Here is a 72089-nt window from a genome sequence, read left to right as displayed (position 1 = left end):
GGGACGGCTGGTGATGCGGCAGTGACACAACAAGGTGAGGGACGCGACGGCAGCAGGTGATTGGGCGCCTGCTAACAGGCGCTGCCATGATGGATCTGAAATGACAGGTGCTCTTTACATGTAAGGACTTATTCTTGCTGGTAGTTGGAATCCTTATTATTTGCAAACAAAATGAAGGTTTCCTATTTAGAATAATAAGCTGTCAGGTTAGTAAAAAAGCGATATCAGAACCGATCCAATCATACAGTTTGTAGTGTACATAGATTTGTAAAACAATGGGATAAAGGAATATTCCTGAACTTGTGTGAATGTATCAATGCAGTGCATGTTATCTCAGCTCACAGAGCTTGGATCCATAGAATGAGTTTACCAAAAATGTAAATATTGCAGAATATACAACCTACATAACTAAGCTCCATTTCATGCTGAATAAAGTAAATGATTAATGTATCCTAAATAGATTTTTACTCCAAAAGCATTTTATTAAAATAAATTTGATAGAAATTTTAAAAAAATCTGATTGTGTACCTACCTCTAGCCCATTCCCCACCTGTACACCTCCCTCTGCCCCATTCCCCACCTGTACAACTACCTCTGCCCCATTCCCCACCTGTACAACTACCTCTGCCCCATTCTCCACCTGTACAACTACCTCTGCCCCATTCACCACCTGTACACCTGCCTCTGCCCCATTCCCCGCCTGTACACCTCCCTCTGCCCCATTCCCCGCCTGTACACCTCCCTCTGCCTCATTCCCCGCCTGTACACCTCCCTCTGCCCCATTTCCCACCTGTACACCTCCCTCTGCCCCATTCCCCACCTGTACACCTCCCTCTGCCCCATTCCCCACCTGTACACCTCCCTCTGCCCCATTCCCCACCTGTACACCTCCCTCTGCCCCATTCCGCACCTGTACACCTCCCTCTGCCCCATTCCCCACCTGTACACCTCCCTCTGCCCCATTCCCCACCTGTACACCTCCCTCTGCCCCATTCCCCACCTGTACACCTCCCTCTGCCCCATTCCCCACCTGTACACCTCCCTCTGCCCCATTCCCCACCTGTACACCTCCCTCTGCCCCATTCCTCACCTGTACACCTCCCTCTACCCCATTCCCCACCTGTACACCTCCCTCTACCCCATTCCCCACCTGTACACCTCCCTCTACCCCATTCCCCACCTGTACACCTCCCTCTACCCCATTCCCCACCTGTACACCTCCCTCTGCCCTATTCCCCACCTGTACACCTCCCTCTGCCCCATTCCCCACCTGTACACCTCCCTCTGCCCCATTCCCCACCTGTACACCTACCTCTGCCCCATTCCCCACCTGTACACCTGCCTCTGCCCCATTCCCCACCTGTACACCTACCTCTACACCTACCTCTGCCCCATTCCCCACCTGTACACCTGCCTCTGCCCCATTCCCCACCTGTACACCTCCCTCTGCCCCATTCCCCACCTGTACACCTCCCTCTGCCCCATTCACCACCTGTACACCTCCCTCTGCCCCATTCACCACCTGTACACCTCCCTCTGCCCCATTCCCCACCTGTACACCTCCCTCTGCCCCATTCCCCACCTGTACACCTCCCTCTGCCCCATTCCCCACCTGTACAACTACCTCTGCCCCATTCACCACCTGTACAACTACCTCTGCCCCATTCACCACCTGTACAACTACCTCTGCCCCATTCACCACCTGTACAACTACCTCTGCCCCATTCCCCGCATGTACACCTGCCTCTGCCCCATTCCCCACCTGTACACCTGCCTCTGCCCCATTCCCCACCTGTACACCTCCCTCTGCCCCATTCACCACCTGTACACCTCCCTCTGCCCCATTCACCACCTGTACACCTCCCTCTGCCCCATTCACCGCCTGTACACCTCCCTCTGCCCCATTCACCGCCTGTACACCTCCCTCTGCCCCATTCCCCACCTGTACACCTCCCTCTGCCCCATTCCCCACCTGTACACCTCCCTCTGCCCCATTCCCCACCTGTACAACTACCTCTGCCCCATTCACCACCTGTACAACTACCTCTGCCCCATTCACCACCTGTACAACTACCTCTGCCCCATTCACCACCTGTACAACTACCTCTGCCCCATTCCCCGCATGTACACCTGCCTCTGCCCCATTCCCCACCTGTACACCTGCCTCTGCCCCATTCCCCACCTGTACACCTCCCTCTGCCCCATTCACCACCTGTACACCTCCCTCTGCCCCATTCACCACCTGTACACCTCCCTCTGCCCCATTCACCACCTGTACACCTCCCTCTGCCCCATTCACCGCCTGTACACCTCCCTCTGCCCCATTCACCGCCTGTACACCTCCCTCTACCCCACCCCCCGCCTGTACACCTCCCTCTGCCCCATTCCCCGCCTGTACACCTACCTCTGCCCCATTCCCCGCCTGTACACCTACCTCTGCCCCATTCCCCACCTGTACACCTACCTCTGCCCCATTCCCCACCTGTACACCTACCTCTGCCCCATTCCCCACCTGTACACCTGCCTCTGCCCCATTCCCCACCTGTACACCTACCTCTGCCCCATTCCCCACCTGTACACCTGCCTCTGCCCCATTCCCCGCCTGTACACCTCCCTCTGCCCCATTCCCCGCCTGTACACCTCCCTCTGCCCCATTCCCCGCCTGTACACCTCCCTCTGCCCCATTCCCCCCCTGTACACCTACCTCTGCCCCATTCCCCACCTGTACACCTCCCTCTGCCCCATTCCCCACCTGTACACCTCCCTCTACCCCATTCCCCATCTGTACACCTCCCTCTGCCCCATTCCCCACCTGTACACCTACCTCTGCCCCATTCCCCACCTGTACACCTGCCTCTGCCCCATTCCCCACCTGTACACCTGCCTCTGCCCCATTCCCCACCTGTACACCTACCTCTGCTCCATTCCCCATCTGTACACCTGCCTCTGCCCCATTCCCCGCCTGTACACCTGCCTCTGCCCCATTCCCCGCCTGTACACCTGCCTCTGCCCCATTCCCCGCCTGTACACCTGCCTCTGCCCCATTCCCCGCCTGTACACCTACCTCTGCCCCATTCCCCGCCTGTACACCTCCCTCTGCCCCATTTCCCACCTGTACACCTCCCTCTGCCCCATTCCCCACCTGTACACCTGCCTCTGCCCCATTCCCCACCTGTACACCTACCTCTGCCCCATTCCCCACCTGTACACCTGCCTCTGCCCCATTCCCCGCCTGTACACCTGCCTCTGCCCCATTCCCCGCCTGTACACCTCCCTCTGCCCCATTCCCCGCCTGTACACCTCCCTCTGCCCCATTCCCCGCCTGTACACCTCCCTCTGCCCCATTCCCCACCTGTACACCTACCTCTGCCCCATTCCCCGCCTGTACACCTGCCTCTGCCCCATTCCCCACCTGTACACCTACCTCTGCCCCATTCCCCACCTGTACACCTACCTCTGCCCCATTCCCCGCCTGTACACCTGCCTCTGCCCCATTCCCCGCCTGTACACCTGCCTCTGCCCCATTCCCCACCTGTACACCTACCTCTGCCCCATTCCCCGCCTGTACACCTACCTCTGCCCCATTCCCCACCTGTACACCTACCTCTGCCCCATTCCCCACCTGTACACCTACCTCTGCCCCATTCCCCACCTGTACACCTGCCTCTGCCCCATTCCCCACCTGTACACCTACCTCTGCCCCATTCCCCACCTGTACACCTGCCTCTGCCCCATTCCCCGTCTGTACACCTCCCTCTGCCCCATTCCCCGCCTGTACACCTCCCTCTGCCCCATTCCCCGCCTGTACACCTCCCTCTGCCCCATTCCCCACCTGTACACCTACCTCTGCCCCATTCCCCACCTGTACACCTCCCTCTGCCCCATTCCCCACCTGTACACCTCCCTCTACCCCATTCCCCATCTGTACACCTCCCTCTGCCCCATTCCCCACCTGTACACCTACCTCTGCCCCATTCCCCACCTGTACACCTGCCTCTGCCCCATTCCCCACCTGTACACCTACCTCTGCTCCATTCCCCGTCTGTACACCTGCCTCTGCCCCATTCCCCGCCTGTACACCTGCCTCTGCCCCATTCCCCGCCTGTACACCTGCCTCTGCCCCATTCCCCGCCTGTACACCTGCCTCTTCCCCATTCCCCGCCTGTACACCTGCCTCTGCCCCATTCCCCGCCTGTACACCTGCCTCTGCCCCATTCCCCGCCTGTACACCTGCCTCTGCCCCATTCCCCGCCTGTACACCTGCCTCTTCCCCATTCCCCGCCTCTACACCTACCTCTGCCCCATTCCCCACCTGTACACCTCCCTCTGCCCCATTCCCCGCCTGTACACCTCCCTCTGCCCCATTCCCCACCTGTACACCTACCTCTGCCCCCTCCCCCACCTGTACACCTACCTCTGCCCCCTCCCCCACCTGTACACCTCCCTCTGCCCCATTCCCCATCTGTACACATCCCTCTGCCCCATTCCCCACCTGTACACCTCCCTCTGCCCCATTCCCCACCTGTACACCTACCTCTGCCCCATTCCCCACCTGTACACCTACCTCTGCCCCATTCCCCACCTGTACACCTACCTCTGCCCCATTCACCACCTGTACAGCTACCTCTGCCCCATTCACCACCTGTACAACTACCTCTGCCCCATTCCCCGCCTGTACACCTGCCTCTGCCCCATTCCCCGCCTGTACACCTCCCTCTGCCCCATTCACCACCTGTACACCTCCCTCTACCCCTCCCCCCACCTGTACACCTCCCTCTGCCCCATTCCCCGCCTGTACACCTACCTCTGCCCCATTCCCCGCCTGTACACCTACCTCTGCCCCATTCCCCGCCTGTACACCTACCTCTGCCCCATTCCCCGCCTGTACACCTACCTCTGCCCCATTCCCCGCCTGTACACCTACCTCTGCCCCATTCCCCGCCTGTACACCTACCTCTGCCCCATTCCCCGCCTGTACACCTGCCTCTGCCCCATTCCCCACCTGTACACCTCCCTCTGCCCCATTCCCCACCTGTACACCTACCTCTGCCCCATTCCCCACCTGTACACCTGCCTCTGCCCCATTCACCACCTGTACAACTACCTCTGCCCCATTCCCCGCCTGTACACCTGCCTCTGCCCCATTCCCCGCCTGTACACCTCCCTCTGCCCCATTCACCACCTGTACACCTCCCTCTACCCCACCCCCCACCTGTACACCTCCCTCTGCCCCATTCCCCGCCTGTACACCTACCTCTGCCCCATTCCCCGCCTGTACACCTACCTCTGCCCCATTCCCCGCCTGTACACCTACCTCTGCCCCATTCCCCGCCTGTACACCTACCTCTGCCCCATTCCCCGCCTGTACACCTGCCTCTGCCCCATTCCCCGCCTGTACACCTCCCTCTGCCCCATTCCCCACCTGTACACCTACCTCTGCCCCATTCCCCACCTGTACACCTCCCTCTGCCCCATTCCCCACCTGTACACCTCCCTCTACCCCATTCCCCACCTGTACACCTCCCTCTACCCCATTCCCCACCTGTACACCTCCCTCTACCCCATTCCCCACCTGTACACCTCCCTCTACCCCATTCCCCACCTGTACACCTACCTCTGCCCCATTCACCACCTGTACAACTACCTCTGCCCCATTCCCCGCCTGTACACCTGCCTCTGCCCCATTCCCCGCCTGTACACCTCCCTCTGCCCCATTCACCACCTGTACACCTCCCTCTACCCCACCCCCCACCTGTACACCTCCCTCTGCCCCCTCCCCCACCTGTACACCTACCTCTGCCCCCTCCCCCACCTGTACACCTCCCTCTGCCCCATTCCCCATCTGTACACATCCCTCTGCCCCATTCCCCGCCTGTACACCTACCTCTGCCCCATTCCCCGCCTGTACACCTACCTCTGCCCCATTCCCCGCCTGTACACCTACCTCTGCCCCATTCCCCGCCTGTACACCTACCTCTGCCCCATTCCCCGCCTGTACACCTGCCTCTGCCCCATTCCCCACCTGTACACCTACCTCTGCCCCATTCCCCACCTGTACACCTGCCTCTGCCCCATTCCCCACCTGTACACCTACCTCTGCCCCATTCCCCACCTGTACAACTACCTCTGCCCCATTCCCCGCCTGTACACCTGCCTCTGCCCCATTCACCACCTGTACAACTACCTCTACCCCACCCCCCACCTGTACACCTCCCTCTACCCCATTCCCCACCTGTACACCTCCCTCTACCCCATTCCCCACCTGTACACCTCCCTCTGCCCCATTCCCCGCCTGTACACCTGCCTCATCCCCATTCCCCGCCTGTACACCTGCCTCTGCCCCATTCCCCGCCTGTACACCTGCCTCTGCCCCATTCCCCGCCTGTACACCTCCCTCTGCCCCATTCACCACCTGTACACCTCCCTCTACCCCACCCCCCACCTGTACACCTCCCTCTGCCCCCTCCCCCACCTGTACACCTACCTCTGCCCCCTCCCCCACCTGTACACCTCCCTCTGCCCCATTCCCCATCTGTACACATCCCTCTGCCCCATTCCCCGCCTGTACACCTACCTCTGCCCCATTCCCCGCCTGTACACCTACCTCTGCCCCATTCCCCGCCTGTACACCTACCTCTGCCCCATTCCCCGCCTGTACACCTACCTCTGCCCCATTCCCCGCCTGTACACCTGCCTCTGCCCCATTCCCCACCTGTACACCTACCTCTGCCCCATTCCCCACCTGTACACCTGCCTCTGCCCCATTCCCCACCTGTACACCTACCTCTGCCCCATTCCCCACCTGTACAACTACCTCTGCCCCATTCCCCGCCTGTACACCTGCCTCATCCCCATTCCCCGCCTGTACACCTGCCTCTGCCCCATTCCCCACCTGTACACCTACCTCTGCCCCATCCCCCACCTGTACACCTCCCTCTGCCCCATTCACCACCTGTACACCTCCCTCTGCCCCATTCCCCACCTGTACACCTCCCTCTGCCCCATTCACCACCTGTACACCTATCTCTGGCCACTCCCCCACCTGTATTCCTACCCCTTCTCCATTCCCCAGCTGTGTACCTACCACTGCCCCCTCCCCCACCTTTATACCTACCTCTGCCCCATTCCCCACTTGTGTACCTACCTCTATCCTATGCCCTACCTGTATACCTACCTCTATCCTACCCTCTGTATACCTACCTCTGCCCCTCCCCCTGTGTGTAGAAGAAATCTACCTACCTCTGTCGGTATGTGTGGAGTCCCCGGTAGGTGTGTACATACCTCTAGCAGGCCGTGAGATGACACTCAGCGGGGTCTCCATAGACACACACAGATCCCGCAGTGTCGGACACTCTCCGCTCTCGGCTGTCACTGTATGTGAACGTCATTACCCAGCGCGGCGCCTGCCCGTGACGTAATGGACTCCGCGGCCATGTTTGATGTGGGCAGCGTTCGCCTACACTACTTTTTAGTGGGTTTTCTATAATTATTATTTGTCAACCACCGCCGCTGGGGGCAGCAAGGAGCTCCACACACCGGCATAGCCCGTCCTGCCGGATCGGCTCAATCTGTGCCCCACAGTTATTCTATTGGTCCAGTCTGCCCCCTATTACCCTATTGGCTATGTCTGTGCTCCTCTATTCTCCCATTGGCTCAGTCAGTGCCCCTAATTATCTTATTGGCTTACTCTGTGTATCACTATTATCCTATTTGCTCATCACATGCCACACTATTATCTGATTGGCACTCTTTGTCCCTCTGTTATGGTATTAGCTCATTGTGTGTCCCCCCTATAACCCTATTGGCTTAGTATTTTTCCCCTTCTTATCCTATTGGCTCACTCTGTGTCCCCCTATTTTTCTATTGGCTCACTCTTTGTCCCATTATTTTTCTATTGGATCACTCTTTGTTCCCCTATTATCTTATTGGCTCACATATTCTTCCTCTATTATCCTATTGGCTCACATATTCTCCCCCTATTATCCTATTGGCTCACATATTCTTCCCCTATTATCCTATTGGCTCACATATTCTTCCCCTATTATCTTATTTGCTCACATATTCTTCCTCTATTATCCTATTGGCTCACATATTCTTCCCCTATTATCCTATTGGCTCACATATTCTTCCCCTATTATCTTATTTGCTCACATATTCTTCCTCTATTATCCTATTGGCTCACATATTCTTCCCCTATTATCCTATTGGCTCACATATTCTTCCCCTATTATCCTATTGGCTCACATATTCTTCCTCTATTATCCCATTGGATCACTCTTTTTTCCCCTATTACCCTATTGGCTCACATATTATTCCCCTATTATCTTATTGGCTCACATATTCTTCCTCTATTATATTCTTCCTCTATTATCCTATTGGCTCACATATTCTTCCCCTATTATCTTATTGGCTCACATATTCTTCCTCTATTATGCTATTGGCTCACATATTCTTCCCCTATTATCCTATTGGCTCACATATTCTTCCCCTATTATCCTATTGGCTCACATATTCTTCCCCTATTATCTTATTGGCTCACATATTCTTCCTCTATTATCCCATTGGATCACTCTTTGTTTCTCTATTATCCTATTGGCTCACATATTCTTCCCCTATTATCTTATTGGCTCACATATTCTTCCTCTATTATCCTATTGGCTCACATATTCTTCCTCTATTATCCTATTGGCTCACATATTCTCCCCCTATTATCTTTTTGGCTCACATATTCTTCCTCTATTATCCTATTGGATCACATATTCTTCCCCTATTATCCTATTGGCTCACATATTCTTCCCCTATTATCCTATTGGCTCACATATTCTTCCCCTATTATCTTATTGGCTCACATATTCTTCCTCTATTATCCTATTGGATCACTCTTTGTTCCCCTATTATCTTGTTGGCTCACATATTCTTCCTTTATTATCAAATTAGATCACTCTTTCTCCCCCGATTATCCTATTTTTTTTTTTTTTTTTTAAGCCCGTGGCGTGTGAAACACACTCAGACTATCACCTGGTGCATAAAAAAGTGCACACACGCAAACATGGGAAACACAAAAAGTGCACAGGGTGTGCGAAATGGTCTTCCCTCCGAAGAGGTTGGACCCTGACCTTGATCCCCCGGGGCGCAAGACTCCTGACAGGGACTGAGGTACTTCCAATGGTTTGCCTGGCCGAAACCAGGCAAACCCCATTCTCCAGGGGGACTGCCGAAACAGCCCACCCCAAGTACTAGGTGCTAGTCCCCCGATTATCCTATTGGCTCATCATGTGTCTTCCTATTATTTTATTGGCTCATTCTTGGTCTTTACATTATTTGGGGTGGCAGATTTATTAAAGCCATGGTGAATGTTACTGAGACTTTTCCCTTCCATTGTAGAATAGGAAGCCGGTGTGCTGAGCCTGGGGCAGCTTTAAATAATGATGTCACAAAGAAGCAGATCCAGGCTGGCTCCTCCCCCCCACTGTCTTGTGAATGTGGAAAACTCCTTTAAATAAACAGTTTAGAGAGATCCTGGTGTTATGGATGGGTTGTCAGTGCTGTGTACATAGAATTGTCATATTCCTCTGTATGTAATCTGAGAGGTCAGCAAACATCTGTGACCCCGACTTGTCTGTGTCCCCGCTGACTACAGGATCAACGTAACCCCATCTGTCACCGGAGCGCGAGAAGTACCGAGTGCTGTGTGTGACTTATCACAGACACAGATATTCTTTTCATTTTATTTTCTCCTTTCTTTATTTTGTATCTATCTATCTATCTATCTATCTATCTATCTATCTATCTATCTATCTATCTATCTATCTATCTATCTATCTATCTATCTATCTATCTATCTATCTATCTATCTATCTATCTATCTATCTATCTATCTATCTATCTATCTATCTAACAGTCATCATCAATAATATTATAGTGAAATTCCCTGTCATCCCCCACATTTATACAATGTTTATTCTCCACTATAACTCTCTACATTCCCCAATGATAGGAAGGGGTTAAGCAGAGGGTGCCGTTTCCTGTCCCGGAAGACAAATTACAACAAGTGCTCCGCCCCTGAGGACCTTCCACGTGTCCACAATATTTTCTCCAATCACCTTTTCTTTCTTTCTTTCTTTCTTTCTTTCTTTCTTTCTTTCTTTCTTTCTTTCTTTCTTTCTTTCTTTCATTCTTTCTTTTTCTACCCTTCCTTCACTTCTTTCTTCCCCTTCCTTCCTTCCTTCCTTCCTTCCTTCCTTCCTTCCTTCCTTCCTTCCTTCCTTCTTCTCTTTCTTCCCTTCTTTCTTTCTTCCCTTCTTTTTTTCTATCTTCTCTTTCTTTCTTTCTTTCTTTCTTTCTTTCTTTCTTTCTTTCTTTCTTTCTTTCTTTCTTTCTTTCTTTCTTTCTTTCTTTCTTTCTTTCTTCTCTTTCTTCTCTTTCTTTCTTTCTTTCTTCTCTTTCTTTCTTTCTTTCTTTCTTTCTTTCTTTCTTTCTTTCTTTCTTTCTTTCTTTCTTTCTTTCTTTCTTTCTTTCTTTCCTTCCTTCCTTCCTTCCTTTCTCTCTTTCTTCCCTTCCTTCACTTCTTTCTTTCTTCCCCTTCCTTCCTTTCTTTCTTTCTTTCTTTCTTTCTTTCTTTCTTTCTTTCTTTCTTTCTTTCTTTCTTTCTTTCTTTCTTTCTTTCTTTCTTTTTCTACCCTTCCTTCACTTCTTCCTTCCTTCCTTCCTTCCTTCCTTCCTTCCTTCCTTCCTTCCTTCCTTCCTTCCTTCCTTCTTCTCTTTCTTCCCTTCCTTCACTTCTTTCTTTCTTCCCTTCTTTTTTCTATCTTCTCTTTCTTTCTTTCTTTCTTTCTTTCTTTCTTTCTTTCTTTCTTTCTTTCTTTCTTTCTTTCTTTCTTTCTTTCTTTCTTTCTTCTCTTTCTTTCTTTCTTTCTTTCTTTCTTTCTTTCTTTCTTTCTTTCTTTCTTTCTTTCTTTCTTTCCCTTCTATTTTTTTTATTACAGTCATCATCAATAATATTATGATGAAGTTCCCTGCCATTTCTCCCATTTATACAATGTTTATTCTCCACTAACACTCTCTACATTCCCCAGTAGGAAGGGGTTAAGCAGAGGGCGCCGTTTCCTGTGCTGTCCTAGAAGACAAATTCCACATATCCTGCTCACCCATTCTTCTTCAGGTGTAACTCGCTCCCAATATCTCCAATCACCTTTCTTCCTTCCTTCCTTCCTTCCTTCCTTCCTTCATTCCTTCCTTCCTTTTCTCTGTCTCTCTCTCCCGTTTTCTTTCTTTTTCACATCTGGTTTCCTACTGCACATGCAGAAAGTGTGCTGTGTATTGTGAATAGACCACAGTCCTATGGGTCCTGTAACCAGTCCCAGAAGGCTGAAGGGGGAAGGGCTGAACTCAGGTACCCACTCCCGCCAAAAGGGTGCCAAAAGGGTGCCAAATGTGGCAGCAGAGGGGGGAAGAGGCAGACAGCAGAGCTTCCCCTTTTGGGTGGAGCTCCACTTTAAGCATCTGAACATAATGCATACACCCCTTCCTGGTCTGGCCATTGTTCCATTGCTGTGATACTTTTACTGACGAATACTCTTACCATGCAAAACTGTACACAAATGGATTTTTATATACATTTTTATTTTATTTTTTCACTATATAAAAGAAAAAGACCAAAGCCATTTTTAGAATGTAGACCCCCCCTAAGGCGATTGCCCAAATTTTTGGAAAAGAAGAAATATGCTGGTATTGAGGGGGTAAAAACATGGAGCTTGGTATTGGTGCACACTAGACACATTACATTTTAAGGTCATATACAGAGGGTGGTGGAGGTGAAGGGGTTCATGTTAAGGGCCATACAGAGGGCAGAGGAGGTGAAGGGGTTAATGTACAGGTCATATAGAGGGTGGAGGAGGTGAAGGGGTAAATATGCAGGTCATACAGGGAGCAGAGGAGGTGAAAGGGTTCATGTACAGCATACAGAGGGCAGAGGAGATGAAGGGGTTAATGTACGGATCATACAGAGGGTGGAGGAGGTGAAGGGGTTAATGTAAAGGGAAACAGAGGGTGGAGGAGGTGAAGGGGTTAATGTACAGGCCGTACTGAGAGTGGAGGAGGTGAAGGGGTTAATGTAAAGGGAAACAGAGGGTGGAGGAGGTGAATGGGTTAATGTACAGGCCATACAAAGGGTGGAGGAGGTGAAGGGGTTAATTTCAAGGCAAACAGAGGGTGGAGGGGGTGAAAGGGTTAATATACAGGCCACACAGGGGGCGGAAGAGGTGAAGGGGTTAATGAATAGGCCATAAAGAGGGCAGAGGAGGTGAAGAGGTTAATGTATAGGTCAGAAACAGAGGGCAGAGGAGGTGAAGGGGTTAATGTATGTCAGAAACAGAGGGTGGAGGAGGTTAAGGAGTTAATGTATAGGTCAGAAACAGAGGGTGAGGAGGTGAAGGGGTTAATGTACAGGCCCTATACAGAGGGTGGAGGAGGTGAAGGGGTTAATGTACAGGCCAAACAGAGGGTGGAGGAGGTGAAGGGGTTAATGTGCAGGCCCTACACAGAGGGTGGAGGAGGTGAAGGGGTTAATGTACAGGCAACACAGGGGGCAGTGTATGTGAAGAATTTAATGTACAGGCCATACACAGAGGGGGGAGGAGATGAAGGGGTTAATGTGCAGGCCCTATACAGAGGGTGGAGGAGGTGAAGGGGTTAATGTACAGGCCAAACAGAGGGTGGAGGAGGTGAAGGGGTTAATGTGCAGGCCCTACACAGAGGGTGGAGGAGGTGAAGGGGTTAATGTACAGGCAACACAGGGGGCAGTGTATGTGAAGAATTTAATGTACAGGCCATACACAGAGGGGGGAGGAGATGAAGGGGTTATTGTACAGGCCACATAGGGGGTGGAGGAGGTGAAGGGGTTAATGTACAGGCCATGCAAAGGGTGGAAAAGGTGAAGGGGTTAATGTAAAGGCCATACAGAGGGTGGAGTAGGTGAAGGGGTTAATGTACAGGCCATTCAGAGGGTGGAGGAAGGGAAGGGGTTAATGTACAGGTCATATAGAGGGGGAGGAGGTAAAGGGGTTAATGTACAGGCCATACAGAGGGTGAAGAGGTTAATGTACAGGCCATACAGAGGGGGGAGGAGGTGAAGGGGTTAATGTACAGGCCACACAGGTAGCGGAGGAGGTGAAGGGGTTAATGTAAAAGCAAACAGAGTGTGGAGGTTAAGGGGAAATTTCAAGGCAAACAGAGGGTGGAGGAGGTGAAGGGGTTATTATAAAGTCCATAAAGAGGGCCATCATAGCAGTCACAAGGTACAGATCCACTCTTATTGGCTCTTTACATTTTGCCTGTGATCAGCACAATAACAGGCATGTTGCACGCACCTGGCGGGCACCATACATCCACCGTCAGTAATAAGATGGTAAAATAGAAGCTGATTTGTGTAAATGAGATTGGAGTTGTTCTTTTGTCGGAATGAGGCAGTAAAAATAACAAACAGCGATTCGCATAAAGATTATAATTTACATTTCCAAATTATTGCAACCCGTGCCAAGCTGGCCGACCGGTGACCGAGTCCCATTGCTTACAAAGTCAGTTTTTTTATTTTTTTCCCCTTTTATTGGGTACATTGGTGAGGCCACAAAAGTCTCCAGCCTATCACTAATGTTCATATGGAGTTTCCAAGGCCGCGGCTCGGTCTGATGTTGTCCATCAACTGTCTGTTGGCTTGCGGCCTCCCTCGGTGGCCCATTGGAAGTTTATCTCCGAGTCCGTGTCACAGCTACACCTCGGCCTCCATACTGCCCCCTGTGTTGGCATCGGGGGTTAGCGGCATCTCCCCCCTCCCATTGGAGGTTACTTCTTCCTCTTTCGTGTTCTCGGTGGTTTCCTTGAACACTTTGGTCTCCACAGACTCCTTTTCCTTTATCTTCCTGAAGAAGACATTGGTTTTGTACCTGCAGCAAAATACATACAATAACAATGAGTTTCCTGATGTCCATGTATTAATAGATGTCCATTTATTAGTAGATGTCCATGTATTAGTAGATGTCCATGTATTAGTAGATGTCTATGTATTAGTAGATGTCCATGTATTAGTAGATGTCCATGTATTCGTAGATGTCCATGTATTAGTAGATGTCCATGTATTCGTAGATGTCCATGTATTAGTAGATGTCTATGTATTAGTTGATGTCCATGTATTAGTAGATGTCCATGTATTAGTAGATGTCCATGTATTAGTTGATGTCCATGTATTAGTAGATGTCCATGTATTAGTAGATGTCCATGTATTAGTTGATGTCCATGTATTAGTAGATGTCCATGTATTAGTAGATGTCCATGTATTCGTAGATGTCCATGTATTAGTAGATGTCCATGTATTAGTTGATGTCCATGTATTAGTAGATGTCCATGTATTAGTAGATGTCTATGTATTAGTTGATGTCCATGTATTAGTAGATGTCCATGTATTAGTAGATGTCCATGTATTAGTAGATGTCTATGTATTAGTAGATGTCCATGTATTAGTAGATGTCCATGTATTCGTAGATGTCCATGTATTAGTAGATGTCTATGTATTAGTTGATGTCCATGTATTAGTAGATGTCCATGTATTAGTAGATGTCCATGTATTAGTTGATGTCCATGTATTAGTAGATGTCCATGTATTAGTAGATGTCCATGTATTAGTTGATGTCCATGTATTAGTAGATGTCCATGTATTAGTAGATGTCCATGTATTCGTAGATGTCCATGTATTAGTAGATGTCCATGTATTAGTTGATGTCCATGTATTAGTAGATGTCCATGTATTAGTAGATGTCTATGTATTAGTTGATGTCCATGTATTAGTAGATGTCCATGTATTAGTAGATGTCCATGTATTAGTAGATGTCTATGTATTAGTAGATGTCCATGTATTAGTAGATGTCCATGTATTCGTAGATGTCCATGTATTAGTAGATGTCTATGTATTAGTTGATGTCCATGTATTAGTAGATGTCCATGTATTAGTAGATGTCCATGTATTAGTTGATGTCCATGTATTAGTAGATGTCCATGTATTAGTAGATGTCTATGTATTAGTAGATGTCCATGTATTAGTAGATGTCCATGTATTAGTAGATGTCCATGTATTAGTAGATGTCCATGTATTAGTTGATGTCCATGTATTAGTAGATGTCCATGTATTAGTAGATGTCCATGTATTAGTTGATGTCCATGTATTAGTAGATGTCCATGTATTAGTAGATGTCCATGTATTCGTAGATGTCCATGTATTAGTAGATGTCCATGTATTAGTTGATGTCCATGTATTAGTAGATGTCCATGTATTAGTAGATGTCTATGTATTAGTAGATGTCCATGTATTAGTAGATGTCCATGTATTCGTAGATGTCCATGTATTAGTAGATGTCTATGTATTAGTTGATGTCCATGTATTAGTAGATGTCCATGTATTAGTAGATGTCCATGTATTCGTAGATGTCCATGTATTAGTAGATGTCCATGTATTAGTTGATGTCCATGTATTAGTAGATGTCCATGTATTAGTAGATGTCCATGTATTAGTAGATGTCCATGTATTCGTAGATGTCCATGTATTAGTAGATGTCCATGTATTAGTAGATGTCTATGTATTAGTAGATGTCCATGTATTAGTAGATGTCCATGTATTCGTAGATGTCCATGTATTAGTAGATGTCTATGTATTAGTTGATGTCCATGTATTAGTAGATGTCCATGTATTAGTAGATGTCCATGTATTAGTAGATGTCCATGTATTCGTAGATGTCCATGTATTAGTAGATGTCCATGTATTAGTTGATGTCCATGTATTAGTAGATGTCCATGTATTAGTAGATGTCCATGTATTAGTAGATGTCCATGTATTAGTAGATGTCCATGTATTCGTAGATGTCCATGTATTAGTAGATGTCCATGTATTAGTAGATGTCTATGTATTAGTAGATGTCCATGTATTAGTAGATGTCCATGTATTAGTAGATGTCCATGTATTAGTAGATGTCCATGTATTAGTAGATGTCTATGTATTAGTAGATGTCTATGTATTAGTAGATGTCTATGTATTAGTAGATTTTTTTTTTAAGTTGCTATACATGCTGTCTAAATTTTATGAAAGGATAACTCCACTTTTGTGGGGAAAGAAATAAGAAAATAAAGAAAAAAAATATATCCTATAAAATTGTGACACAAATCATATTGTGATTGAATGTTATTAAAAACTACCTTTCCTTTTCAATCTGCAGCTGTTGTAATTTTCTGAAAATGCAATGCAATATGGCCGCCTGGAGGTGTTCTGTACACAGAATGTATACTGACCACACCCCCAGAAACAGCATTTCCTGCTTGTGTGATTGGCTCACCAATTTTCCCAGAAGTCTGCACTAAGATACAAAATAGTTCATATTCCCATCGCACACCCTCCTGGATATAGGAACATCAGTTGTGGGTGCTGCAGCGATCACCAGCTGGACACTGGTTCTATCACAGATACATACATATGGCACTTTTCCACTGCGAGTACCGGCTCGGCTCCACTCGGCACTGCTTGGCCCGGCTCGGTTCGGTTCACTTTTCCACTGCGCGGTACGAGTCGGCACCTTTCAGCACTGTATAGGCTCTACTCGGCTCGGTTTGCTTTTCCACGAAAGTAGTAAGTGGGTGGGATTACAACAATTCTCTGACCAATCAGTGGCTAGTAGTGACAAACAATCATTGCTGCATGCAAAGGATTGTGGGATATGGTATCAGTACGGCCCACTTGGAACCACAACCGAGGTGGTACTGTTTAAGCGAGCCGCACCGAGCCGTACCATGTAGTGGAAAAGTGCTGCTGTACCAAACCGTACCGAACCGTTCTAACCCGTACCATGTGGTACCATGCAGTGGAAAAGCGCAAAACCGTGCCAAACCGATCCGTACCATGCAGTGGAAAAGCGTTAAACCGATCCATACCATGCAGTGGAAAAGCGCCAATATTCGCCAGCACACCAAGGATCTTGCACAGCAGTCCGAAGAAACTTTTTATTTCAAAAGGATCACATCAGGATAGGTGCAGTATTTCTGAGTCATGCAGGACCCCTTCGTCAGACATGTGATCTACTTGCCAAAGGGGTCCTGCGTGACTCCGAAACGTTGCACCTATCCTGATGTGATCCTTTTGAAATAAAAAAGTTTCCTTCGTTCTGCTGTGCAAGATCCTTGGTGTGCTGGGGAATATGTATGTATCTGCACTAAGATACAAGTCAGATTTCTGGCATCCCCTGCAACACAAATGTCATTTTTGGTGAGAGACTCCCAATAGGAACACGTCTAAAGGGATGCAGGCCCAGCAGATTTCCTCATTAGAGCTCTGCAGCTGCCACAGCTGATAGATAATTATGAAACCACTCCCATTAGACCCACTCAGCACAGAGGAAGAAACAATGATTTATTCAGGATAACAAAATGTAGGAATCTGCAACAAAGTTTGTTATAATCCCTGCAATGTACAGAGATCACCCAGAGGGGAATGTTTTTTTCTCAACAAAAGTGGAGTTATATTTTAAATATTTTAGAAACTATTTTACAAATAAATGCTTCATGAATGCATCCATGAAACTGCATTTGAAAAGCGTTCTGTACTGTTAGTATTATTGGGTGTTACTCACTTCCTAATGTAACAGATAGCGAGGACAACGGCTGCCACGAAAAACACCAGCGCCAGGACAAGCAGTGCGGTCGGTAGTTCTGTGTAATAAAAAAATATATATTTACATAGGATAGATGATGAATGAATGAATGAATGAATGAATGTAATTGTGTGTCTTGAGATGCATTTCATGAAAGAAAACCATCAAATGACACTGAACTGGGAATCTGTCCTTATATCAGAATCCTGTGACCCCCCCGGGGTGGCCGCTCTACACATACCTAGTACATGATCTGCAAAGCAGGAACACGGATCTTTGCCTTCCTCTAGTACAAGCCCCTCCCCCACAGCGAGTAAGCACAGGCTAGGCACGCATTTAACCCGTTGATCTCCCCTGATGGTAACCCCTTCCCTGCCAGTGTCATTAGTACAGTGACAGTGCATATTTTTAGCACTGATTACTGCATACCTCCCATGGGAATGAGGGACACCCAGGGCTTTTTTTCAGCTAGAACTTGGTGGAACTCAGTTCCACCACCTTTGGCTCAGGCCCTCTGCTCCACGCTCAACACTATCACTTGTAAACACAGGGTCGTGGTTGAGTTCCTGCACCTTTTTTCTGAGAAAAAAAGCCCTGGGGAGACCTATTAGCAAAAGTATGTAGGCATAGGACACACCTCCTGCCACACCCCATTAAAGGAGAATTATACAAAAAAAAAAAAAAAAAAGATTAGTTAACCACTTAAGCCCCGGAAGATTTTACCCCCTTCCTGACCAGGGCCTATTTTGCGATTCGGCACTGCGTGATTTTAACGGACAATTGCGCGGTCGTGTGACGCTGTACCCAAATGAAATTGACGTCCTTTTTTTCTCACAAACAGAGCTTTCTTTTGGTTGTATTTGATCACCTGTGCGATTTTTTAAACATGCACTATAAACAAAAAAAGAGCGTCAGTTTTTCAAAAATAACAATATTTTTCAAATTTTTTTATATGAAATCCCCCCCCCCCCCCAAAAAAAAATGTAAAAATCAAAATTTTTTAACATTTTCGGCCAATTTGCTTTCTGCTACATATGTTTGGTAAAAAAAATTGCAAAAAGCGTATTTTGATTGCAAAAGTTATTGCGTTTACTAACTAAGGGAAAGATTTTTGTCATTTTTATTGTTTTTTTTTTTTAACGAGTAATGGCGACGATCTGCGATTTTTTTTGCGGGACTGCAACATTGCAGCGGACAGATCGGACCCTTGACTGACATTTTTGACACTTTTGGGGTTACCAGTGACATTACTACAGTAATCAGTGCTATACATATGCACTGTTACTGTAAAAATGACACTGGGAGGGAAGGGGTTAACTTTATTGGAGAGGGAGGGGTTAAGTGTGTCCCTAGGGGCGTGCTTCTTACTGTGATTGGATGTGGCTTTTCATGTAACAGCAGAGATCAACGGTCCTACATAGCAGGACTGTATGATCTGTGCTGTTACACAGGGAAGAATGACAGGCGGCTGTGTTTACATTAGCCGCCTGCCTTTCTCCCTCTCCACCCGACGATCGCCGAGTGACCGGCGGACATCGGGTCCGCCGGTCACACGCGCGGGCTGCTTAGGGAACGAGCCGGGACAGGAGCGCGCCTCCGGCAGTGCGCGCTCGTCCCCTATTGGCTCACAGGCTAGTGACGTATTGGTATGTCACTTTGCCTGGGAGGGGCTGACCGCCGCCGTATATAGTTGGGCAGCGGTCGGCAAGTGGTTAAAGTAATTGTAAAGTCTCTCTTTTTTTTAATTAAAATAATAAACATGTTATACTTACCTGCTCTGTGCAGTTGGTTTTGCACAGGGCAGCTTTGATCCTCCTCTGCTCGGGTCCCTCTTCAGTGCTCCTGGCCCCTCCCTTCTGTTGAGTGCCCCCACAGCAAGCAGCTTGCTATGGGGGCACCTGAGCCAAGCCAAAGCTCTTTGTATCCATTCAGACACTGAGCCATGGTTCGGCCCCATCCCTCTCTTTCCTCATTGGCTAACTGAGTTTGTTTGACAGCAGCGGAAGCCAATGACGCCGCTTCTGGGTCTCAGCCAATCAAGAGGGAGAGTGCTGGATAGGCAGAGGCATTCGTAGACAGCGCTGGATCGAGATGGGGCTCAGGTAAGTATTAGGAGGGCTGCTGCACACAGAAGGCTTTTTATCTTAATGCATAGAATACATTAGGATAAAAAAAACTTCTGACTTTACAACTCCTTTAAACCCACAAGTGATTTTTTTTTTTTACCTCTACTATTCCCTTATATTGGCTTTTGAAATTTACAATTAGGATGAAAGGTTGAGCACTGGGAAACACTTTTTGAAAGATAAAAAGTGCATTTCATATACAACTATATAGATCAGACCAAAATGAGGGACAAATGAGGAGGAAAGAGGGACAGAGGGACTATGTTCCAAATCAGGGACAGTCCCTCCAAATCCGGGACAGTTGGGAGCTAAGTTACTATATTAGTGTCACTGGTCCCAGGGCCATCTTTAATATTGATTGGACCCTGGGCAAACATTTTCTTGGGCCCTCCCGAATTCACTTATCAACTATTCCGGACAGCTGAGGGACTTGTGGACATCGCTGGATAGAGCGGGGGACGATCGCGGGTGTCAGGTGGCAATCGAAGCCGCCTCCCTGTGCATCGGAGTCCCCACTGCCGAGTGGGGGCGGGAGCGTGCCGCCGGCAGCGCGCGCTCGCCCCCTAGCTGCAGGCACGCGACCGGCGTAGCCCTACGTCGGTTCGTGCAGGAGGGCCGCCCTGCCGCAGTATATATGCGGTGGGCGGTCCGGAACCGGTTAAAGCAATGCAGGGCCGAATCGCAAAAAATAGCCTGGTTAAGAAGGGGGTAAAACCATGAGGTTAATTGGAGTTCTGTCATTTTCAAGTTGTCAGTAAAAAAAATGTGCTCCGTCAGTAAATTTTTTTGTCACTAAAACATTCTGCAACAATGTTACTGATTGCCCTCCTAAACAAAGCAATGCAACCATCCAAGGATGGACCCATGCCACTGCTGTGATGCTGTGGTTTGTGACCATGGCAGAAGTTAAATGGCGTGTTGTATTTAGCAGTGGTTGCAGTGCAGGGGTACAGCATTCTGAGGGTTAAAACAGACAATGAAGAGGCGACATATCACCTCCTCACCACATGTAAATTGCCCTCTGAAAAGGGATTTCCCAGGACTATGCTAGCCACACGTGAGAACAAGCTCTTGGTGAACAGGTCAAATCATCGGTCTATTAAAAAAAAAAAGATGACTTTACTTCCAAATACGATTCTCTCGCTCTGTCGTGCTGCTTGATTTTCCGGTGGGTTGGTCGGTTCTTCTGTTGGTGGTTGAGTGGTCATCCTTGGTGGCGGAACCTCTTTCGGTGGCAATCGTGTCGCAGCTGGCGGAACCTCTTTCGTTGGCAATCGTGTCGTGGCTGGTGGAGCCTCTTTTGGTGGCAATCGTGTCATAGCTGGCGGAACCTCTTTTGGTGGCAATCTTACTGTTGTTATCAGCGTGGTAAGCAATGGACGGCTCGTTGACTCTTTGGTTGGTAAGATTGGCCAGGCTGTTGATCTCTCCTGTGGTTCCGGGATCTGTTGGCCGGTGGTTTGCAGCAGCGGAGGCCCAGTGGTTGGCTTCACAGTGCTTGGTGGTATGGTGACCATGAGCTCCGGTTTACAGGAATTGATCCGCAGATCTGAAATGAAAGCAGTGACAATTGGAGGAAATCAGGTCAACATATGCTGGTCATATAATTAACCACTTGCCTACAGTGCACTTTCACCCCCTTCCTGCCCAGACCGATTTTCAGCTTTCAGCGCTCTCACACTTTGACTGAGAATTACTCAGTCATGCAACACTGTACCCATACAAAAATTGTGTCCTTTTTTTCACACAAATAGAGCTTTCTTTTGATGGTATTTGATCAATACTGGGTTTTTTATTTTTTGTGCTATAAATAAAAAAAGACTGAAAATATCGTGAAAAAACGCATTTTTCTTTGTTTCTGTCATAAAATTTTGCAAATTAGTCATTTTTCTTCACAAATTTTGGCCAAAATTTATACTGCTACTTATCTTTGGTAAAAAAAAACCCCAAATAAGTGTATATTATTTGGTCTTTGTGAAAGTTATAGAGTCCACAAGTTATGGTGCTATTCATTGAAAATTGATCACACTTGATCAAACCTGATGTACTGAAGGCCTATCTCATTTCTTGAGACACTAAAAGGTCAGGAAAGTACAAATACCCCCCAAATGACCCCTTTTTGGAAAGTAGACATTCCAAGGTATTTAATAAGGGGCATGATGAGTTTTTTGAAGTTGTAATTTTTTCCCACAATGCTTTGCAAAATGAAGATTTATTTTTTTTTATTTTTATTTTTTTACAAATTGCCGTATTAACAGGTTATTTCTCTCACACAGCACATGTATACTTGCAACTACACCCCAAAACACATTCTACTACTCCTCCTGAGTATGGCGATACCACATGTGTGAGACTTTTTCACAGCCTGGCCACATACAGAGGCCTAACATCCAAGTAGCAGCGTCCGGCATTCTAGGAGCACAAATTACACATATCATTTCCTGACAACCTATCGCACTTTTGAAGGCCCTGGAGCACCAGGACAATGGAAACCCCCATAAAATGACCCCATTTTGGAAAGCAAACAGCCCAACGTATAATTTTTGAGGCATAATGAGTCTTTTGAATATGTCATTTTTTTCCACAAGTTTTTGGAAAATGTGGAAAGAAAATGAAAACACATTTTTTTTACACAAAGCTGTCCATTTATGCAGTGGCGTACCTAGAGCATTTGGCACCCGGGGCGGATCCTATATCTGGCACCCCCCCGACTTTAAAATGTAAAAACACCCACAAAAAAATGTAATGTTTTCAAGAATATTTTTTGCACAAATTTCACAGCCCCCCATCACAGTGCCCCTTGCAGTCTGCCCTCCGTCTCTCTAATCACAGTTCCCCCTTTTGCACTCTCTGCCTCCCCTGCACAGTCCTACCTTCAGCATAGATAGATAGCTAATATTAGCAATGTGTTTAAGTTTGAGTAAGAGATTGGAGCCTTGCTAAAGGAGATATTCAGAGACTACAGACATGATACAGTAGATGGTCAGAGACTGCAGACATGATACAGGAGATGGTCAGAGACTACAGACATGATACAGGAGATGGTCAGAGACTGCAGACATGATAAAGGAGATGGTCAGAGACTGCAGACATGATACAGGAGATGGTCAGAGACTGCAGACATGATACAGGAGATGGTCAGAGACTACAGACATGATACAGGAGATGGTCAGAGACTGCAGACATGATAAAGGAGATGGTCAGAGACTGCAGACGTGATACAGGAGATGGTCAGAGACTGCAGACGTGATACAGGAGATGGTCAGAGACTGCAGACATGATACAGGAGATGGTCAGAGACTGCAGACGTGATACAGGAGATGGTCAGAGACTACAGACATGATACAGGAGATATTCAGAGACTACAGACATGATACAGGAGATGGTCAGAGACTGCAGACATGATACAGGAGATGGTCAGAGACTGCAGACATGATACAGGAGATGGTCAGAGACTGCAGACATGATACAGGAGATGGTCAGAGACTGCAGACATGATACAGGAGATGGTCAGAGACTGCAGACGTGATACAGGAGATGGTCAGAGACTACAGACATGATACAGGAGATATTCAGAGACTACAGACATGATACAGGAGATGGTCAGAGACTGCAGACGTGATACAGGAGATGGTCAGAGACTGCAGACGTGATACAGGAGATGGTCAGAGACTACAGACATGATACAGGAGATGGTCAGAGACTGAGGACATGATACAGGAGATGGTCAGAGACTGAGGACATGATACAGGAGATGGTCAGAGACTACAGACATGATACAGGAGATGGTCAGAGACTACAGACATGATACAGGAGATGGTCAGAGACTGCAGACATGAAACAGGAGATGGTCAGAGATTGCAGACATGATACAGGAGATGGTCAGAGACTACAGACATGATACAGGAGATGGTCAGAGACTGCAGACATGATACAGGAGATGGTCAGAGACTGCAGACATGATACAGGAGATGGTCAGAGACTGCAGATATGATACAGGAGATGGTCAGAGACTACAGACATGATACAGGAGATGGTCAGAGACTGAGGACATGATACAGGAGATGGTCAGAGACTGAGGACAATTTACAGTAGATGGTCAGAGACTACAGACATGATACAGGAGATGGTCAGAGACTGAGGACATGATACAGTAGATGGTCAGAGACTGCAGACATGATACAGGAGATGGTCAGAGACTACAGACATGATACAGGAGATGGTCAGAGACTGAGGACATGATACAGGAGATGGTCAGAGACTGAGGACAATTTACAGTAGATGGTCAGAGACTACAGACATGATACAGGAGATGGTCAGAGACTGCAGACATGATACAGTAGATGGTCAGAGACTACAGACATGATACAGGAGATGGTCAGAGACTGCAGACATGATACAGGAGATGGTCAGAGACTGCAAACGTGATACAGGAGATGGTCAGAGACTACAGACATGATACAGGAGATGGTCAGAGACTGAGGACATGATACAGGAGATGGTCAGAGACTGAGGACATGATACAGGAGATGGTCAGAGACTGAGGACATGATACAGGAGATGGTCAGAGACTGCAGACATGAAACAGGAGATGGTCAGAGACTGCAGACATGATACAGGAGATGGTCAGAGACTACAGACATGATACAGGAGATGGTCAGAGACTGCAGACATGATACAGGAGATGGTCAGAGACTGCAGATATGATACAGGAGATGGTCAGAGACTACAGACATGATACAGGAGATGGTCAGAGACTGAGGACATGATACAGGAGATGGTCAGAGACTGAGGACATGATACAGGAGATGGTCAGAGACTACAGACATGATACAGGAGATGGTCAGAGACTGCAGACATGATACAGTAGATGGTCAGAGACTGAGGACATGATACAGTAGATGGTCAGAGACTGAGGACATGATACAGGAGATGGTCAGAGACTGCAGATATGATACAGGAGATGGTCAGAGACTGCAGACATGATACAGGAGATGGTCAGAGACTGAGGACATGATACAGGAGATGGTCAGAGACTGAGGACATGATAGAAGATAGAAGAGCACTAGGGGGGCCGGAGAGCACAGGGGAAGCAGAGAGCACTGGAGGAGGTGAAGGGCACGGTGGGGGGGGGGGGCTGGAGAGAATTAAGAGAGGGTTTGGAAAGCATTGTAGGGGGGTTGGAAGGTGCAGGGGGTGGATTGTACTGGGGGGGGGGGACAGGGAGCACTTAGGGGGGTGGGCAAGGAAAAATCAGGGGGGTGGAGAGCACTGGGGGGGGGACAGGGAGCATAGGGGGGAGGGAGAAAGCACTGTGGGGAGTTGAAGAGCATGGGGGGGGGGCTAAAGAACAGGGGGGGGTCTAGTGCACTGGGGGGGGGCTAAAAGCACTGAGGGAGGGATTAGGAGCACTGGAGGAGGTTAAGAACTTTGGGGGGCCAGCATATAGGAGGAGGATGGGGCAGCTGCATATAGATGAATTGATCTTTCCCTATTCTTCCTGCAGGAGGGAGAGGAGGAGAATCAGTTATTCAGCAGGAAGCTGCAGGAAGAATAGAGAAAGATGAATTCATCTATATGTAGCAGCCCCATCCCCCTCCTATCCAGCACACACTTTTGCAATGGGCACTCACCTTCTTCCCGGCGAGGCTCCGCCCCTTATTCCCGCCGCGGCTCCGCCCCCTTATTCCTGCCGCGGCTCCGCCCCCTTATTCCCGCCGCGGCTCCGCCCCCCACTAGCAGCACGGACTGAAGGAGCTGCCAGCCACTGCAGCTGCCTTCACACTGCGGGATCTGTCTGACTCTGAACACACTGGGCAGGACACCGGCTGACACCCCCCAGTGAGTGGCACCCGGGGCGGGCCGCACCCCCGCCCCCCTCATTGGTACGCCACTGCATTTATGCAATATTTCTAACACATCGCATGTACATAGCAAAACTTGCACCCCAAAATACATTCTGCTATTCCTCCTGAGTATGGCGATACCACATGTGTAACACTTTTTCACAGCCTGGCCACATACAGAGGCCTCACATCCAAGTAGCGCTTTACACAAAGTTGTCCATTTATCCACTTTAAGACTGGGCCTATTTTTGACACTTGGTGTTTACAAGCTAAAATCATTTTTTTTGCTAGAAAACTACTTTGAACCCCCAAACATTATATATTTTTTTTAGCAGAGACCCTAGAGAATAAAATGGAGATCGTTGCAATATTTTTTATCACACCATATTTGCGCAGCAGTCTTCCAAATGCGATTTTTTTTTTTTAAAAATTCACTTTTTTGAACTAAAAAATAAGAAAACAGTAAATTTAGCACAATTTTTTTCCATAATGTGAAAGATAATGTTACACCGAGTAATTAGATACCCAACATGTCATGCTTCAAAATTGCGCATGCTCACAGAATGGCGCCAAACATTGGTACTTAAAAATCCCCATAGGCAACATTTTAAAAATTTCTGCAGGTTACTAGCTTAGAGTTACAGAGGAGGTCTAGGGCTCAAATTATTGCACTCGCTCTAACGATCGCGGCGATACCTCACATGTATGGTTTGAACTCCGTTTACATATGTGGGCGGGACTTGCGTATGCGTTTGCTTCTGCGCGCGAGCTAACGGGGACAGGGCACTTTAATTTTTTTTTTTTTCCTATTTATTTTATTTATTATTTTTTTATTTTTACACAGTTTAAAAAAAAAAATGTTTTGATCATTTTTATTTCTGTTACAAGGAATGTAAACATCCCTTGTAATAGAAACAGGCATGACAGGTCCTCTTTATTGTTAGATCTGGGGTCAAAAAGACCTCACACCTCACAACTGCACTAAAAAAGAAAAAAAAAAAAAAAATAGTTGAAAGAGGAAAAAAAAAAAGCAAAAAAAAAAAAGCGGCCCTTTAAACCGGTTGCTAGGCAACGTCTTTTGACGTAGCTCCAGTCCTCCAAGACCATAGAGTTGAATGAGGGCCATCTTGCCCTCACTCGACTTCCTGTCTCTGAGGATCCGGGACCGGATAGTTTTCCCCGCTGCCGGCGGGTCCGGTAAGCTAGGAAAACGTCTGGGACGCGGCAGGAGGGGGGGGGGGCACCTCTTCCCCTGCACCGTAAGGGTAATTCTGCGGCGAATCCGCCACTGAGACCACCCTTATCTGAAAGCCGACCGCCCGCCGTTTAAAAAAATACCGGGGTTATGGGGTCTATCTGCTGCCATAACCCCAGTATTTAGATTTTAATGGCCGACGCATATAGTCGTTAGGCGGTCAGTAAGTGATTGCATGTATATGGCAAACAGGTGACGATGACTGACGGGGTGACAGGTGACGATGACTGATGGGGTGACAGGTGACGATGACTGATGGGGTGACAGGTGACGATGACTGATGGGGTGACAGGTGACGATGATTGATGAGGTGACAGGTGATTGTGATTGATGAGGTGACAGGTGACGATGATTGATGGGGTGACAGGTGACGATGATTGATGGGGTGACAGATGACAATCACTGACGGGGTGACATGTGACGATGATTGATGGGGTGACAAGTGACGATCACTGATGGGGTGTCAAGTGACGATGACTGATGGGGTGACAGGTGACGATGACTGATGGGGTGACAGGTGACGGTGATTGATGGGGTGACAGGTGACGGGCGATGGTCACTGATGGGTGACAGGTGACGGGCGATGGTGCACGGCGGTACTGATGGCAGTCTCTGGTGACCGGTGAACTTTAGGCTACGTTCACATGTGAGCGTAGCGATCACGGGCAGAATCACTGCGATTCTGCCCGTGATCCAGAAATCATTGCAAATTGCGGGGCGCCTGTGCTTTGCCCGTGATTTGCAATAGCACCCCAAATGCTGTGCGATGTTGCCGCGATTTCCGCCTGCCGAATCGCGGTAACATGGCGCAAACAACGCATGACGCTCCAAAGAAACTCTTGTACCTTTTTTGGGCGTCATGCGATGTTTGCGCGATGTTACCGCGATTCGGCAGGCGGAAATGGCGGCAACATCGCACAGCGTTTGGGGTGCTATTGCAAATCAGGGGCAACGCACAGGCATCCCGCGATTTGCAATGATTTCCGGATCGCGGGCAGAATCGCAGTGATTCTGCCTGCGATCGCTACGCTCACATGTGAACGTTATGGGTGTCAATTTCTGGGCACTGATGGGGTGACAGGTGACATTGGGGGGGGGGGGGGCTGAGGACTGTGTGGGGACCTTTTATTAGTGTGATTTTTACTTTGTGACAGGTGTACAGAGCAGTAACTCACTATTTCTAGCTCTTCTCTCCTCATACTGGAAACTGTATGAGGAGAGAAGAGCTAGTAACAGTGAGTTACTGCTCTTTGTTTACATTTTGTGATCGGCTGTGAATGGATTCACAGCCGATCACATAGTAAACAGTCACTGTCAGTGACTGTTTACTACCGCCGGTGACAGCTGTGTTCCTACGGAACACAGTGCCACCGACATGACCGCGCTGCGCGCTCCCGATCGCGCATGCGCGGTCATCTTGTGGGCGCCTTCATTGTGATCGGTTGTGTCATTGGAACACAGCCGATCACGTGGGAAACAGCCACGCCCATTGGCTGTTTCCCCCCTGCCGGTGACGGGGGGTGTCCCGGGGACACCCCGACACCGGCAGTGCAGGGCGGCGCGCACGCGATCGCGCGCCTGCCCTGCTTAAAGTGCCGCCGTCATATGACGGCGGCCCAGGATAATGGTCGCACCGCTCGGCGGGCGGCAAGCGGTTAAAGAGGACTAGGGTCTACAAGAGTTTCGTCAAGGAGGAAAAGACCGGTATATCTAATCAATGCAAAAATCTTTATTCGGAAATACAAATACTAAAAATTCCACCTCCACCTTAACCAGTATTAAAAAGGACAACGTTGTCACCACAGACAGGCAGCTGCTCCAGACAAGCTTCCATCCACACACATACAGTCAGTGTTGGGGTAGTTACTCAAAAAATGTAACTAGTTACTAGTTACTTCTGTAAATTGTAATGAGATTACTTTACTAGTTACTGCATTTGAAAAGTAACTTCACTACTTATTACTTTACTTTTGAAAAAAAATATGAACAAATTCCGATGCGCATATTTATTTGTAGTGCACAGTGTTGGAAGTAACTGCGTTTAAGTAAACGGCGTTACTTAACGCAGTTACTTTTCAGGGTAACGAGTAATCTATCAGATTACTCATTTTCTCCCTGTAACGCCGCTGCCGGTACTTCCGGCTGTGTTACCGCAATTACATCTACCGCCACTAGATGGCAGTAGATGTAATTGTATTCCCCCTCTCCTCTATGACCGCTGTCCGTGGTCCTGGAGAGAGAAGAGGAGGAGACTCATCGATTGAGTCACGTGACAACAGGAGTCGGAACGATCTCACAGCCAGCACGGCAGCAGCGGAGGACAGGCTCAGGGGCAGGCATAGAGTCCGGCGAGGCAGCCGCAGCGATCCGACCCAGCATTGCAATTGCCGCCCAGGCACCCACAGTGCCAGTGCCACACTGACTGCAGTGCCAATATATATTATATACAAGTGAAGTACTGTACTTAGTAGTCAACCAGTGGGCAGTGGCAGAGTTACTAAGTTAAGAGACCACCCACCAGTCAGTCACACAGTCAACTTAAAAACGATATAGCCCAGGCCAGGAGGAGACTCCACCACCAGTCCACCACCACCACAGGGCAGTAGGGCACTGGGCAGCAGCAGCCAGCAGGAAGTCCACCACCACGAGTCCACCAACGCACACAGCCAGCCCAGAAGAGGAGAGGCCTGCAGGAGGACGGAGCCAGAGGGACCCGGACAACAGTGTGCCTGCCAGGCCAGAGGCCACACCACCACCAGCAAGCCCAGCACAGCAGGTAACAAAAAAAATCAAAACTCACAGACACTCAGGAGTCAGGACTCAGACCCCCACCAGCCACCACCACCCACCAGCCACCCATCACACCACCACCAGTGTGCCACGTCTCCACCAGTGTGCCAAGCGCCTACGCCACCACCAGTGTGCCACGCCACCACCAGCCAGGCAGCCGCCCACCACCAGTGTGCCGCCCACGTCACCACCAGTGTGCCAAGCGCCCACGCCACCACCAGCCAGGCAGCCACCCACCACCAGTGTGCCACACCCACGTCACCACCAGTGTGAATTTTAGTTTCAATATTTATTTTTTATATGTTTCTATGCATATCATTTATATCTATGGCAGGCTGCAATCTATTGAGTTCGGTTAAAATAAATACCAAATGTTCTAAAATACTGTATATAGTGTTTTTATTCTTCATCAATCAGTTAATATAAACATCTTTGCTATTAACGATGTTATAGAACGTAATTGCATTATAGAATATTAAAAAAAAAAGTCACAGTTACTTTGCTGAGTAACTAATTACTTTTTCTATGTGGTAACTGAGTCAGTAACCCAATTACTTTTTGGGAGAAGTAATTTGTAACTGTAACTAATTACTTTTTTAAACTAAGATGAGCAACACTGGTAGTGCACAAAAAAACAATACAATATTTATTGTTTTATTCATATATATATATGACCACAGCGTGCCCCCTTTCAATGCCAGAGTGACCACAGCATGCCCCCTTTCAATGCCAGAGTGACCACAGGGTGCCCCCAGATTGACCACAGAGTGCCCCCTTTCAATGCCAGAGTGACCACAGGGTGCCCCCAGATTGACCACAGTGTGCCCCCTTTCAATGCCAGAGTGACCACAGCATGCCCCCTTTCAATGCCAGAGTGACCACAGCGTGCTCCATTTCAATGCCAGAGTGACCACAGTGTGCCCCCAGATTGACCACAGTGTGCCCCCAGATTGACCACAGCGTGCCCCCAGATTGACCACAGTGTGCCCCCTTAGAGTGACCACAGTGTGCCCCCAGATTGACCACAGTGTGCCCCCCTTTCAATGCCAGAGTGACCACGTCAGAGAGACTAGTGCACTTACCTGCAGTGGCGGGCATCTTCTCCTCAGTCCTACCGCTCTCCTCCTTGGCCACATGATCCCCCGCGTCTCCTCAGTCCTCCCACACTCCTCCTCGGCCACATGATCCCCTGCGTCTCCTCAGTCCTCCCGTACTCCTCCTCGGCCACACGATCCCCCGCGTCTCCTTTTCCTCCCGCCTCCTCCTCGGCCCGTGCGAGATGTCAACGGCTTGGGTAACGCAGGAAAGTGCGTTACTCAAGCCGAGTAAAGTAATTTAGTTGCCAATGTTATCAATGTAACGCGTTACGTTACTACGTTACCAAAAAAAGTAATGTAGTTAACGCAACGCGTTACATTGTAACTCGTTACCCCCAACACTGCATACAGTACACCTAGAATTAGATAAGTGAGTGATGAACAGGGCAATTCGGTGTTTGGAGATGGACAACATTCCCTCAGTCCACAAAAGCAGGTCTGCTTGGGAAACAAATTGAAGGCCTATCCAAAGGAACCAAAGCTCTACACTCTTGATGATGGAAACAGGTGAGTGTTTGATGTGGGGACCTGCTCTAATCCCATGGATAGTTGATAAAGGTAAATCAGACCCTCAGTCAAATACAACAAAGATCCATGCTGTATAAATCGTACGAGTCTTCCACTCGGTAAAGAGCAGCTCATGGGATAGTCCGGAGCAGGTTGGGGGTGGATGACTGCGGATACGAACGGTGTCCAAGCATGGAGGTGTTAGAAATACTGGATGGGGGTGGGATGCAAGTAGGTATGCAAGATAATTCTGATTGAAACAGTCTCACCACTCCCTAGCAATATGGATGGAGACACCAGGTTGGTCGGGGAACAGCCTAAAATGCACTTTGATTGCGGCGTCCACACACCTTCGAGTATACCGGATTTGTTAAGGATGGAAAGCCAGCATATGCTGGTCTTCTAGACCAGTGTTTCTCAACCTTACATTACAGACAATCTTGGAATACCCTCCAAAATTATGGACAGTCTTCAGGAGCCACAATCTAAAATTTTAAAACTATTCTTATAGTTTTACATAATACAGCAACATCAATACACGTAGGACACCCAGTGTTAGCGGTGGTTTATTCTTCCAAAGCAAATACACTTTTGCAAACTGGTACAGACTGAATGTTTCTCTTCTCCCTCACTTAGCTAATGAGATCGCAAAGCTGATGAAGAGAGGCAAGGGAGGGTCAAACAAGGATGATATGCAGGCAACTGACATCCTCCTTATCAACTGATGATGTCATTGGTCACTGGGAGGTTGGCAGCTAAAAGATTGTAATGGCGAACAATGAATACCTGTGGTTTTGTGTAACTAAAAGGCAGGTTTCATCCACCCACCAGCTTGTATACAATTTTGGGGTCATTTTTAGGCCAAGGCACCCCTGAAGAAACCTCAAGGCGCCCCAGGGTGCCTGGGCACCCTGGTTGAAAAATGCTGTTCGAGACTACAATGCCAGGAATTTGTCCATCATTGGTCTCCATCAATTGCCATTTCTAAGAAAGAAATGACCAGGCCAGCTGATGGCCAAGCCAATAAAATGTATTTGTGAGTATGGTGGACATGTCCTGTGGTATGAACATGCCTATGAGCAAACACATACTGGATTCTAAATACACTATATCACCATATCTGCCAACTTTTTGAGATGAGACTGACCTATTAGCAAAAGTATGTAGGCATGGGACACACCCCCTGCCACGCCCCCTTAAAGAAGAATTGTACAAAAAAACTCACAAGTGCTTTTTTTTAAATCTGGTATATATTTTCATGACTGCAAGGAAGCTGTATACTGACAGAAGACCACAAGTACAGTGTGAGTCGGTGGTTCCGTTACAGTCCTGAATTGCATCTTTATAAAAAGGATCTTCATGTTAGTCACAGAAGAGTGTGATATTCAGAAGAGCAGGTATGGTCCAACCAGTAGAACCAAGTTTTTACGGAATTGGTCCCTTTTGTGATAAGAGGTTTCAATAACTTCCTCCATTCTTCCATGGTTCTAACTTCATTCATTCACTAGCTAAATACTATGCTGTTCACCATTAATTTCTTTACCTCGTTTTATGTCAAACTCAGCCTTTCTGAACCTTTTTAACACGGTGGAACCTTTGAAATAATTATTTGGCTTCAGAGAACTCTTAGCAACTTCTGAAGGAACCCTAGTTGAGAAACCCTGCTATAGCCCTTCCATCATATCAATGTCTATAGTTTGGAATTAAAAAGGGTCTCATCCCTCACCCCCATTCCTTCCTTATGAACCTCCCAAGATGCTGTGACCCTACGATGGAAGGGTTAGACACAATCAGAGGCGAGGAAACAAATAAAATCTATATAATGCATTGGAGAGCAAATAAGCTAGTTTGAAAATAGTTTAATATATTTGTGTGGATTGCATAGGACTGATCCTGAAAAAAATGTTGTCATTTCACACATACCTGGCATGCTTTTCAATGGGGCAAGCAAGAAAATGTTACGGTTTATGTCATATTAGATATTTTGTTAATTAGGTTTTTGTTTGCTCACAAGTGTTTATACTAGAACTATTCTGAACAAGACTTGGACATTCTTTATGCCTTGAATATCTGCCTGGGCTTGCTCATACCAGTTGTGGTGCAGGAACGCGTGCAAAAGCAGAAACAGGCTGCCTTCAGCACGGGCTGGTTCCATTAATTCTTAATGAGACCCCCCTTGCATTTAGCTAACCACAAAAATGCTGGGTACTGTAGTACCATTTTTAAAAATCATGCCTGCACTTCTTTTTGCAAATTTCCACATGTTGGGCAGCCCACTGAAATTAATGGGCTGCCTAAAAAGCACAGTGCATCATTCCAATGAGCTACCCTGTGTGCGAGAAACGCAGAAAAGAAGTCCCTGGCTCAAAACGTATGGTGCTGCAGCAGCATGCGGTTTGGCACACGTTTGCAGATGCGTGAGGTGCCAATAACAATTAATGTCACGGCCATGCATCTGCTAAAGGTAGCATGTTTCTCTGCATTTTGGGAAAGTTCCCACAGTGTTGTGAATTCAGCCATAAACCCAATGGAATGCCCCAGGTTCTCTTCCCATCTGGGCATATGAATAGCCAAGCACATGACAACTTGGACGGTCTCACAACTCAACGACCTGGAAGGAAATATCTTATTTGTGCTTTAATGTTCCTTTAACTTGGTTGGAGTGCAAGGTAGGCTTTGGGATACTCCAAATGTAGTGCACAAGTAACCAGAGGACACTCTTTGCCATGTCTACTCTCTACAAGGTAACTTCCCTCTTGGTAGACACTAAGGAATAGGCAACGTCCTGGGACTCCAGCAGGGCCAGACTGGGAATAAAAACCAGCCCTGGAAATAATTTCATACCAGCTCCAGTGGCGTAGCGTGGGTTGTCCGCACCCAAGGCAAGGCAAGTAATTTGTGCCCCTAACCAGCGGACATTTAGCGCTCCCTCAGTCCCTTTCACTCATACAGAATTAAAACCACTTATGGTACATTTTAGGATTTACCACTCCTTCGCTTTGTTCTCTTTTCTTTCCCTTTTATCTCCATCTCTATCCTAATTTCTTGTTTTTTTTCCCCCATCTCCCTCTCTCTCTATCCGGCTTTCCTGTTCTTTCTCTTAGGCCCCTTTCACACTATCCGTCCGTCGGACGGATTATGTTTTTCTCAGCGGGGGATCGAGCCGCCGATCCCCCCGCTGAGCAGCAGGAGGACAGCTGTGTCTCCGCGCTGTGTGCGGAGACACAGCTGTCAGTTCCCCATGCATCTCTATGGGGGAAATCGGATGGGAACGGACCGTCGGTCCATTCTCTTCCGATCCCATCCGATCCGATCCGCTGGACGGATGGAAAATAGGGTTTCCTTCCGTCCAGATTTGACGGATCGGATCGGGTCGGATGTCAGCGGACATGTCTCCGCTGACATCCGATCCCCCATAGAGATGCATGGGGGGACAATTCAGATCCGCCAAAAAAACGAACAGGTGGATCTGAACGGTCCGACTGTGTGAAAGGGGCCTTATTCTTTCTCTCCCTTTTTTTCTTTGTTCCTCACCCTCTTTTCCCCTCTCTTCCATGCATTCTCTCTTTTTATTCCTTCTCTTACCCCTTGTTAGGGGGGGGGGGGTGAATGGCAGTGCTAAGGAGGGTGGAATCAGTGGCAGTGCTGGTGGAGGGGGGGGGGTTGTGACATTGCTAGGGGAGGGGGGTCAGTGGCAGTGCAGGTTGGGGGGGGGTGGGGTGGGGTAGAATCCATGGCAATGCTGGGGGGAGTTCTGATCAGCCAACCTAGGTGCTCTTGATCGGTGTCATCTCTGCTGATCTAGAAGAGTTGTACTCCAGACAACAGGAAGGTCTCAATTTCAGCAGCTGTGGAGCAGTTGTTCAAGGGGTAAAGCAGTTTGGCAGTCACTAGGACCTTACATTGGGGTCTTTTTTCACAATGCCCCAGTATACTTGGGTGTCTCCATCCAACATCAGTCAGACAGTTCTCCTGTGAATCCCCAGGCCAGATCCTCAGTGAATCGCCTTGATTCAGCTATTACTGAGCTGGGATCTCGATGAACTCCTGCAGCCTTTAGCTAAACTGCCCAGAAAGGGCAGCAGCCCTTCAGGCTGAGATCTTCTCTTCCTGGACAAGAAACCTGCTGATGCAGGCCCCAAACCATTTATGCCCTCTTTAGCCGCCTACTGGGTGCTCCCCCAAAGGGACTGGCTGAGACGGTAAAAATATTAACCACTTGACCTCCAGAAGATTTATCCCCCCCTTCATGACCAGGCCATTTTTTTTTGCTTTTTGGTACGGCGTTACTTTAACTGACTATTGCATGGTCATGCAACGCTGTACACAAATAGAGCTTTTTTGCCCCACAAATAGAGCTTTCTTTTGGTGGTATTTGATCACCATTGGATTTTTTTTATGTTTTGCACTATTAATGAAAAAAAACCCGAAAATTTTGGAAAAAACACCAATGTTTTTTACTTTCTGCTATAAAACAAATCAAATAAAAAAATGTAAAAAATCAAATGTATTCATAAATTTAAACCAATATGTATTCTGCTATTTTTTTTGGGTTAAAAAAAATCACAATAAGCGTATATTGATTGGTTGACACGAATGTTAAAGCGTCTACAAACTATGGTACATACAGTATGTTTGAATTTTTATTTATGTATTGTTTTTATATTAGTAATGGTGGCGATCATCGACTTATAGAGGGACTGCGATATAGCGGCAGACAGTGTGACACATAACTGACACTTTGTGGGAACCAGTGACACTAATACAGTGATCAGTGCTAAAAATATGCACTGTCACTGTACTAACGACAATGGTTGGGAAGGGGTTAAACATCAGGGGCGCTCAAAGAATTAGCAGTCCCGCTATTAGTCTCTAATTGCCACCATTACTGGTAAACAAAAAATAAATAAAAATTCCAGTATATATCCCTTAGTTTTGTAGACAACATAACTTTTGTGCAAACCAATCAATATACGCTTATTTGGATTTTTTTTTTACCAGAAATATGTATCAAAATACATATTGGCCTATATTGATGAAAAAAATTGTTTTATTGGATGTGTTTTATAGCAGAAATTAAAAATATATATATATATTTTTGGTCCTTTTTTGGTTTTAAAAAATAAAAAATGCAGAGGTGATCAAATACCAACAAAAGAAAGCTCTATTTTTGGGAAAAAGGAAAACAATTTTATTTGGATACATTGTCGCACGACCACGCAATTGTCAGTTAAAGTAACGCAGTGCTGTATCGCAAAAAAATGACCTGGTCATGAAGGCGGGTAAATCTTCCGGAGCTGAAGTGGTTAACAGACCAGAGGGGAGCCAATATAAGAAGATCATTTAGGGGTTTACACCCTTCCATTTCACCATTGTGCAACTATCCTCTGCCAGTTATAAAGTGACCTGTGCCATGCATATTTGGTAACAAAAGTGGACAGCGCACAGGAATGGCAATGTGGTATCAAAGGAGGATCAGCAGGCAGCGGCCCATAGTTAATGTCAATTTATTGAACATATGTAAAAACCAACGGGCTTGCTTGCCTTCCACGCTGGTTCCTGCCCTTGGCTCCTTCCTATCGAGTGACGTCACTTCCGGACACCACGCAACCCTCTGCGCTTCAGGGTCACGGCTTGCACATGCGCGGCAGCGTCCGGCTATGGTCCTCTTCCTGCTCCATGGTGGGTCCTGTCCCTTGGCCATCTACACATCTCCGAGAGGTATAGCATCGGATCACCCCGGATTGACAATTGCCATTCAATGCCCTCACCACCATCTGGACCTATGTGGTAATATGCTTGCAATCCCTGATTTTTACATATGTTCAATAAATTGACATTAACTATGGACCGCTGCCTGCTGATCCTCCCTTTGATACCACATTGCCATTCCTTTCTGCTGTCCTTTTTTGTTGCTAAATTCCTTTGCATTCACATCCTGCATGTGACTCCTGAAGACGTCAGACATTTGCTGACGAAACACGTCGAGTCCAGGGACGCCGCTACGTCATTTCTGGTCAGTGGAACGCAGGTGGAAGTGCGTTCCGGTTTCTGCTTGATTGATTGTCTGCTATTCCACCTCGCTGATTTTAAGATATGGAAATGTAAAGTCATATATTTTCTTAATAAATTAAGTTACAAACTTACTACACTATGTAGCCTCCTTCTCTTCCTCTTCATACCTCCCTGAATTTTATGATGGCACTGAGTAGACTGTTGTAACCCGCTATATGGGAATAAACAAGGGGCATTTCATTATCTGGTTCTAAGGAGATCGCTGTGGAGATTGATTTAAATCTGCCTTGAGGCATCTGGTAACTGGGCCGTGCATGGGGCATCGGCGGAGGAGCGCAAAAACCCACGACTGAAGTAGTGGCCTTCAATCAAAGGGACCCACCCTACTCACTCCTAGGATTATTTGTGGACACAATATTCACTTATTTACACTGTATTAGATACCTGTATATTGGTTCTGAGTGCGGTCTTTATCACCTTTGGACACATCCTATGAGTAGCACTGCCCCCGTAAGGACTGCTCGATATTGGATACTGTGGATCCCCCTGGTTACCAGCATTCAGCTATAAGCAATACAGTTCTTTTATATTCCTCTTGGCTCTATCTCTTCACATAATCAGTCCAGGGGTATTTTGTTGTTTTACTGTTTATTTTATAATGGGGATAGGAGAAGGAAAATAGTGGGATACTCCAATTTAACTATTCACAATATTTCAGGACTTCTATCTTCTCTACTTCAAATTTAGGGATGGAACAGCCATTGTGTTAATTCATCCTGCCACTTCAGATGAATAGGGTTTAAGTCTCTTGTGTTCCCTCAAGACAACTTGGTGGACAATTTTTTATCTCATCTTCAGGACACTCTCCCTAGCATCCTCTTTCTGCTGACACCCATCTACTGACTATCCCACGAGCAGGGGTGGCCCCCCTCAGGTCAGGCCCCTTGACACGTGTCCCTGTACTCACGATACTGCAGCCAAAGGGTCTGCAGTGTCTCCCCTCTCAGTCAGCTTCTCTGGACCTCTGGGTTCAGAGCCTCTCTACCGCTCCTAACCTCCTGCATCTGCATGGCACCTCTACAGAGGAGGAGGCAGCTGCCCCCTCCCTCCCGGACTCCACTCCCCAACGAAAAACCCCGCAGCACATGTGCTCCTCGCTTTTTATACAGTATCCCAGCATGCACCAAGGCGACCTGCCCTCTGCCAATCTTCAGGACCGTATCAAAGCCTATGCACCCATTCGTCAGGTTTCCTCCCACTGTCCAACATGCCTCCCTATTGGACCAGCGTGAAACACTCTCCAGACTGAATGAATCGCATACTGAGCACAATGAGCAGACCTCACTAACAGATCCTGCTCTCTGGTAGGCAGAGAGCAATTTAGATTTACCTGCAGCCCCTCTGGTAAGCAGACAGAGCTCAAAACTATACTCTCTCACTAGCACCTACCAAGGAGGGTGCTACATATGCATGGGACTGGCAGCACAGGGATTGTTTCCTTTGGATATTCAGTGTCTTCCTGGTCATTCCCTCTATAGAGGGGTCTTGATTACTAGAGTCTGGACTTCTTGTATATAACATGGATATTTGGTGCAGATGTATACCGGGAGTCTTCGCCTGCTTTGAGTCCCAGCCTCTACCATGTTGCTGTCTTTGCATGGGGTCAGCGTCAGAGGCATAACTAGAACCTTCAGGGCCCTGGTGCAAGAAACCATGAAGGGCCCCCTGGACCCCTGGCCGGGGGCCCTTCCCTTCAAGTCTTCCCAACGATCCTGGGGCCCTGTACTCTCGTTGTGGGACCCTTTCACAAGTTCTGCAGTGGGCCCCCTTCCTGCTATCTTGGGGTCTCCCCACGGTGGTGGAGTGCCAGGGCCTGGTCGCAAGTGTGACCTTTGCAATCCTGGAAGTTCACCCACTGGTGTCAGTAGTTTTTATTTTTTTGGTATTTTAATTGTATTATTTTTTATCATTTTATTTTATTTTTTTACACTGTCACTGACTATGACTCTGTCCATTCAGAAAAGGAAGGAGCTGGTAAATTACATATATACCGACCCCTTCCTGGTTCTCTATTGTGACACATCCCCTGCAGCAGCCGGCAGGAGAGGGAAGGGAGCAAAGTGGGGGAGGGGGGGGACCAGGGGAGCACACAGGGGTCCAGAGACAACAGAACACAAGTGAACTGGGTAGGGGGGAGTAGCGGGGGCAGCATACAGAGGAACCAATCTCCTCCATTTTCCTCCTGCAGTCACAAGAGTAAAAAGGAGGGGCAGCACAGTGGGGGGGGGGGGGGGCGGGGGAGCACATAGGGGCAGAGAGACAGCAGAACACAAGTGAACTGGATAGGAGGAGTGGCGGGGGCAGCATACAGAGGAACCAATCTCCTCCATTTTCCTTCAGCTACAAGAGGAAAAAGGAGGACAGTGATTTCTCTACATGCTGCCCCCGCGCCCCTCCTATCCAGGTGTACAGGGGAGCCGCACAGGCCGTCTGGATATGGGGCCCGGATGCAATTGCAACCCCTGCAACCCCTGTAGTTACGTCCCTGGTCAGCGTCTTGAAGACATTGCGATGAACAGCCAGACAACCAGAATTTTCAGAAAGGACAAAGGATACTTGCCAGAAGCATTGAAACAATAGGCGCTGAAGTCGCGGGACAGCGGCACGGTCCAGGTGAGAACCCCGGTTAGGTTCTTTCCACATTTTTCATTGTTCTGGATCCGTGAAATGACTCCGTATTTCTCCGTCACCCACCCATAGCTGTAGAGGAGAGGAATTGTTGCATAAAAGAGGGTATTCACTGTATGGTGGCCATTACCATCTTCCCTATATTAAAGTATCAGAAACATTTTCCCCTGGGGATTATAAAGGTAGCCACCATCTTATAATAAAAATAGAAAATGTTATTGCTACAAATAAAGTGTTAAAAAATATTTTTCAGCGGTTTACAGATGAAGCAGACAATATACAATATTACACTTGTTGGTATAAATACTTATTCCACATAGACAGACATCTTGAAGAAAGCAGAGAAAAGAAATGCCAGAGCCAGTCCTGTCAACACCACATCCCAAAAAAGAGTCAGTGAAAAAAAATGTATAAAAAGAAGGAAAACCGGGACTTTAACCACTTCCTGACCGCCCGCCGCAATTATACTGCGGCAGGGCAGGCCTCCTGCGCGAACCGACGTAGGTCGCCCGCCTGCAGCGAGGGGGCCAGCGCACGCCGCCGGCAGCGCGCTCCCGCCCCCGCTCGTCAGCAGGGACTCCGATGCACGGGGTAGGTGGCTCCGATTGCCGCCTGACACCCGCGATCGCTCCCCGCTGAGAGAGAAGAACGGTCGGCTGTTGTAAACACATCTGACCGTTGTTCTCCCTGGGATGATCACAGAGCGCCTGTGATCCTTCTCTATAGGATCACAGGTCTCTATAATCATTTCACAAGCCCCGCCCCCATAAAGTTAGAAACACGCCCCTAGGTACACATTTAACCCCTTGATCACCCAGCGTGTTAACCCCTTCCCTGCCAGTGTCTTTATTACAGTAACAGTGCATATATTTAGCACTGATTACTGTAGTAATGTCACTGGTTCCCCCAAAAGTGTCAAAAATGTAATTTAGGGGTCCGATCTGTCCGCCAAAAAATCGCAGATCGCCGCCATTACTAGTAAAAAAAAAAAAAAAACAATAAAAATGACAAATCTTTCCTGTAGTTCGATACATTTTGTGCAAACTAATCAAAATAGGCTTATTGCGATTTTTTAATTAAAAATATGTAGCAGAAAACAAATTGGCCTAAAATGTTAAAAAATTTTGATTTTTTATTTTTTATTTTTTTGGGAATGTTTTATAGAAGAATGTGAAAAATATGTTTTTCTTTTTTTTTTCAGAATTGTCGCTCCTTTTTTGTTTATAGTGCAAAAAATAGAAATCACACAGGTGATCAAATACCACCAAAAGAAAGCTCTGTTTGTGGGAAAAAAAGGACATCAATTTTATTTGGGAACAGCGTCGCACGACCGTGCAATCATTTGTTAAAATAACGCAGTGCCGAATCGCAAAATAGGGCCTGGTCATTAGGGGGGAAAATCCTTACGGTCCAGAAGTGGTTAAAGATGTTGAGCTCCCCCATCAGGTACCAATAAATCACAACTATATAAAACTTAAAGATTTTATTGAATATAGGTTAAAAGATTCTCCAATTGATGGAGATATTAAATATAAGAACAATACACATCATAAAAGTCACATAGAACAAATTCAGTAACCCATTGTGCAGCCCCCCTCTTTCAAGAAATATAGTTAAGGGAAGCTTAGGGATACGGCCCAAATGACCATCAACCAAGGAAGCCGGATGGCCAGACTCAAGGGGATGGGACTCCGCCCAACGTGTTTCGCCTTGTGTCTTCTTCAGGGTTATTTGCACATAGGTTAAAATGTGTAAACAGTGTTGCGGTCAGCCACGAAGAAAATAGAGATCACTGCATGCAGTGAGGACAACCACAGCCAGATCTAATGACCAAAGAAGATCCTAGGGCACAGAGAAATGCCTCCCAGATCCCCAAAAAACCCGGTGGAAGACAGAGAAGAAAATATCTAAACTTTAGTTCTCTTTAAATGGAGATCCTATAATCTTCAATTGCTACTCTTTGAGTCAAATGCCAATAAAAAAACCCCTTTGAATTAAAGCGTCAAGTTGCTAGGAGGGGGCCATAGAAGTGTTCAAATCCAAACAGGTATAATCTAGATGGAGAAATAGTGAACACCTCAGCAAGAAGAAGAAAGGTTTGAGCGCCGTATTAGCATCAATCCTCGTGAAAAGCTGAATCTTGGAGAAAGTATCCGACGCGTTTCAATATAATTTTCATTAGTGGTGCGCCAAGCCACGATGTGTGTTATTATGTAGAATATATCAAGTGTTCTTTGGTCACATCAGAAAACCGCATATTTGTTATAGCAAAACTGGAAACCTTTTCCACCTGTGCCAAAGTATGCAGAGAGAGGATGAACAACGACCAGAGATGCACGCCCCAGAGCGGCCACTAGGGGCAGGCGATGTGAACAGGAATGCAGTGCTATTCCTGTCCGAATCGCTGCAATTTCTCTCACTGCTCCTGTGTGTGTGTGTAGAAAGGGAAAAGCGCCATCTATTAGGAAGTATGGGATGTTTGATCGCATGATAGCATGATCCACCAATGATAGCAAATCAGGGCTGCTGAAGGTGCTCACAGGGCTGGAGAAGATTTAGAGGCGGTCTGCCCTCAAGCTGACATCACTACCGCCCTATACCCATGGGATCCCGAAACTTCTCCTCCAGCCCCTTGAGCACCTTCAGCAGCCCTGATTTGCTATCATTGGCGGACCGGTACACCTATGTAGATTATTTTGCATATGGCCAGATATGTACTGTGAGTACATTTTTTAAATTGCCCACTAGATGGCACTTTACCTTTCCATACACACACAGGAGCAGTGGGGGAAATCGCATGCAATTTGGACAGGAATCGCACCTGTTTGAATTACATGTGATTCCTTGCAGTGCAATTTGTGCAAATTTTTTATTGCATTGATGCAAATCGCACCGCAAAGTATCAGTACTTGGTATGGGCAAGTACTTGACCGAAAGTATCGGTACTCACCGATAAAAAAAAAGGTATCAGTGCAACCCTAGTCTGTACATTTGTATATCATAGAATTGTATTGGAAAACAAATGCATAAATTCCCTTTTGGAAGGCAGGATAAGTGCAGGCATTGCTTCTAGTTAGTGGAGCTCAGAAAACTGTCTTTGGCAATGGCTATGGGTCAATACTGGGCTGACCCATCTCCTGATCATCGGGGATATCCCCCCCCCCCCCGGCAAAGGTCCAGGAATAGGAAATTCTAGCAATAGCCAAGCTGTGATGGGTTTCCTCATTGCCTGGTGCCTTGTATCAGACCTTCCTGCTAATTATAGTAATCAGTATATTTTCTCTACTTGTCCTGAAGGTGCAGCCTTCTCCTATGGTTGATACCCAAATGAAGACCCTCTTTGCCCACCTACCTGCAGGTCTCGAAGCCGAAGCTCCAAGCTTTCTGTACGTTGGCCCTGCTGGCGAGTTGTAACCCCAGAAGCTCACATGCAGTCTCCGCCATTGTGTAATTAAACTTCTTCTCTACCAGAACTACTCCAGCTATTCGGCATTTTAATGGTAGCAGATCTGCAAAATACAAACAAGGGTGAGAAAGGAGAAGTTATTTATTAAATTCCAACCAAGCAGCTAAACACACATTAAAAATACACCTACTGTATGTAGCTCTACCCCCATAGGTGAATGTGGTCATCTCCCACCCTTGCTCTGCCTGGCACACAGATTTTTCACTCACTTCAAAGTCAAGAAACGGTTCTTGCAGCTTTGTTTTTTTTATTTTTTATTAGGGGTATTGAACTTGGATAGGGAAGGGATGATATCTCTTCTACCTCCAGAACAATCTTGATCAGAGAACAACAATTCCCAGGACAAGCTAGCACAAGTTTCAGATCCAGCACAGTCTCATCAGCTGAATCTCTTAAGTCACCACTGGGAGGGGGAGCAGAGTGACCTGAGTGGATGAGTTACTGCTGGGAGAGGAGTAGGGTGAGTTGAGCTGTTGAGTCACCATTGGGAGGTGAGCAGAGTGAGCTGAGCTGCTGTGTTACTGCTGGGAGGGGAGTAGCGTAAGCTGAGCTGCAGAGTCACCACTGGGGAGGGGGGCAGAGTAAGCTGAGCTACTCAAGACAGGGGGGCAGAGTGAGCTGGGCTGTTGAGTCACCACTGGGAGGGGAGCAGAGTGAACTGAGCTATTGAGTCACCACTGGGAGGGGAGCAGAGTTAGCTGAGCTACTGCTGGGAGAGAAGTAGGGTGAGCTGAACTGCTGATTCATCACTTGGGGGGGGGGGGGAGCAGAGTGAGCTGAGCCGTTGACTCACAACTGGGAGGGGACCAGAGTGAATTGAGCTGTTGATTCACCACTGGGATGGAAGCAGAGTGAGCTGAGCCACTGCTGGGAAAGGAGTAGGGTGAGCTGAGCCACCACTGCAAGGGGGGGAGGAAGAAGAGTGAGCTGAGCTACTGCTGACAGGGGGGCAGAGTGAGCTGAGCTGTTGCATCACCACTGGGGGGGGGGGGAGCAGAGTGAGCTGAGCTGTTGACTCACCACTGAGAGGGGAGCAGAGTGAGCTGATCTAATGCTGGCAGGAAAGCAGAGTGAGTTGAGCTGTTGAGAGCAGATTGAGTTGAGATGTTGAGAGCAGAGTGAGCTGAGCTGTTGAGTCACCATTGGGAGGAGAGCAGAGTGAGCTGAGCTGCTGAGTTACTGCTGGGAGGGGACTAGTGTGAGCTGAGCTGCAGAGTCACCACTGGGGAGGGCGGGGGGCATAGTAAGCTGAGTTACTCATGACAGGGGGGCAGTGTGAGCTGGGCTGTTGAGTCAACACTGGAAGGGGAGCGGAGTGAGCTAAGCTATTGAGTCACCACTGGGAGAGGAGCAGAGTGAGCTGAGCTACTGCTGGGAGAGGAGTAAGGTGAGCCGAACTGCCGATCCATCACTTGGGGGGGGGCAGAGTGAGATGAGTTGTTGAGTCACAGCTGGGAGGGGACCAGAGTGAGTTGAGCTGTTGAGTCCCCACTGGGATGGGAGCAGAGTGAGCTGAGCCACTGCTGGGAAAGGATTAGGGTGAGCTGAGCCACCACTGCGAGGGGGGAAGAAGAGTGAGCTGAGCTATTGCTGACAGGGGGCAGAGTGAGCTGAGCTGTTGCGTCACCACTGGGAGGGAAGCAGAGTGAGCTGAGCTGTCGAGTCACCACTGGGATGGAAGCAGAGTGAGCTGAGCTGTTGAGTCACCACTGGGATGGGAGCAAAGTGAGCTGAGCCACTGCTGGCAGGGGAGCAGAGGGAGTTAAGCTGTTGAGAGAAGAGTGAGTTGAGCTGTTGAGAGCAGAGTGAGCTGAGCTACTGCTGGGAGAGGAGCAGGGTGAACTGAGCTGCTGATCTACCACTGGGGGGGGAGCAGAGTAAGCTAAGATACTGCTGACAGGGGACCAGAGTAAGTTGAGCTGTTGAGGAGGAGAGCAGAGTGAGCTGAGCTGCTGAGTTTCTGCTGGGAGGGGGAATAGTGTGAGCTGGGCTGCCGAGTCACCACTGGGGAGGGGGGGGGAGTAAGCTGAGCTACTCGTGACAGGGAGGCAGCAGGAGCTGGGCTGTTGAGTCACCACTAATAGGGTAGCAGAGTGAGCTTAGCTACTGTTGACATGGGAGCAGAGTGAGTTGAGCTGTTGAGTCACCACTGAGAGGGGAGCAGAGTGAGCTGAACTCTTGAGTCACCACTTGGAGGGGGGCAGAGTGACCTGAGCGGCTGAGTTATTGCTGGGAGAGAAGTTGAGTGAGCTGAGCTGCTGAGTCACCTCTGGGGAGGGGGGGCGGGAGCAGAGTGAGCTGAGCTACTGCTGACAGGGGGGCAGAGTGAGCTGGGCTGTTGAGTCACCACTGAGAGTCGAGCAGAGAGAGCTGAGCTACTGCTGACAGGGGAGCAGAGTGAGTTGAGCTGTTGAGTCACAACTGAGAGGGGAGCATAGTGAGCTGAGCTGCTGAGTCACTGCTCACTGCTGGGAGGAGAGTAGGGTGAGCTGAGCTGAGCTGTAAAGTCGCAGTCCTGCTAAAAATCGCAGATCGCCACCATCACTAGTAAACAAAAATAAATAAATAAAAATGACATAAATCTTTCCCATAGTTTGTAGACGCGATAACTTTTAAGCAAACCAATCAAAATACGCTTATTGGGATTTTGTTTACCAGAAATATGTAGCAGAATACAAATTGGTCTCAAATTATGAAAAATTTTGATTTCCAAATTTTTTTCATTGGAATAATATATAACAGAAATAAAAAAATATTGTTTTTTTTTTTAAAAATTGTCACACTTTTTTGTTTAAAGCGAAAAAAATAAAAATTGCACAGGTGATCAAATACCACCAAAAGAAAGCTCTATTTGTGGCAAAAAAAGGACATCAATTTTATTTCGGTACAGCGTCGCACGACCGTGCAATTGTCCGTTAAAATAACGCAGTGCCGATTTGCAAAAAATGGCCTGGTCATTAAGGGGGCAAATCCTTCCGGTCCAGAAGTGGTTAACAAAGAAAAGGGACTGAATGTGCAGTGCATACAAAAGTAGCGTGTTTTACGTTTCTTGGTCGGAAGTGCTAGGTGAAGACATTTCAAAATACCATATAAAAATGTCTAGGGAAGCATTTTCAGGACCTGGGACAGCTTTCTAAATACAGAACCCCTAGATTGTACTGCACGGCATGCTATTGGCTGGTAGCCATCGGCTCCGGCATGCTTTTCCTATAGGGTCAGGCAATGGAGGGAGTAACTACCTTTAACAGGAAACACACCAAAGACAGGCAGGCTCCCGCAGGTCATTAGGGGGATGAGAAAATATTTACTCAACAAAAACTGCAGAGTCATTGATGGGCCTGGATTTGTCAGAGGCAACAAAATTTTCAGCCTTGGACAGGGAAATTGCAGGCAGGTATTGCACCACTACTATGTATACTATGTTGATTTACTAAAACTAGAAAGGGCAAAATCTGGTGCAGCTTTGCATAGAAACCAATTAGCTTCCAGTTGTTTTTTTTTTTTAATTGAACAAGCTGAAGTTAGAAGCTGATTGGCTACCATGCACAGCTGCACCGGATTTTGCCCTCTCCAGTTTTACTAAATCAACCCCATATGTATCATAAAAGGTGTTAAATGTCTAATCATAAAGCATAGTAAATTTCGAAAGGGTGGTTAGGTCATGGAAATGTGGTTGTAGTTCCGCACACACCAACTTGGAAAAATTCAAAAGTTCTTTCATGGTAACTAAAACATTCTTAGAGAAGATCTTTTTGAGTGTTTAAACATGATGCATGCTGACATGAAACTCTCAAATGTGTGATTTAAAGGTAAGAAACCTTTGCATTGTATAATCTGACATAGCAACCTGTAATTTAAAAATGATTTCTGGGCAATATTTAATTTCCATTGTAATATGCAAGGTGATATTTCAGTCTACAAAAAACATAGAAAGATAAACCTTTGAAAAGTAACCTGACCCTCCAACATGACCCACCACTGGACATGACCATAATACAACTCTATTACACTCTATACATAGAACACTACACTCCCGAAAAGTAACCATACCTTCCAACATGACCCACCACTGGACATGACCATAATACAATTCTATTACACTTTATATATAGAACATTACGCTCCCAAAAAAATTACCATACCTTCCAACATGACCCACCACTGGACATGACCATAATACAATTCTATTACACTCTATACATAGAACACTACACTCCCGAAAAGTAACCATACCTTCCAACATGACCCACCACTGGACATGACCATAATACAATTCTATTACACTCTATACACAGAACACTATACCCCCAACATGACCCATCACTGGACATGACCATAATACAACTCTATTACACTCTATACATAGAACGCTACACCCCCAACATGACCCACCACTGGACATAATCATAATACAATCCTATTACACTCTATACATAGAAAAAAACACCTCCAACATGACCCACCACTGGACATGACCATAATACAATTCTATTACACTCTATACATAGAACACTACACCTCCAGCAACATGACCCACCACTGGACATGACCATAATACAACTCTATTACACTCTATACATAGAACACTACGCCCCCAACATGACCCACCACTGGACATAATCATAATACAATCCTATTACACTCTATACATAGAACAAAACACCTCCAACTTGACCCACCACTGGACATAATCATAATACAATTCTATTACACTCTATACATAGAACACTATACCTCCCACAAGGCCAACCACTGGACATTATCCTAATATAATTCTTTTACTTTCTATACATAGAACACTACACCTCCAACATGGCCGGCCACTGTACACCATCATAATACAATTCTTTTACACTCTAAACATAGAACCCTATTGACTCAACATGAGTGACCACTGGGCATTATCCTAATATAATCCTATCACTTTCTATACATAGAAAACTACACCTCCAACATGGCCAACCACTGGACACCATCATAATACAATTCTTTTACACTATATACATAAAACACTATACCTCCAACATGACCCACCACTGGACATGACTATAATACAATTCTATTACACTCTACACATAGAACACTACACCTCCAACATGACCAACCACTGGACATGATCATAATACAATTCTTTTACACTCTATACATAGAACACTACACCCCCAACATGACCCACCACTGGACATGACCATAATACAATTCTATTACACTCTATACACAGAACACTACACCTCCAATATGACCGACCACTGGACATGATCATATTACAATTCTATTACACTCTATACATAGAACACTACACCTCCAACATAGCCGACCACTGGACATAATCAACAATTTCAATATCAATGGCCATTTTACATTTTTTTTACAGTTTCTGATAGTCGGGTCAGATACTCCATTGGATACCCAACTCTTGGGGAAGAATAAGTAGCAATTGCTGTTTTTCCTTTAAACCACACATGGGGGGCTATACATCCATTTCATTTCTATTCCCCAATCTTTGGTTGAGAATTTCAGATTTTAGCATATCCATGACATCTTCTTACATAACTCATGTTCCAATTTCCAGTAGCTGGTACTATTGTTTAACCAACATTATTTTTACATCTTCAAGGTTTGTTAGTAGAAAACCATCTGTCGTTGGCTATATGTAGAACGTGGAGCCACTCTTGATTTCCAAAATATATGAACAAAAATGAAGTTACATATTACATACCTTTTATATCTATAGAACTGAAGTTTAGGTTTATCCTTAGGAAGAGCGACAAGAGCACGAAAGTAAAAGCAAGGTGAGAATCCATGTTTGGTTTGTAGTTTTCAGCTGGCTGATCCTGTAATCCTCTCTGGTGGGTGGATGAACTATGTGTGAACGTCCGTCATTCCACACTTCAACAATGAAACCTGGGAAGGAGGGCATCGATTCATAAACTCTCTGTGTTCCTCGTACTTACAGGACAACAATGGGTGGAAACCAGTGACGTAAAAATCCCATGTTCTGTTCGGTGGGTAGCTGTCTGGAAAACTGAGATAATAATGAAAGAGCCAAAAGAAAGAAGAGGAAACTGAAAAAGCAGAAAACAGGAGAAACTTTAAACAAGAACTGGAGCTGATTTTTTCACTGAAAGTGAACACCGAGATTCGAGGACTGAGAGTATAGGTAGAACATTTGCATGTATAAGGAGTATTGAGGACCATCATTATGAAGAAATATTGACAAGTTACCACTCAAGAATTAACTATACTGTAAATAAGGATATAAATGTGTGTATTGTATATATTTATAACCTTACATTAACCACTTGCCGACCAGTCACGTTGACAGGACTGCGGCAAAGTGGCTCGTTATCGTCTGGCGACGTAGACCTACGTCACCAGACATTCCCCTCTCTCAGCGGCGCGCGCGCGCCACCGGAGGCTTGTTCCCGCTGTATTCAGTTACAGCTGGAGTCGGGCGAGGGGAGGAGCAACGGTGATCACCGCTGCTCTTCCCCGATCGTCGGGGATCTAATGTGGAAATCCGCCCGCTTGTGTAAACAAAGCGGGCGGATCTCCTAAGTGACAGGCAGGTTCAGATTGCAGGGTTCAGCATAGCTGAATGTATAGTAAAATAGAATAGCGCACACAGGCAAAAGAAATGACTATCAAATATGGAGACAATCCATAAATAAAAATGGGGATTTAGTCCCACCATATGGCCATATCGTGCTCAAGCCCACCACTACGTCAAAGTACCCCATTGTCAGTGGGTCCTACACTATCCATAAAAAAGGGGTTTTTACCGAATACATAATAAACAAGCATAGCTGAACCTGCGATCTGTCCCTGTGTCACTCAGTCACCTCCCCCCACACACGTCAGTAAGCACCAGGCATACATTAACCCCTCCCTCTCCAATAAGAAATGAACTCTTTCCCTGCCAGTGTCATTTTTACAGTAACAGTGCATATGTATAGCACTGATTACGGTAGTAATGTCACTGGTACCCCCAAAAGTGTCAAAAATGTTAGTCAAGGGTCCGATCTGTCCGCCGCAATGTCACAGTCCCGCAAAAAAAAAAAAAAACGCAGATCGCCGCCATTACTCGTTAAAAAAAAAAAAAACACCAAAAATTACAGAAATATTTCCCTTAGTTAGTAAACGCAATAACTTTTGCGCAAACCAATCAAAATACGCGTATTTTTTTTTACCAAAAATATGTAGCAGAAAACCAATTGGCCTAAGATGATAAAAAAATTAGATTTTTACATTTCTTTGGGGGGGAATTTCATATAAAAAAATTGTCGCTCTTTTTTTGTTTATAGCGCAGTAAAAAAATAGTAAAAATCGCACAGGTGATCAAATACCACCAAAAGAAAGCTCTATTTGTGGGGAAAAAAAAGGACGTAAATTTAATTTGGATACAGCGTTGCACGACCGGGCAATTGTCAAAAAAAAGTAACGCAGTGCCGAATCGCAAAATATGGCCTGGTCAGGAATGGGGTAAAACCTTCCGGTCATAAAGCGGTTAAAATACGCTCATTGAGAATTTTTTTGTCAAAGACATGTAGCTAAATACATTTTGGCCTAAATATATGACAAAAATTGAATATATTGGATATTTTTTAACTGTCAAAGTAGAAAAATATTGTTATTTTTTCAAAATTGTTGCTTTTTTTCATTGATATAGCAAAAAATGAAAATCGCACAGGTGATAAAATACCACAAAAAGAAAGCTCTGTTTGTGGGAAAAAAAAGGACGTAAATTTAGTTTTGGTACGGCGTTGCATGACCGCGCAATTGTCAGTTAAAGTCGCACAGTGCCGAATCGCAAAAAGTGGCCTGGACGTAAGACAGCAAAATCCTCCGGTGGTAAAGTGGTTAAGGATACCATGGGAACACAATGGACATCCCATGTGGACGGGTTCTCTACACTGAACTTGTACTATCCCTTGCCATCTGGGCTGTTTTTTGGGGGGGTTTTACCAAATGCTGGAATTCAGGTTAAAAATAAAACTATGCTGAGCCGAGGTTTATCCAGTTGTCTATTTGGATTCATCAAATGGAGGTTATCCTCAAATTTAATTGAAACAATTTTCCTATAAATACAAGGGTTTTTTTTTTAAATTACTATAGTATAAAACGTTGAGCATAAAAAGAAGAGGGAAGGAGAAAGGATGGGAGATGGTGTAAAAGGAAGACTAAGAAAGAGGGGTAGAAATATAGGCAGAGCAAGGAGGAGAAGAGGAAGGAGGAGAAGAAGGATAGTGGGGGGGGGGGGGGGCAGAAAGAGAGCTAGAAAGAAAAAGAGATGAAAAGGGTAGAAGGAAACAGGAGGAGAAGGAAAGGAGAGAGTGAGAAAGGAAAAGAGAGGAGAGGAGAGGAGAGGAGAGAAAGAGTGAAGAAGGAGAGAGAGAAAAGGAAAGGAGAAAAGGGGGGGTAGAGAAAGGGGGGGTGGTGTGAAAGAGAGACTAAGAAAGCTAGAGGAGGAGAAAGATAGACAGAGCAAAAGAAAGAAGAGAAAGGAAGGGAAGAAGGACAGTGAGAGGGGGACAGAAAGAGAGATAGAAAGTAAAGAAATGAAAAGGGTAGAAGGAAAGAAAGGGAGAAGGAATGGGGAGAGGAATGGGGAGAGTGAGAAGAGAAAAGAAAAGAGAGAAGAGAAGAGAGAAAGTAGGATAGAGAGAGAAGGAAAGAAAGGGAGAAGGAATGGGGAGAGTGAGAAGAGAAAAGAAAGAAGAAGAGAGAAAGTAGGATAGAGAGAGAAGGAAAGAGCGAAGAAAGGGGAATAAGTAGAGGGAGAAAAGGAAAGGAGAAGGGGGGGGGTGAGGTAGATGGTGTGTAAGAGAGACTGAGAAAAAGAGAGGGGGGAGAAAGAGAGCAGAAGAGAAAAGAGAAAGGAAGGGGAGAAAAAGGAAGGGAAGAAGGATAGTGAGAGGGGGACAGAAAGAGAGATAGAAAGGAAAAGAGATGAAAAGGGTGGAAGGAAAGAGAAGGATAAGAAAAGAGAGGGGTAAGAAAAGGAGAGAGTGAGAAAAGAAAAGAGAGAGGAAGAGGAGAGACGAGAGAAGCGAATAGACAAAGTAGGATAGAGAGAGAAAAAAGAGTGAAAAAAGGAGAAGGAGAGAGAGAGAAAAGGAAAGGAGAAGGGGGGGGGGGGGGAGATAAAGGGTGGGAGATGGTGTGCAAGAGAGAAGGGAGAAATATAGAGCAAACAAGAGAAGTGAAATGAAGGGAAGAAGGAGAGGGAGAGAGAAGGGAAGAGAGTGAGAGAGAAAAAAAGAAGGAAAGGAGAGAGAGAGAGAGAAGGGAAGGAAACGAGGATAGAGAGTGGTGGATAGAGAATGTAGGATATAAAGAGAGAAAGGGAAGGAGAGAGAAAAATAAAGAAAGGAGAGAGAAAGGGTGGGAGCTGGTGTGAAAGAGAGATTGAGAAAGAGAGAGGGGAGAAAGATAGACAGAGCGAGAAAGAGAAGAGAATGGAAGGTAAGGAAAGGGAAGGGAATGAGGCAAAAGGAGACAGAAAGTGAGGATAGAGAGAGAAGGAAAGAAGAAAGGGGAAGAAGGAAAGAAAGAAAGAGAGAAGGAAAGTAGATAGAAGGAATGAGAAAGGATGGAAGATGGTGTGAAAGAGAGATTGAGAAAGAGAGAGTGGGAGAAAGATAGACAGAGAGAGAGAGAGAGAGAGAGAGAGAGAAGGGACAGGAAGGGAAGGGTGATAGAGAGAGGTGGATAGAGAATGTAGGATAGAGAGAGAAAATAAGGGTGTGTAGCAAAGGGAAGGAGAGAGAGAGAGAGAAAGAAAAGGAGAGAGAAAGAGAAAGGGTGGGAGCTGATGGAAAGAGAGATTGAGAAAGAGAGAGGGGGAGAAAGAGAAGAGAAAGGAAGTGAAGAAAAGAGAAGGAAAGAGAAGAAGGCAAAAGGGGGAGAGAAAGAGAGGATAGAGAGAGAAGGAGAGAAGAAGAGGTAAGAAGGAAAGAAAGAGAATGAAAGGAGAGAGAAAGGATGGGAGATGGTGTGAAAGACAGATTGAGAAAGAGAGAGGGGAAGAAGGATAGACAGAGTGAGAGAGAAGAGAAATGAAGGAAGGAAAAGAGGGGGAAGGGATAAAGGAAAGGAGAGAGAGGGAATTAAAGCAGAGAGAGGGAAACAGAGAGAAAGCGAATGAGAGAGAGAGAGAGAAGGAAAGAAGAGAGAGAGAGAAGAACGAGAGGGGGTGGGAGATGGTGTGAAAGAGAGAGTGAGAAAGAGAGAGGGGGAGAAGGATAGGCAGAGTGTGAGAGAGAGAGAGAAGGGAAGAGAAGGGAAGGGAAGATGAAGAATGATAGAGAGAGGGGACAGAAATAGAGGATAGATAGATAGATAAATAAATAGAGACGAAAAGGGAAGAAAGAAGGAGAGAAAGAAGAGGGAAAGAGAGAAGGAAAGAAGAGGGAAAGAGAGAAGGAAAGAAGAGGGAAAGAGAGAAGGAAAGAAGAGAAGGGAAGAAATGGAAAGAGGATAGAGAGAGGTGGAAAGAGAAGGTAGGAAAGAGAGAGAAAGAAAGAGCAAAGAAAAGGGAAGAAGGAGAGAGAGAGAAGGAAAAGAGAGAAAAGGAAAGGCATGAGAGAAAGAGAAGAAAAGAGAGAAAGGAAAGAATGAGGGAGAGAGAAAAGGAAATTGGGATAGAGACGAAAGGAGCGAGAAAGAGAGAGAGAAAGAGATAAAAGTGTAAGAGAAGGAGGAGAGAGATATGAGGGAGAAGGGAAGAAGGATTTAGAGAGTATAAGTGAAGAAATTGGGAGAGAGGATTTAGAGAGAGAGAGAGAGAGAGAGAGAGGAATAGAGAAAAAGGGAGCAATAGAGATGGAGAGAGATAGAAAGATGATGAGGGAGAAATGGAACTACAGGTGGTCCCTGGGTTACAAACCTCCGACTTACAAACAACTCCTACTTCCAACAGGAAGTGAGGAGAAATCTCCCCCTAGGAAGGGAAATTCCCTCCGGTAGGGAGTTCTCATGGAAAAAAGGTGTCTACACTGAAGCTTTATCACTAATCCTTTTTTCCACAACAACCCGAAATTTTCAATATCCAGTTGTCATAGAGACAGAAAGTGATGGGAAAACTTCTGAACAGGGGTACAGACAGCAAAACAAATGGTACAGGGGTGTTAACCCTTCCCTATGCTATCTAAAAAACTTTATTATTCTTTTGGCTGGAGCTACACTTAAAAAATGTACCTGTTCCGACTTACAAACAAATTTGTCTTAAGAACAAACCTACAGTCCTTATCTTGTTTGTAACCCGGGGACCGCCTGTATAAAGAAAGAGAAATTCCAAAGGAAAACACGTAAAATGTTGCACATAACGGTTATTAAACTCCATAGTGCTAAACTGGGTGGGTGAAATTAGGGTGCGTTAAAAAAAAAAAAAAAAAAGAGGACATTCATCATTCTGAGGCAAGAGGGGTGTAACTGGCAGGAAGTTCCCACCAGAAACAAGTTCTCCTTTCCACTTACTGTGCAAAATGTGCTTTGAAAAATGTGCCCTCTCTCTAAAAATAGTTTTAGTTGCAGGGTGTTATTACTGAGAAAATAATAGGATTTTATTTTTTGTTTGGGAGGGGGTCAATTTTTTGCATACTTTACATATAACTATTTACCAGTCACTGTAGAGAAACTAGAAATTGTCCCCATACTGGGAGATGCTACACGATTCCAAAGAAAGACAGACCCTGAACCTGTACAGACTGATTGTACACGGATTGGATATAGAATAGGGATGGCATAGACAGTCCTACACGTAGGGTTGCCACTTTTTCTTTAAGCCATAACCTGAACACTTTAGTGGCGCACAGTACATTCTTTTATTTTAGTATACACTATCGGATTGTAACAGACCTGGGACACCTTTGGGCACTCCAAAGAGAATAGTAATGGGTGCCCATAGTGCCCCCTCACCTCCTGTCAAGCCCTGTTCAGAGCCACATTCCTATCTGAATAATGTGTCCGGGTTTCAGGTGGACTGAAACATGGACACATTATTTAATACCCGGACTGTCCGGGTGAATCCTGGACAGGTGGCAACCCTACAGCTCAAGGAGTGTGAGCATTGGGACCAGGGGGGCCTAGAGGATGGGGAAAACTTTCTGTTATGGTGTTCCAAGTACTCACTTCTAGAGACACTAATGGCACTTTTCCACTGCAAGTACCGGCTCGGCTCCACTCGGCCCTGCTTGGCTCTGTTTGGTTTTCCACTGCATGGTACGGTGTTGGAACGGTTTGGTACGGTTTGCTTTTCCACTAAAGTAAAGTTTGTGGGATAACAACGATTCTCTGACCAATCAGTGGCTAGCAGTGACAAACAGTCAAGGCTGCATGCAAAGGATTGTGGGATATGGTACCGGTACGGCCCTGTTGGAACCACAACTGAGGTGGTACTGTTTAAGCGAGCCGTACCGTTCGGTTCCATATAGTGGAAAAGCGCCGCCGTACAGTACCGCCCCGAACGGTTCCAACACCGTACCATGCGGTACCAGCAGTGGAAAAGCACAAAAGCGAGCCGAACCGTTCGGTTCCATGCAGTGGAAAAGCGCCATAAGCTCTTACCCCAGACTCACCTCTAAGAAGACAAGGGATCTCCACATTCTACTGGGAGAAGAGTACCTGAAAATAGCTGCAGAAGATTGAAAGGGACATGTCATAGACCAGGGGCCTCTAAACCTGTTAAACAAAGGGTCAGTTTACTCTCCTTCAGGCTTTGGGGGGGGGGGGGGAAACTGTGGCCAGTGGGGGTAGAAAATGCCCTAGAATCAAAGAGAGTAAACAATGTCCCATCAATCCAAAACACAATAAAAGCAAATAAATCACTTTCTCCCAGCGCTCACAAAACACAGATATTGTTAAGCAAATAAGTTAATTGCACCATCAGCAGCTGCTGTGAGGAACATCCATCATTCTATATGTAGCGGGGTTAAACATGCCTAAAGACACTGTTTGATATGTGGGAAGGAACTAGGCTCCCTCTAGTGGTAGCTGCATGGAATTTCCCGGGCTGTGACTTCCTTTTCACAAGATGAAGAAACTACATCTCCCAGGCTGCTTTGCAAGATCCAGGAACTAGGCTCCCTCTAGTGGTAGCTGCATGGAATTTCCCGGGCTGTGACTTCCTTTTCACAAGATGAAGAAACTACATCTCCCAGGCTGCTTTGCAAGATCCAGGAACTAGGCTCCCTCTAGTGGTAGCTGCATGGAATTTCCCGGGCTGTGACTTCCTTTTCACAAGATGAAGAAACTACATCTCCCAGGCTGCTTTGCAAGATCCAGGGTGCACGGCTGCACCGCACGGCACTATGGGGGAGGTTATTTAAAGGAAGAGAGAAGCGCGCGAAGGGGGGGGGCCTTTCTGCGCTGGACTCTGAGGAACCAGCGAGCAAGAGTGAAGGACTGACACTGGATATTGGGCCAGAGCCTTTTAGCCTGGAGGGACGACGTGGAACCGTCCCATCTCAAGCACGAGGCACATTCCTGGAGGTCATACTGCTGTTTGCCGAGACCGGAAGTCATCCGCCAGAAGGACCCCGCGCGGCTGGCATATAGCCAAAGGACTGAGACCGCAGTGGAAGCGCGCGAAGGAGAAACTTCTGTTGGTGAGAGGGCACATGCCCAATAACTGACTTTATCTGCTGAAGAGACAGTTTTATCTACAGATAGCGGTAGCGCAGCAGGAGGTGATAAAACCCCGGGGTTTATCACCATACTCTCTCAGGAGACTCATAGACAAACAATAAGGTCTGTAAAGGAGTCGCCAGAGGCTTATCTCTCTCGCAGAAGTTATTGCTCAGTTACGCAGACACCCTGCGGTGACAACTAACAGCTCGTTGTTTTTTCTCTCTTGATCTTTATTCCTAATCTGGATTACAAATGAGCTCTATTCAATAACCTTGCTAGCGAAGATCAACAAGAAAGAAGAGAACTCTGGGGGAGGGACTCAGATAGGCCCACCTACCTGGTACTGTGTCTAGCCTTAATGCAGGAGGAGTGTGGGGGTATTCTTTTACCTTTTTAAAGCTGTTTTAAATAACCTTTTATGGACTTGTATTGTATTGTATTGTATCTCCCCTATTCAATTTGATACATAGTAAACTAAGTTTGGTTAATTACAATCTTGTGCGTTGTTCCATTGTGTCACCCAGAAGGACTACTATTCAAGAAGGTAACAAGGTATTGTTGCATAGTGAAGTATTGTATTCCAACCTGTGTATCTATTTGATAGTCCAGTCCTATTCTGGGTCAGTTGTGCCTGAGGAGGGATCGAGCCAATTTGATTGGGTTGTTAGGCAGGGTGTAGACCCAATAATATAATCAGCAGCTCCTGCGGGGGTGGTGCTACACGTGGGGGCTCGTCCGGGATTTCTACAGTCCTGCAATACAACCCTCTCAGCCATAGAATCCCCTCCCACGCAGAAATGGATCCTGTCGCTGCTGCTGAGTGGTGCAAGGAAGAGAATGTCATAGTGGAAAATGGCCTGGTGGTTGAAATCAAGGGAGAAGCCTGGACTGAAGAAAAGCTCCTCCCTGTTTTGAGGGCACTATCCACAGACAGGAAATTTTGGGTGATTGACATGAAAACTGACACCACTGTCCCACACACGTATGCACTGTGTGAGTGGAGGAAGGGGGTCCCTGATTATTTCAACGGAAACAGTGTAAAAACTACTGACCAAACAGAACTTTTCCTGATACATCCAGGAGTTCCTATTGCGGGTCCCTCATCCACCACCCCTGGGGTATCCAGCCAAGAAAAAGGTGTCCAAGAAGGGCATCCTGAGTCATCACCTTTGTCGACTTTTAGCTCAGAACTGTGTGCTGTTCTTGGGGAGATTGTGGCAAAATGTAGTAGGGACTCCTCGAGCTATTTGATGACTGGATATAGGAAGCTCCGGACATTCTCTGGGAAACAGCCTGTGCCTTCAGCAGAAGATGGGTTCGAAGAGTGGTTAGATACCGCCACTCAGGCTTTGGAGGAATGGGAGGTACCAGAACAGCACAAGAAGCAGAGAATCACAGAGAGTTTAAGGGGACCTGCATTAGAGGCTGTACGTAATCTAAAGCTTAGCAAGAAGAACTGCACTGCACAGGATTATTTGGATATTCTGCAAGATGTGTTTGGTCGGACGGAGAACGCGGCTGAACTTCTCTACCAGTTGGACCACTGTTATCAAGAAGAGGGGGAGAAGTTGTCCGAATTCATTAAACGTCTGGATAGGATTATCCACCAGATTCTGTTAAAGAAAGGAATAGACCACCGGAAAATAGATGAGACTCGTGCACGACAGGTTCTGAAAGGGGCTCAACCTTTAGATCCCATTGCCATACTGTTACGAACTCGTCGAGATGGCGGCATTCTAGAATACCCCGATCTGATTCGAATGGTCAGAGAGGAAGAGGTTATGTTGGACAACAAGAAGAAAAGTCGGCAGTTTGACTCAACTGCCCGGGTTGGAGTGATAAGTGTGGAAGAGGGTGACTCTCAAGTTGAACTCCTAAAGACCCAAGTGTCTCAGTTGATAGAAATGGTGTCCATCCTGACTGGTCAGGTATCCACTCTACCCAAGGGGAGTATATCGGAGAGGCCAGATGAACCTGTTAGTCTCAGCACAGATCCAGAGCCACGGCCTGCAAGATTGTTAACTTGTTTCAACTGCGGGGGAGTTGGGCATGTTAGAAGGGTATGTCCCAGCTCAGGAAATGCTGCCGCGAAACCTCGCGAGCCAGCGGGAAACTTCAGAGGACACCGGTGAAGGAGTCAACCGGGTGTCCGCCAGTCTTAAGGGACTCCAGAAGTGGTGCAGGATCAGGGAAACTGAGTCAGGGGGTCAGACCCAAATATAATACCCCCAGTTCTAGACTCCGGGTTACTGAGGGAAGGAAAGTCAATGCACACCGGGTTCAGCGGGGGCCCAGATCAAGGAAGAAAAAGGAGAAGAGGGCCAGGGTACAGAGAACTGAATCAGACAACCAGGCTACATCAAGAGAATTCCCAACTAACTTGGTCGGGCCCTCCCCAGTGGTCTCGGTTCAGGTGGAAGGAATTTACACAAGAGCCCTCCTTGACACAGGGGCCCAGGTGACTCTTTTGTATAGAGACTTCTATGATAAATATCTTACCCATCTACCTTTGCAGAAGTTGGAAGATCTGGAGATATGGGGTATTGGGACCCAAAGTTTTCCCTATGACGGGTATCTGCCAATCAAGTTGACCTTTGATCCATCAGTGGCTGGTGAAGCGGAAACCTTCGACACCTTAGCGGTGGTCTGTCCTCGTCCACCAGGGGCCAACAAAAGCTCTCTCATCGTAGGAACAAACACTGACCTGGTAAGGCGCCTTCTGATACAACTGGTCCAGGGACAAGATGCTCAGGCGCCAAGGATCCATCCCATGCTACGGCAGGCCTACCAACGATTAGTGTTGGAGCAAGAGACCCCCGCAGAAGGAGTTGGACGACTCTGGAAGCTGGATAGAGCAGAAAAGGTCTTACAGCCAGGAGAGGTGGCCTGTTTTAAGGCTTCTGTTAAACTCACATGGCAACAGCCGGGTCCCTTCATTATCTTTGAATCAGGTCAAAAGGAGAGACAGAGAGGGATAGAAGTGATCCCTGAGGTGATCCCTTTGAAGGTGTTACAGGAAAACCGTGGAAGGGTTTTAGTGAGTGTCAGAAACACCTCTATTACACCAGTGAAGGTACCGGCCAGAGTGCTCCTGGGCCAAGTCAATCCGGCTACCCCAGTTGCCCCCATTGATTTCAAAGAAAAGGAACAGGGTGAAGCGGTTATAGAGGAGCTTTGCTCTGGAAACGCTGCCCTCCCGCCGGAATGGGTGAAGAGGGCCAAGGCACAACTTGCTCGATGTAGGGAAATATTCTCTAAGGACGAGTTTGACGTGGGATGTGCCAGGAGCGCTACTCATAAGATCCGCCTGAGTGAGGACAAGCCTTTCAGGGAGAGAGTCCGGCGAGTCCCCTTAGGTGACTTAGAAGATCTACGTCAACAGCTGGCAGAGCTCAAAAAGATCGGGATTATCCGAGAATCCAGGAGCCCGTATGCTTCCCCGATAGTGGTAGTCCGGAAGAAAAATGGATCTTTGAGGCTTTGTATCGACTACCGAACGCTGAACAGAAGAACCATCCCAGACCAGTATACCACTCCTCGAATCGAAGATGCCCTACAGAGTCTGTCAGGGGCGAAGTGGTTCAGTGTGATGGACTTAAAGAGTGGGTATTATCAGATCCCCATGCACCCTGAAGATCGGGAGAAAACAGCCTTCATCACCCCTGTGGGGTTCTTTGAGTTCAATCGCATGCCTCAGGGGTTGTCCGGGGCCCCTGCTACCTTCCAAAGGCTGATGGAGAGGACCGTTGGAGATATGAATTTGATAGAGGTACTGGTATACTTGGATGATGTTATCGTGTTTGGCAGAACTTTAGAAGAACATGAGGAGAGGTTGGAAAAGGTCTTGAAGAGGCTACATGAAGAAGGTCTGAAACTTTCTCCTGAGAAGTGCCAATTCTATCAGTCCTCGGTCCATTACCTGGGCCATATCGTGTCTGAAGAAGGGGTGGCCACTGACCCGGACAAGCTGGATGCTGTTGCTTCCTGGCCGAGACCCACAAATGTGACCGAACTCCGGTCATTCTTGGGCTTTTGCTCCTATTACAGGAGGTTTGTGGAGGGGTTCGCCCAGATTGCCCGACCCCTAAATGAGCTCCTGAAGAATGAAGAAGATGATGTCCCTGAGTTGGTAAAGCCGGCGAAGTCCACCATAGGCCCCCGGAAGGCTAAGGAATCCATCCAGGATCAGTGGACCCCGGAATGCGAAGGGGCCTTTGTCCAGCTGAAGGAAACCCTAACCACTGCCCCTGTGTTGGCCTATGCGGACCCCACAAAACCATATGAACTGCATGTTGATGCCAGCCGAGATGGGCTGGGGGGGGTACTTTATCAGGAGCATGAGGGTCATCTGCGACCTGTTGCCTATGTGAGCAGAAGCCTATTGCCTGCTGAAAGGAATTATCCTACTCACAAACTTGAATTCTTGGCCTTGAAGTGGGCAGTGGTTGACAAATTGAAAGACTACCTGTACGGAGCTGAATTCATTGTCAAGACAGATAATAATCCCCTCACCTATCTGTTGACTACGGCCAAGCTGGATGCAACAGGACATCGATGGTTGGCTGCCCTCTCTAGCTTCAATTTTAGCCTGAAGTATCGGCCAGGAATCGGAAATAGGGATGCAGATGCCCTATCCAGAAGGTTGCATGTTCCACAAGAACCTGCGGAAGAATGGACTCATTTGGCTCCAGAAGGGGTGCGTGCCCTATATCAGGGAACTGAATTTCGATCCCGAGGAGGGTCAAGAGCAGAAGAGATTGGGGTTTCGGCTATCGGAGTACCCAAATGCTACTGCCAGGTGACCCAAGTTGAAGGGGAGGGTTTGCCCCGGCTGTCCAAAAGGGACTTGCGGAAGGAGCAGTTGGAAGACCCTTTGGGAAAACTTCTCTTGGAAGCTCTGGAGATCCAGAGCCCTGAGTTGCTTCTAACTGACTCCCCTCAGGGGGCCCGTCTGTTGCATAGAGAGTGGACCCGGTTACAGATCAGAGAAGGAGTGGCCTACCGGAGAGGTCCATCTGAAGATCTGGAGGAGAAGTGGCAACTGTTCTTACCAGCTAAATACAGAGAGGGAGTTCTGGCCGCTCTTCATGATAATCATGGCCATCTGGGGCCCGAAAGAACCTTTCAGCTTGTCAGGGACAGGTTCTACTGGCCTTGTATGAGGGCCGAAGTTGAAGGATACTGTCATTCTTGTGTCCGGTGTATACAGAGGAAGACTCTGCCACGTCAAGCAGCCCCAATGGGCCATCTACAAAGTCAGGGACCCATGGAGCTGGTGTGCATTGATTTCCTTTGCTTAGAGCCTGATCTGAGTGGCCAGGGGAATGTCCTTGTGGTAACAGACCATTTTACCAGATATGCTCAAGCATTCCCAACAAGGGATCAGAAGGCCTCAACGGTAGCCAAAGTTCTTGTAGAGAAGTTCTTTGTACATTATGGGTTACCACAACGCCTCCATTCTGATCAGGGAAGGGACTTTGAAAGCAGACTGATCAAGAGACTGTTAGATATGTTAGGCATTCAAAAGACTAGAACCACTCCCTACCATCCACAGGGGGATGCCCAGCCTGAACGATTTAACAGGACTCTTTTGGATATGTTGGGGACTTTGAGCTCAGAGAAGAAACAGCATTGGGGCAAGCACGTAGCTGCCATTGTGCATGCCTACAACAGCACTGTCAGTGATGCTACTGGATATTCCCCTTATCGGCTGATGTTTGGAAGGGAGGCTCGGTTGCCAGTGGATTTGGCCTTTGGCATTTCGCCTGATCATACCTCTTCAGCATCGCATAGAGGATATGTGGACCGACTGCGGAAGAGTCTGAAAGCGGCCTATGACAAGGCTCAGGCCACATCTGATCAACGTGGACTGCGGAATAAAAAAAATTTCGACCTAAAAGTTCGGATCCATGACCTGCAACCAGGGGACAGGGTTTTGTTGAGAAACTTGGGTGTCCCGGGAAAACACAAGTTGGCAGACCGCTGGAAGTCCCAACCTTATGTTATCTGCAAGCAACTGCCAAACCTTCCTGTGTACCAAATTCGGCCTGAAGGAAGTGTGGGTCCATTGAAGGCTTGGCATCGGAACCATTTGCTGCCTCTCTTTGAAGCGGTTCGTATGCCCCCTGTGGAAGACTTGTCAGAGGCCCCTTCGACTTCTCGCCGGTCCAGACCAGTTACCAGATCTCAGACGACGCTCCCAGATGAGGGAGAGGGAAGTTCTCCATCTGAAGATTTGGAAGATGAAGAGGAGGTACCCGACTGGTTGTGGTCATCTCAGTTGCCAGAACCCACACCTGCCTCCCTGTCTTCATCTGACTTGGCTGATAGAGGAGCCCTTCGGGCAGAAGCCCCTGAATTCATACCCTTTCATATGCTTCCAGAAGAAGCAGCTGAGGATGAAGATCCTGAGGAGGAGGTTGCACCCTTCTCTGAAGAAGAACTGACCTCTCTTGAACCATCAGGTTCCTCTGTGTTGGAACATGAGGAGGGGGACATTGAAGAATCCTCAGAGGTGCCTGATCCTAGCACCTCTGAGAGCATGCCTCCACGGGAACAGAGGGAAAGGAGAGTCATTCACCCACCTAAGAGACTGACCTATGATCAATTGGGTGAATGTTCGGAAGAAGCTGTTTTTACCTCCAAAAGATCTCCTGACCAGCCTAGTTCCTCCACTGTAGATTTGGTGGGGGACAACCCTAGCTCACCCCCAGGCACAACTGTACAAGCCACCCAAGTTTTGGGGGGTCTGTGAGAGATCATGAGAACAAAGTATTGAAGTAGAAAACGTTTGCATTTAAGTTTGTACATAAGGATATTGGGTTTGGCCATTATAATAAGCACAGTTTTTGATGTTCACAATTTGGTTTACTTTGTGAGTTAATGTTTGCGCACATTTTGTTGCTCTGACCTCACTATATGTTTTTTTTTCTTTTTCTCACCTTTTGATGTTTTTTTTTCAACACAAACTTTAAGATGTAAGTGTTTAAGAAATTGCAAAGGCACATGTGCTTTTTTTAGAGGAGCACTATATAAAAGCACTAGAAATCAGCACTATATTAACACTGTAGAAATCACTTATTTGTCTATTAATTGCACTTTATCGTTTTGCTGTTGCACTGCTATTAGAATACAAAATTGGATGTATTCAGATTGACTTATTTCAGCAAAATGTTAATGTTTTTGTTGTATAATGCCAACCTATGCACTAGGGTACATACTGTTGACCTCTTTGGGGACCAAAGTTTCTCAAGTGGGGGGAGTGTGTAGCGGGGTTAAACATGCCTAAAGACACTGTTTGATATGTGGGAAGGAACTAGGCTCCCTCTAGTGGTAGCTGCATGGAATTTCCCGGGCTGTGACTTCCTTTTCACAAGATGAAGAAACTACATCTCCCAGGCTGCTTTGCAAGATCCAGGAACTAGGCTCCCTCTAGTGGTAGCTGCATGGAATTTCCCGGGCTGTGACTTCCTTTTCACAAGATGAAGAAACTACATCTCCCAGGCTGCTTTGCAAGATCCAGGAACTAGGCTCCCTCTAGTGGTAGCTGCATGGAATTTCCCGGGCTGTGACTTCCTTTTCACAAGATGAAGAAACTACATCTCCCAGGCTGCTTTGCAAGATCCAGGGTGCACGGCTGCACCGCACGGCACTATGGGGGAGGTTATTTAAAGGAAGAGAGAAGCGCGCGAAGGGGGGGGGCCTTTCTGCGCTGGACTCTGAGGAACCAGCGAGCAAGAGTGAAGGACTGACACTGGATATTGGGCCAGAGCCTTTTAGCCTGGAGGGACGACGTGGAACCGTCCCATCTCAAGCACGAGGCACATTCCTGGAGGTCATACTGCTGTTTGCCGAGACCGGAAGTCATCCGCCAGAAGGACCCTGCGCGGCTGGCATATAGCCAAAGGACTGAGACCGCAGTGGAAGCGCGCGAAGGAGAAACTTCTGTTGGTGAGAGGGCACATGCCCAATAACTGACTTTATCTGCTGAAGAGACAGTTTTATCTACAGATAGCGGTAGCGCAGCAGGAGGTGATAAAACCCCGGGGTTTATCACCATACTCTCTCAGGAGACTCATAGACAAACAATAAGGTCTGTAAAGGAGTCGCCAGAGGCTTATCTCTCTCGCAGAAGTTATTGCTCAGTTACGCAGACACCCTGCGGTGACAACTAACAGCTCGTTGTTTTTTCTCTCTTGATCTTTATTCCTAATCTGGATTACAAATGAGCTCTATTCAATAACCTTGCTAGCGAAGATCAACAAGAAAGAAGAGAACTCTGGGGGAGGGACTCAGATAGGCCCACCTACCTGGTACTGTGTCTAGCCTTAATGCAGGAGGAGTGTGGGGGTATTCTTTTACCTTTTTAAAGCTGTTTTAAATAACCTTTTATGGACTTGTATTGTATTGTATTGTATCTCCCCTATTCAATTTGATACATAGTAAACTAAGTTTGGTTAATTACAATCTTGTGCGTTGTTCCATTGTGTCACCCAGAAGGACTACTATTCAAGAAGGTAACAAGGTATTGTTGCATAGTGAAGTATTGTATTCCAACCTGTGTATCTATTTGATAGTCCAGTCCTATTCTGGGTCAGTTGTGCCTGAGGAGGGATCGAGCCAATTTGATTGGGTTGTTAGGCAGGGTGTAGACCCAATAATATAATCAGCAGCTCCTGCGGGGGTGGTGCTACATATAATATATGCCTTAAATCCTCATCATAAATAACAGCATGAGCAGCTCTCCTCGGATATATTCCACCTTGTGTGCCTTTAAATAATCTGGAATAAACTACACCATGTGAGTCCTATAATAGTTTACATCACTTGGGTTTAGTAGGGGATAATGCACCAGACTCAGTCCATGAATCTTGTTACCACACCTCGTGAGAACGTCTCCCTTTGGGTATTACGTAAACTCACCAGATCTTTATACATAATACACCTGAAATACAGTTTCTTTCCCCCATAAGGATCCTCTGTCTGCAAGGTCTTCCTCTCATCAGAATGTCTCTCATATCTGTTGCTCCAGCTTGAAACCGAGAGGAACATGTCATAGATGGAGAGGAACATGTCATAGATGGAGAGGAACATGTCATACTGTAGATGGAGAGGAACATGTCATACTGTAGATGGAGAGGAACATGTCATACTGTAGATGGAGAGGAACATGTCATACTGTCGATGGAGAGGAACATGTCATACTGTAGATGGAGAGGAGCATGTCATAGATTGAGAAAGACGTGTCATAGACTGAGATGGTTATGTCATAGACTGAGAGGGACATGTATTAGATTGAGAGGGATATGTCATAGATCGGGAAGAACATGTCATAGACTGAGAGGGACACATCAAAAACTAAGAACATGTCATAGACTGAGAGGGATATGTCATAGACTGAGAAGAACATGTCATAGACTGAGAGGGACATGTCGTAGACTGAGAGGGACATGTTATAGACTGAGAGGGACATGTCAGACGGAAAGGGATACATCAAGGACTGAGAAGAATATGTCATAGACTGAGAGGGGCATGTCAGACCGAGAGGGACATGTCAAAGATTGAGAGGAACACGCAAAGACTGAGAGAGGCATGTCAGACTGAGAGGGACACATCATAGACTGAGAAGAACATGTCAGACTGAGAGAGTCATGTCATAGAATGAGATGAACATGTCATAGACTGAGAGGGACATGCTATAAACTGAGAGGGACATTTCATAGACTGAGATGAACATTTCGTAGCCGGAGAGGGACATGTTATAGATTGGGAGGGATAGGATATAGATCACAATGAACATGTCACAGACTGAGATAAACATGTCAGCAGCCTGTGTAATAGGGTGACAATGCAGGAGCACAATTGAGAGACAGTGACAGAGCTTTGACACCTTGTAACAGGAAGGGCCTAAACAAGGACCGGGTATTATTTTAATGCAAGGTGCAGATTAAAAAATATTAATTATGACTTTTACAATTATATCATGTGTTATATAACTTGTAGTGGTTGTGTTTACCTACAGTGCCTTGAAAAAGTATTCATACCCCTGTATTTACATGAGAATAAATTACACACAGGTGGACTATTTAATAAATTAGGTGACTTCTGAAGGCAATTGGTTCCTCTAAATTTTAGTTAGGGTTATCAGAGTAAAGGGGGCTGAATACAAATGCACGCCACACTTTTCACATATATTGTTTTGTAAAAAATTTCGAAAAGAATTTATAATTTTCCTTCCACTTCACAATTATGTGCCACTTTGTGTCAGTCAATCACATAAAATCCCAATAAAATACATTTACGTTTTTGGTTGTAACATGACAAAATGTGGAAAATTTCAAGGGGTATGAAAACTTTTTCAAGGCACTGTATACTATATAAGTAAGTGTTAGGCAAGATAGATCACACACTCTGCATTTAAATTATATTCCTTTTATTTTTTTTCCAATCAAGTATGTGGTATCTTACAGTACAACATGAGCACAGTCTGTGCGACATCGAACAATACTAAAAATTTAAATACTCTACATAAAAACAGTGACTATTCCTCTTCTCGGATCAATTAGATTCAGTGCTGTGCTGGGCAAAAACAACAACAAAATACATAGGTGGTTATAACTCAAGCAAATACTTAAATATTGAAAACATAAAAAGCGAGAACTAATATCAACTAACAGAAAATGTTTTACAGAATCACAACATTTAGAATGCAGATCTCCACTGGCATGTATTGGAAAAAAAATATATGGATCTAATCATTGAGAGGGAAATCAGTGAATGCACCAGGAAAACTTGCAAAAAATATTCTTTCTTTGTAAGCTTTTAGCCTCCTTTCACACTAGCCGACTCCAAAGTTGCGCGATTTTCAGTTCAACTTTGAAATCCATTTTTGATACGACTTTGATAAGACTTTTATAGTTATGATTAAGCGAATTTAATTTCGTGAAACGCGTCAACTATGTCTTGTCCCCTGTCTCTGATATTTTTGTCAACTATGGATTTTTGGATTCTTCAATAAATATATTTTTATTCATCTTCAAGTCGGAGTGCAGTTTTCTACTTCTAATGAATAAGACTTTTACACTCTCTGGCACTAAAGTTGGATCAAAGTAGAGCAGGAACCTTTTGTGAAGTCGCAGCGAACGGCTGTCATAGAGATACATGGCGTTTCACATGTTTTGTGACTTTGGGTCTCACAAATTAGATCTCAAGTCGCACAAGTGTGAAAGCCACCTTAAATGACTTTTTACCTTTTTATGGGATCAATTTATAAGGCTGTGGAACAGACAGGGGTGATATGGAAAGGGCATTATTTTCCTGACAACCAATCAGTCTTCACCTTCCATTAAATCAGTTCTAGGCAATAACATACCTTCCAACTTTTTGAGATGGAAACAAGGGACGTCTATTAGCAAAAGTAAGTAGGCATAGGGCACACCCCCTGCCACGCCTCCCTGAGGGAGAATTATACAAAATAAATGAGTTAGACCCACAAGTGCTTTATTTTTTTTAACCACTACTTTTCTTTTATATTGGCTTTTAGAATTTGAAAATGCAGCAATTTAAAAATTTGATGAAAGGTTTGGCACAGGAAAACACTATTTGAAAGCGAAAAAGTGCATTTTATACACAACTATTTAGATCAGACCAAAATGAGGAACAGTCAAATGAGGAGGAAAGAGGGACAGAGGGACTTTGTTCCAAATCAGGGACAGTCTCTCGAAATCAGGGACAGTCTCTCGAAATCAGGGACAGTTGGGGGTTATGCAATAAGTGAACTCTATTTGGGGCCCATTTACACCTTGGTGTCCATCGGATCAGTTCTAGACAATAAGCGAACTCAATTCTGGGGCCATTCACACTTTGGTGTCCATTAGATCAATTCTAGACAATAAGCAAACTCCATTCTGGGCCCATTCCCACTTTGGTGTCCATCAGATCAATTCTAGACAATAAGAGAACTCCATTTGGGGCCCATTCACACCTCGGTGTCCTGGTATGTTGCATTATTGCACGTTTGTTAATACATGTCTCTGGCAATGTACCAAAATGTCCAAAAAATTTACATGCACCATTTTTGGCAATGCAACGCACAGTAGTGCATTACCTGCATTTGAGTTACATTATCTTAGTGCAATGGTCTCCAAACTAGGGAAAGAACTAAAGATCAGAGTTCATAGAAGAGGCCCACAGTACCTTCAAAATTTGAAGGCTAATTGTGTGAGCAATACAGGTACACTTGTTTCAAAGAAAACAATAAGTAATGCACTCAACCGCCATGACCTGTATGCACGCTCACCACGCAAGACTCCATTGCTAAAGAGAAAGCATGTTGAAGCCCCTGAAGTTTGCTGCACAACATTTAAACAAGCCTGTGAAATACTGGGAGAATATAGTCTGGTCAGATGAGATAAAAATTGAACTCTTTGGATGCCATAAAACACACCATGATTGGAGGCCCAAGGGCACATCAACCCAAAAACACCCCCATACCAACAGTGAAGTTTGGAGGTGGGAACATCATGGTGTGGGGCTGTTTTTCAGTATACGGTACTGGCAAACTTCATATCATTGAAGGAAGAATGAAAAAATGTACCAAGACATTCTTGATAAAAATCTGCTGCCATCTACCAGGATGATAAAGATGAAACGAGGGAGGACATTTCAGCAGGACAATGATCCCAAACACAAAGCCAAGGAAACAAAAAGCCAATTGGTTTCAAAGAAAGAAAATAAACTGCTAGAATTGCCCAGCCAATCACCTGACTTGAATCCAATAGAAAGTCTATGGAAAAAAGTAAAGATCAGAGTTCATAGAAGAGGCCCACGGAACCTCCAAGATTTGAAGACTGTTTGTGTGGAAGAATGGGCCAAAATCACAGCTGAGCAACGCATGGGACTCGTTTCTCCATACAGGAGGTGTCTTGAAGCTGCCATTACCAACAAAGGATTTTGTACTAAGTAATAAATACATTTCAGTTAGCGCGTTCAATACTTTTTCCCTGTGTCATTCCTTTTTATTACACATAACTTCATTTCTGAATGTATTTGTTTTGGTTTCTTTGTATGTATGGATTGCGTGGGTTGTTACCGACATGTGGTGAACATTTCATGTCAAAAAGCGCCTTTATAAATATTTTATTTTTATTTTTTTTGTCATATTTTATATTTAGGTTTATTTATACTACATGGGTTTTCTTTTTACGGGGACGCTGGTAACTTGCCTGTGATCGGATTTTCCTCCTCTCCCCAACTCCTGGGGGGGGAAGATCTATGCACCTTCATTTTTTTGGGGGACATCTTTGTCACTCTTGCCAACAATACATTCTTTGATGGGATGACCGTTTTGATGCCACAGACTTTCGTTTGGTCATTTGCAACGATTCAAATTGCTGTATCATTTGTAAGTTGTTAATCTTGGATAAGAGTGGAACAACATCCCTTCCCCTTTTTTTCTTTAATGAGTTTTACGTTTTTTTGCCTTTAGATATACATCTGTACTTTTCCTGATGACGCGAATTTGTGAAACGCGTTGAGATCCACACAGCACAGATTGTTTCTTGTACATGATACTATGTATAACAAGATCTATACAGTGCAAACTGTTATGTTATCCATATATGAAGCTGTATATGTTATGAATTCTGTGTTTCACTATTAGTTTTCTTGTGTTGCCTCTATTGATGAATCCACCATGTTGTCATTATTGGATTTTAAATGTATATTATGATGTGCAATAAACTTGTATATTTTTATAATTTGGTATGTGTCTCTTTAAAACACCCGTGGGCCAGTTTCTCTGTTTTTGTGTACAAATTTGGGACTGAGACACCTAAATATTCCACATACATCAGCGTTCGCTCCTTGGATTTAGAAATAGATTTACCTAGAAAAATGGTAACGTGTTCAATACTTACAGTACTTTACCTGCTGTATATATCTAATGTTACGGACTATTGAGTTCATGAATTGTATGGTGCAACTCACTGGGTGATGTAGTTTTTGGTCACTTAAGTTAATATTTTTATGATTTTTTATATATTTTTAATATTATTATTATTAATAATAAGATTATATTATTATTTATTATTATTTTACTGCAGCCAGACTCAACAATGCTCCACACATGTAAACTGGGTGGGTCTGCTTCCTGACTCCCTGCTGTGCAATTTCCTCTCTCTGAGCAGCATGTGACCTGTAGAGATGGGTGAAATTGCAAGTTTCTTTTTTACTGAAATTTTGGCCAAAATTTCATGATTTTGGAGAAATGTAGTGGGCTTGGAGTCAATGGGGTAGGTCAAATGAAGGTGGTTTTGGTTCAATTGGCTTTGAATGGCTCCTGAGGGCCATGGAGGCTCTTTTCAACCTTCCTTGGACTGCCTTTTACCAAACAAAGGACCATTTTTAGCTTCAATATTTCATGTTTTTTGTTTTTTTTTTTTACAGAAAAAAGTAAAAAAAACAGACAGCTAAAAATAAAAATTGTATGCAAAAGCACACAGATAACGATCAAATAAAAAACTAAATAAAATGTGTCTACCTATCCTAAACACACCCTTTGTCTATAAAAAAAGAAACCTTATTAACTTCAAAATTATGTTGTTTTTTTTTTTTTTCACAAGAATTAAAAAAACAAAACAAAACAGGAAAATAAGTTAAAAATTCTAAAGCAAAAGCAAACAAATAATAATCAAATAAGAAAAAAATTAAAAAGAAAAAAAAAAAAACAAAAACATAAAAATGTATATGTATACCTCTAACCTTCAAAAAAAGAGGTCCCTTATTAGTTTTAAAATTTTATGTCTTTTTCACATAATGAAAACATTTATAGTAACAGTACACCTAAATACTGTATACCACTTCCTCCAAAAAATTTTAACCTCTAAATAAAAACACAAAACCATTTTTTTTAATGCAAATATGGTCTAAAGCCTCGTACACACACGATCTGACTATTGGACGATCTTTCGTCCGTTTTTTGTTGCATGCT

The 72089-nt window shown here is 46.0% G+C and overlaps 2 protein-coding genes across 2 annotated transcripts in view; both read right to left on the bottom strand.

Moving 5' to 3' along the window:
• RNF141 (ring finger protein 141) overlaps window positions 1-7377 on the bottom strand; it is a 41252-nt gene extending 33875 nt beyond the window's left edge. The window contains exon 1 of the mRNA XM_082270872.1: window positions 7282-7377. The gene's annotated coding sequence lies outside the window, so the exon portion shown is untranslated. The remainder of the gene's footprint in view (window positions 1-7281) is intronic.
• A 6184-nt stretch (window positions 7378-13561) lies between these two features.
• On the bottom strand, window positions 13562-49484 carry LYVE1 (lymphatic vessel endothelial hyaluronan receptor 1). The gene is made up of 6 exons (XM_082270874.1): window positions 49191-49484; window positions 43358-43514; window positions 39938-40077; window positions 20931-21356; window positions 17661-17739; window positions 13562-13940 (listed from the first exon to the last, which is right to left on the bottom strand). The coding sequence occupies exons 1-6, from the start codon at window positions 49273-49275 to the stop codon at window positions 13766-13768; spliced, it is 1062 nt and encodes a 353-aa protein (XP_082127000.1). The 5' UTR covers window positions 49276-49484; the 3' UTR covers window positions 13562-13765.
• Window positions 49485-72089: the final 22605 nt, after the last annotated feature.

This window comes from Pelophylax lessonae (genome assembly GCF_965119305.1).
Source record: "Pelophylax lessonae genome assembly, chromosome: 10".
Lineage (NCBI taxonomy): Eukaryota > Metazoa > Chordata > Amphibia > Anura > Ranidae > Pelophylax > Pelophylax lessonae.
The sequence above is the reverse complement of the archived record's forward strand: the minus strand, read 5'-3'. Positions and strand labels throughout refer to the sequence as shown.

Bases quoted from the DNA above. Each gene is read 5' to 3' on its own strand.
- LYVE1 (XM_082270874.1), bottom strand. From the start codon at position 49,275: ATGGATTCTCACCTTGCTTTTACTTTCGTGCTCTTGTCGCTCTTCCTA. The intron at 40,078-43,357 runs GTAGGTGGGCAA...TCTCCTCTACAG, and splicing joins TTCGGCTTCGAGACCTGCAG to CTATGGGTGGGTGACGGAGA. The intron at 21,357-39,937 runs GCAAGTATCCTT...CTTTCATTTCAG, and splicing joins CTATTGTTTCAATGCTTCTG to ATCTGCGGATCAATTCCTGT.